Raw genomic sequence first — 72,089 nt, forward strand, 5'->3', positions numbered from 1 at the left:
GACCAGCTATAAATGATAAATCAATCAAAAAAATCAGTTTAAGTAAATTTTTATGTCCATTACAATGGAGAGAGCTGATAGTAACATCCAGGTACTTAGATACAAATTTGTATTAAGCAACATTTATAAATAAATTGTTATTTAATGCAGAAATAGTGTACATTGCAGTTGTTTTTTAGAATTCAGGCGATTTTATAAAAACAAAAAACCCTATATATATATATATATATATATATATATATATATATATATATATATATATATATATATATATATATATATACACACTCACCTAAAGGATTATTAGGAACACCTGTTCAATTTGTCATTAATGCAATTATCTAATCAACCAATCACATGGCAGTTACTTCAATGCATTTAGGGGTGTGGTCCTGGTCAAGACAATCTCCTGAACTCCAAACTGAATGTCAGAATGGGAAAGAAAGGTGATTTAAGCAATTTTGAGCGTGGCATGGTTGTTGGTGCCAGACAGGCCGGTCTGAGTATTTCACAATCTGCTCAGTTACTGGGATTCTCACGCACAACCATTACTAGGGTTTACAAAGAATGGTGTGAAAAGGGAAAAACATCCAGTATGCGGCAGTCCTGTGGGCGAAAATGCCTTGTTGATGCTAGAGGTCAGAGGAGAATGGGCCGACTGATTCAAGCTGATAGAAGAGCAACTTTGCCTGAAATAACCACTCGTTACAACCGAGGTATGCAGCAACGCATTTGTGAAGCCACAACACGCACAACCTTGAGGCGGATGGGCTACAACAGCAGAAGACCCCACCGGGTACCACTCATCTCCACTACAAATAGGAAAAAGAGGCTACAATTTGCAAGAGCTCACCAAAATTGGACAGTTGAAGACTGGAAAAATGTTGCCTGGTCTGATGAGTCCCGATTTCTGTTGAGACATTCAGATGGTAGAGTCAGAATTTGGCATAAACAGAATGAGAACATGGATCCGTCATGCCTTGTTACCACTGTGCAGGCTGGTGGTGGTGGTGTAATGGTGTGGGGGATGTTTTCTTGGCACACTTTAGGCCCCTTAGTGCCAATTGGGCATCGTTTAAATGCCACGGCCTACCTGAGAATTGTTTCTGACCATGTCCATCCCTTTATGGCCACCATGTACCCATCCTCTGATAGCTACTTCCAGCAGGATAATGCACCATGTCACAAAGCTCGAATCATTTCAAATTGGTTTCTTGAACATGAAAATGAGTTCACTGTACTAAAATGGCCCCCACAGTCACCAGATCTCAACCCAAGAGAGCATTTTGGGATGTGGTGGAACGGGAGCTTCGTGCCCTGGATGTGCATCCCACAAATCTCCATCAACTGCAAGATGCTATCCTGTCAATATGGGCCAACATTTCTAAAGAATGCTTTCAGCACCTTGTTGAATCAATGCCACGTAGAATTAAGGCAGTTCTGAAGGCAAAAGTGGGTCAAACACAGTATTAGTATGGTGTTCCTAATAATCTTTTAGGTGAGTGTATATATATATAGGCTATAATAGCTAGTAGCTATAAACTAATTGATTTTGAATTTCATTGTTTGAAGCTAAATGATAATTGTAACGTGTAAAACAGTATACAATCATTAAAGACCTCAAGATAAAGAAACCCTGCCTGATTTAATTAAAATTACATGACTGTGGTGACATTTTTGCAAAATGGCATTGCATGGTTCATTACACGTATTACAGAATTTCTGTGGTGAAATGTAAAATAAGTTCAATTAATATGTTTTGAATAAGTGAATGATCAGTACCAGTACCTCTCTACTCTAAACCTTAAAGCTAAACCTAACCGATAGTGTCATAAAAGCAAATGTGAGATGAACAACGCAATTGCTGAAGCAGACACATCATTTTTTGTGAGACATGCTGCTGTACAGGCAACAAAACACACTTACAGACTGTAGACAGCTCAAGACAAGGACTCGTTCTTGTGATCAAACATCTTACAAAAGCCCTTATAATAAGTCTACCTCCAACAGATTGATTCATTTATTGGAAATGGATTATTGGGTCACGCTTACTGCAGGGACAATCCCCTTGGGTTTCTATCCCTTGCTCGAGGGTATAATGGCTCTTGCATAGCCCTCTATGAGGTTCAAACCTGCAACCTTTCTGTTACCAGCTCTATCACTTCAACACACCACACACAACTTTGGCATGTTTCCAAATAGGCATATCAGGTCAAATGTCCATATATAAGCATTGCTGAGATACAGCATGCACTTCCCAAGATTTATTTAAAGATTTGGAAAAGGGGAAAACACATTTAACCATTGTGGCAGGGCGGAGGGTGGGGCCGGGTCGTGATCCTACACACCCGGTCCCGTATTAGGCTAATCAAGCCTTCGAGAGGGATAAAGGTCGACTACTTCCACAACGTTGCGGGTTCCCCCCACCAACAGCCATTTCCAGCAGGCGTCACAGAGCTGTTGCGCAAATGCGAACGGGCGGCCGTCCTTCCCGAAGCTTAACGAGCAGAATAGCTGTCGACTCTGCTCCGGGGTCCAACCGACCTGTTGCTGGATGTCTTTCATCAGATGGCTATAGTCCATGAGGCTGGCGGCGGGAAGTTGTTGTGCCGCCAGCTGTGCCTCCCCGGAAAGCAGGGGCAATAGGTGGGCCGCCCACTGATCGGGAGGCCACCTCCATACCTCCGCCGTTTTCTCGAACAGGTCGAGGAAGGCCTCTGGATCATCGCTTGGCCCCATTTTCGCGATGGCCAGCGGTGGGACGGGCTCCGAGGAGGACGCAGCACCAGCCCCCTCCCTGGCATTCAGGCTCCACAGCGCTTGCCGGTCCTCGGCTTGTGCCTGGAGCAAGGCTTGAAAGCGTTGTTCTTGCTTCCGGCGAACCTCCAAGAGGGCATGGTGTTGTGTCTGCTGGATGTTGGTGAGGGCGTTGATGACTTCGGCCAGCGGTGAAGGCTCCATTGCGGCGCTCTCCTCCAAACCCGGGTTCTTGGCACCACTCCTCTCTCTCACGCACGATCCTCTGCAGTCGACCTTTATCCCTCTCGAAGGCTTGATTAGCCTAATATGGGACCGGGTGTGTAGGATCACGACCCGGCCTCGCCCTCTGCCCTGCCACAACCCTATTTTTGTATAATATCTGCATCTCATTTAAATTTTTTCCATTTGAAGAACTAATAAAATGATAAGTGACATTTCACAGCCATGAACCATGATTTTCTACTTGCTTTTTGGTTGCTGGTGGTTTTAGGTGGAGGGGCATTCTCAGTCTAGAGAGTATTTGATTCGACAAAACTCTCTGTAGTACAAGTTGAGCCAATATTTTTGGTCCTATCAATATTCTCTCTGAAGAGAAACAACATGATCACACAGGAAGTTGGTGTGTACAGACCCCAGCAGGGAAAGGAAGGATGAACAAAAAAGGGCACTGATATTTTTTAAAGTAGAACTTCTATATCCCATTATTTCCTTCATCACAAATAATAGCCTATTCCAATGTTTCCCAAACTTTTTTCCACAAGTACCCCCACAGCACCATCACAGAGGCTGAAGTACTCCATCAAATAAAGCCAAATGAGCTGTGAAATGATCAATTAGAACAGACTAATGGTGTTAATCATCCAGGTCAGGGGATCTTTTAACTTACATTTGGGAAATATAAATTTTACAAATTTGTATTTTAGAATTAGTTTTGGTAGACAGTATATAAAACAATATAATAAAGGGCAAGTATTCAGAAATCTGGAGATTATGGAGAATCATAAGACTCCTCAGAGATCTGTAGGGAAGAGTAAACTCACTGTTTACTTTCAACTTATACAGTAGTCACCCAATGATATGTGAATGACTTGATCTGGATGCAGTCCATCATCTCATGTCAGTGCTAGTCTCAACTGCCCTCTAGACAGGAAAATGTAACACCAGGGCTGCTTGCTTAACCACTGACTATTAACAGCAATAGTTACCCAAGGACGAACAGTATCACACACTTCAGTTACTCAGTCCACTCCAAAGTCTGATAAAAGGTGAGGAATGGAAATGTGTGTAATTATTCCTTTCTTTAGTAAGTAACTTTTTTTGTTGTTCATTAACAAATGTAAACACTGGTGAAATATTACTGGTGAAACACTGATCCAGTGGCGGCTAGTGCTTTGCAAGTGTAGGGAAGCACACACTATTCTTTCATTAAAAGTCTGCAAAGTTGCTCCCAAAAGCTGCTTCACAAACTAATACTAAACCAGTGAAATTACTAAATCAAAATAATTGACCAAGCTCAGAACTGCTATTTTTTTATTTTTTTTTTTACAATAATAATTAAAAAAAATAATTAGGCAAAATATATGGTTATGAGAGCTAAAACAAATGTTTTAAGTCAGATTGGAAAGATTGTATAGGTGGCACAAAAATACATTTGAAAGCCCATTGCCCAATAAACAATCCAATGCAAATAGCACTAAATGAAGATCCCAATGAACATCAGTCTTCACTCCATTCAAATCCAATGGGACACCCCGCTAAAAAGTCCAGCATTGTTTGTCATCAGCTTATGTTGTGTTTTGAGTGCTGGTCCACCACAGCATGGACTGCTGGTGTGCAGAATTTTCATTTTCGGGTTGAACTATTTCTTTTATGACAGGTGATAATAAATTAAAGTTGAACTTTTCTGTCATTTTATGAAACGGGTGCCTTTTGCAGTTTAATAAGGCGTTTTTAAAAGTGAATTGTATACCTTTTTATCAGGTTCATAATGTGTATAAGTGTTAAAAAGTTGATTTATTCCATCACAAGCTAAATTAATACATTTAAAATAATAAAGCATTGAATAAACATATTCAATTAGAAATTTTTGTTTTTAGTTTCAGTTTTAGAAATCATTTTATTGTTTGTTGTATTTTCATATCAACATAAGACTATCACTGGCCTACAGTCCATTTTACAATTGAGTGTGTCAGTCTGTCCAATGTAGGCTTAAAAGATGTTCTCACAGATGATTTTTGTATTCTCTCTGAAATGTTTGTTAATTGTCTATGCAAGACACATGCAAGACAGACGTCTTTGGATGTTGTGTCATGTCTGACTGCAGTACTTCAAACTTGACATGATTGGAGTCTGAAGACAGGAAAATTCCTTATTAAAGAATGTATTTATGGGTGAGGGGGCATGATTTCTTAAAATGAATTAAAAAAAAATACTATATGTTGGGACATGATTACTGTTTGGCTTCAGAAAGGTTACAGGATCTACAGTTTCACAGTTTAATTACAAGCCTTGTGCTCAAATTCATGAAACTACAAGGTGCTTCATATATAAGAGAACTTAATGTTGATATGTTTACATAAAGAGATCATTTCTGAAAAAGAATAATGTAAATATAACTACTTTTTTCTGATTCATAGAATAGGTCTATACTATTAAAAAAATATGATGGTAACAGTGTTTATTAAACAAGTTAAAAAATCAGTGCATGTTCTGCAATAGATCAAATGGCAATGACTTGTTATATTTCCTAGGTAGCTAAATATAGGTCAGTCTTGCAGCATGTGAAAACAGTTTTGCTCTGTCTCTCTCTCTCTCTCTCTCTCTCTCTCTCTCACACACACACACACACACTGCTTAGCTACGCTGAGAACAGGTGACTGGATGACGTACGCTGGGTCCTTGTGGGGGTAGTTTCCATAGAAGAATACCTGATCACAGACACGTTTCCCTGGTGACGACGTGTGAACTGGGAAAAGCTTGGATTGACTCTTAAAGTGACACCTTACTCACTCAGTACACATTAAATATGTCACCGATTTGAAAAATAAACTGTTACATAGAGGATTGGATACATTTTTAGGATTTAATATTGTTGGCTTCTAACATTGAGATTAAGGTTCATGGTTACAACACATCAGGTTTACACAAGGGGGGCGGGTCACGATGGCATTTGGGGAGTGTTTAATCACTCACCCATCAGTAGCTCAATGCCTCGAGAGACCCGACTGTTACTAAATTTTGCAACTGTCTTGCCTCCCAAAGAGCAAACCTTGGTCTGTCTGCGCAAAGTACAGTGCAGTTTCTCTGGGTGTTAGCATGTAATTTGCTGAGTCAGTGGCCACATTCAGACCACCATTCTGTGTAACCTCGGCATAGATGTTTAAAGAGAGTCAACAACAGCAAAGATTTCAACGGCCAAAGAAAACACAGTCATGTTGGTTTATTCTTGCAAATGTTAAAGAGATACATTCAAATTCTGTCAACATTTACTAATCCTCGTATAATTATTATTTAGTTTCTTCTGTGAAACACAAAAGGCAATGTTAGGAAGAATGTTGGGCTGCTCATTTCCATGCAACAAAAGTGAATCGTGATTTATTTAGCCAAGCTTTAAAGAGGACAAGATCTTGGGGTCGGCTGTGGCTCAGGTGGTAGAGCGGGTCGGCCACTAATCGCAGGGTTGGCTCGATTCCTGGCCCACACAACTCCACATGCCGAGGTGTCCTTTGGCAAGACACTGAACCCCAAGTTGCTCCCAATGGCAGGCTAGCCCCTTGCATGTGTATGAATGTGTGTGTGAATGGGTAAATGAGTCAAAGTGTGAAGCGCTTAAAGGTTAAAAAGGTGTAAATACCGCCAAGGTTAAAAAGGTGCTATATAAGTGCAGACCATTTACCATCTCTTCCTCACACAGATAGCGTGAGACTTAGGAAGACTTTGGAATGTAGCGCTTTAATCGAATAGATTTCTTCTTTGGCGCTTTTTGTTGATGTTGTTGTTGTCATACTTGGAGCTTCATGGTATACATCAACCACTTTCCTTGAATTTCCTTTTAAAATCTACTTTTCTGTTGCCCTGAAGAAAGAAAACCATATTTGTTTGAAAAAGACATGAGGGTTAGTACTATCAATTAAGACATTTTAACATTTTGTTGAGATAGTTGTTCTTTGAATCAGAAATGAACTTATTTGTAGCCTTCTTGCAAGCATAAGTGAAATCTAAGGTCAAGGACATAAAGGACTGTTTTTAACCTGTGTCAAGCTTTCTGATCTAAGGCATGTCCTTTAAAATGTGTTTATAGGACCCATAATCTATTTTAGTAATCTTCATAAGGAAGATACTCTTGTTGACAATGTCATGAAAAATCAAATAAAGAATGGCGTGATTCTAACCCTTGGATTCAGTTCACTCTCAATTTAATTTTAGTGCTGTTGTAATACAATATCTAAATCACTATTTACAGGATTTTGGTGCTCTATACAGAAAATTATGGCAAAACATGACTCCATTTCTGTAAACCCCATTCAGGGATGGACTATTAACTGTGCCAGTGGGGCCAGTGCAACCAGTGCCCCGGGACCTCAGACCGTGTGGTGCCTTCCCACACTGCACTGAAAGCTGACCATTATGTCCAATGGGCCCCTTGAGGAATTCATGAGGGAGTCATGTGGTAATCTTCCTCACAGTTGCTATAAGGTGGTTCTCGCTTTCTGTTGGGGGCATGGTGAGTTGTAGCTTGAGCCTCCACACTCGCGAATCTAATGACACATATTGAAATGTATCAATCAAAATTGAAAAATTATTTTTATCTAAAATGTGTGTATACTACACATTTTTATGCTTATTTGAGTACTGCAACAATAGCATTCCAGATAGCAATATGGCATTGATACAATGTTGATTTTTCAGTTTGGTTGATGTATGTTAGATCAACATTGAAATTTCGATGGAAGCCAACAGCACACATGGGTGGTGACCGTGACATTGAACTAACATTGATTTGTAGTTGATCGCCACGAGATCATGAGTACTTCTCAATAATGCTTTTTCATAAGTGAGAAAACACAGCTGGATCATATACAGAAGTCTTGTTTGTTGAACCACCTGATGCACTCACATTAATTCTCTGGCACAATAGTTTCAAACAATAGTGTTAATCTACTTTATTAGTTTTCTGTCCCTTTGGTTTACTGGTTGTAAAATACTTTGGGATGTCAATGAATTCTGGATCATAGTGAATTATCCAATGGGGTGTCAGTCTTAACATCATGAGACATTCCATTTGTTTAACTTATTACATGACCAATGTCAATATACACCAGTTACTCCATACTCCAATTCATTATTGCAGACATTATAACAGATTGGTAGTATGGTTTATGGTGTTGATGCAACATTATTTTATCATTCACACACAAGACACCAATAATGCAGCACCCAAGCTAGAAACCAAAACTGGTGCCACTCACACTCACATTTAAAGGCTGTCATCTCATTTGTGACATTAGTTGCAGCTGTTGTTGGTGGGTGGGGCTTTTCAATTGATTGTCAACTAGATTTTCTATTTGGCTTGTTTTTTGGTCTTGGATTCTATTACTGACAGTTGTAAAATCCATTCTAAAAAGTTTGTAAATATTTGAAGAAACATTTCCACGTAAGCAACTAAAAATTGCATCTTGTTTTATCATGATTTATTGGGAATGTCTCAAACAACAAAAAGTTCAAACAACATTATGGCAGATCCCTTTAAGTACAGTGGTAATGCAAAATCTTTGCAAAATCATCAGAGACTAACTTCACTCAGAATTGACACTTGAGTGAGCGAGGATATTCCATTTGACAATTTCTTTAATTCTGCACTTGCATAGCAACTGTTGGAACTATTCTGTCTAACTCTCCTGCAATTTAAAGGGGACCTATTATGCAAAATTCACTTTTACATGGTGTTTGAACATAAATATGCTTGTACACAATCACCCTACAATGATAAAAATCCACCAGTCCTTTTTTTTAAATACCCATTAATTATAAGCACTGTCTCAGAACAAGCCGTTCGCAGATCCTGTACAAAGTGATGTCACTTTGTACAGGCCCTACCCAAGACTGTTGACGGACACTGCCACGGACACTGTTTGTGTATGTTGTTTCGTTATATATAGCGCAAAGTATTTGTATTTGTGCGTGTGTGTGTGTGTTGCTCATCCATCTTTGCAAAACTGCTGAAAAAACTCTACAACAAATAAATAAATTGATCAAATAACCATTCTGAAACTTCCTGGTTCATTCTCAAAGTTGTTACTTCTGACGGAGTCTCTCCCTCATCAGTGTCTGACTCTGGTTCAAACATATAGGGCTGAACACCACTATTTTCACTGCTTCATATTGCTTATGATGTGTAGTTATCCGAAGCAGCAATGTCAAAATTCCGCCCTATTCTGGATACAGGGCGGGGAGCCCCAGCTCATTTGCATTTAAAGACACACACACAAAAACAGCTTGTTTTTATTCCCACCCAAAAATGGGCATTTTCAACATGGTATATTGAATGATCTGTAGGGTATTTTGAGCTGAAACTTAACAGACACATTCTGGAGACACCAAAGTTTTAAATTGCATCTTGTGAAAAAGGGCATAATAGGTGCTCTTTAAGTCTCATCCAATATTTGCAGTGGGAGAAATCATTAACCTAGTTTCAATCCACTTTTCATGCTGTTTTGTTATTTACAAGTTAAAATCTATAAAAATAAAAAAAAAGTAATCTTCTGCTTGTTTCCAATAAAAAATAGTGTGCCTAAAAAAAATACTTTTTGCTTTATCGCAAAAGAAATCTGCCCTTAAGCCATTTCCATACAGAAATGTGTTTATCACTAATTGTGTAGTCTACCTTTCATGTCCCAGATATCCCTAATTTTTTTCCTCCAAACTTTTGGTATAATAGGGAGAATACTGAGAAAATGTATTGAAATTAGCCAGCTTACTGTAATTTTAATTTCACAAATACATGCAATCAGAAGATGGAATTGCAATTAAAAGGGAGCAGTTGTACTTCTGATCGGACTGTAATATTGGTCCTGATGTTGCATCTATCACAGGTTGCCACCGGTTACGACCCAAAAGCAAATCATCATGGCCCTGTTCAAGCTGGCAACCTGCACCAAGTAGTGGGGGAAACTTTCGGTCTTAGTATAAGGACCATCCATCGATGTGTATATGTGTGTGCACAGCTATTAAAGAAACATTGATGTGGTGTAATATCAGGGTTTATATATGATACATTCCTGATATTCAACAGGCTGTTTTGAAGAATCTAGATTATTCTTGTAAAATTTTTGTTAAATAACCTGACTTTTGCGGCACATGGACATCGGAGTAACCGGTGTTTGTGTTTACCATCGCCAGATACTGCTCAAATATTAGATTCATGCAACAACCAAGCTGCATGATGACCTGCAGGAGACGCTACGCGAACTCGGCTTGCTGCGGAGACCAGGCCTCCAGTCCTCTGCGTCGCCTGATGCCGGTGGCCAGGGGAGAGGATGTCGTAAATGGTGTGTGAGGAAGCGGAAGCGCGGCAAGAGGGCCGGGGTCCATGCTATTGCTTCCTGGACAATAAACTGGACTACATCCGACTCCAGCAGGCTACGCAACATGAGTTTAGAGACTGCTGCATCTTTTTTTTCACGGAGATGTGTCTCAGCGACAGAGTTCCGGACACCGCCTTTCAGCTAGACGGGCTGTCGTGCCGACAGAAATGCAGCTCTGTGCAGTAAGACTCGCGGTGGTGGCTTGTGTGTTTACATCAACACGAAATGGTGCAAGAACTCTATGCTTGTCTCTAGCTACTGCTCATCGCTGGTGGAGCTTGTGACTGTTAGATGCAGACCTTTTAATTTACCACGGGAATTCATCACTGTTATCATAACCGGAGTTTACATTCCCCCCCGCGCTAACGCTAAGGAAGCGCTCTGTGAACTGTATGGGGCTATGAGCGAACTGCAGAACGCTCACCCTGACAGACTGTTTATTGTCGCCGGAGATTTTAACCATGCGAATCTCAAGACAGTGCTTCCTAAATTCCATCAGTATGTGGACTTTGGAACAAGAGAGGCGAACGCGCTTGATCTTGTTTACACAAACATCCCAGGCGCGTACTGGGCGGAGCCCCGCCCCCACCTCGGCTACTCAGACCACATCTCTGTTATGCTAATTCCAGCATACAGACCGCTCATCAGACACACAATACCACTTCAGAAGCAGGTGAAAACCTGGCCAGCAGGAGCCATCTCTGCTCTTCAGGACTGTTTTGAGTGTACTGACTTGCAAATGTTCAGGGAGGCTGTAACATATGGCGACTCTACCAACTTGGAGGAATACACAGCATCAGTGACCAGCTGCATCAGCAAGTGCATTGATGATGTCACAATGTGGCAGGGCATCCAGGCCATCACAATCTACAGGACAACATCAGTTGCCTGTGACAAAGTCTCCCTTCCAGATGCGCTGAATGACTTCTACGCTCGGTGTAATGTGCAGAATGACGTGGAGAGGAAGTCCACCCCTCCTCCCAATGACCAGGTGCTCTGTCTTACCACGGCTGATGTGAGGAAAACTCTATGTAGAGTCAACCCACGGAAGGCTGCTGGACCAGACAACATTCCTGGCAGGGTGCTCAGAGGATGTGCAGACCAGCTGTCAGATTATTTTACCGACATCTTCATCATCTCCAACATGCTTCAAGGCCACCACCACCGTCCACATGCCAAAGAAGTCTTCAGTGTCCTGCCTCAACAAGTACCGTCCCGTTGCACTCACACCCATCATCATGAAGTGCTTCGAGAGGCTCGTCATGAGGCACATTAAGACCCAGCTGCCCCCCTCACTAGACCCACTGCAGTTTGCTTATCGTCCAAACCATTCAAACAGACGATGCCATCGCCACCACCCTGCATCTGGCCCTTACCCATCTAGATAAAAAGGACTCATGTTCAAATGCTGTTCATAGACTTCAGCTCAGCATTCAATTGATGTCACATGAGATCTGGAAAGGACCAACATGTGCCTCATATCTTTGCAGTTATATCAGGTATGGAATGGAATGAATCTGTTTCAATAATGGATTGTGGCAAATTGATTCAATGACATTGACATTGATTTTTGTTGGAATTTTAAAATTGTTTTAACATTAACTGAGGGTACAAAAGTGATCATCACCTTGTAACTTTAATTCAATGCCATTAACATTGATGCATCAACGTTTACTTAGCATTGTTTCAATGGTTGCTGCAATCTGGGTTAGCATCATGTTACTGCATCTATTGAATCAAAGACATTAAAGGATGAGATAGGTCACAAAAGTTGCCTTTCCATTATCGGGCCAAATGAGGGCTTGCTAGTATGTGCCAGGGTCAGTTGCGTTTCCACTGTCACTTCCTGGGATTCATTGTGCCTCCTCTGGGCTTCTTCTACACCAACACCTAATGGCCTTTTACCCTCTAGTTACCCTTGGGCCAAAGAAGGCCAACTGGGGATTGAGGCAGGTTCAATGTCAAAAGTGAAGGTTTGATGAGTCAGGTCAGAGGTTTTAACACTAAGATACAAATTACCCAATCTTTCATATCTAGCCACCAGCATACCTCAACAGATGAACGGTGAATAGGAAATCATCGGTACTGGTAAGGGCTCTTCTTAATATTTGGGGTGATGAAAATATGCAACATCAGTGACGTGGCACCAGGCCGGCATACTAAGAGTGAGTTTTAGGGCAACGTTTGAGGGCTATTGTCCCAAAGGTGGGAATGCAGATAGATTTTTTTTTGGGGGGGGGCTCTACAAACGTAGCAATAGGGGGCAGAGAGAGCTCTGCCCAAGGGAGATACTGGTCCGCCGACAGGGAGACCATACCAAGGAATATACGTCAGGGGTTACCAGAGTAATCAGAACCTGTGCAGCACCTATCCCAGTACAGGGCATATTAGACCTCATAGTGGGGCTGGCTGCGAACTCCACCGAGTTTGCAAACCATAGGGCTAGGGAGGAAGCACATCCGGGGTCCACGACTTCGTGAACTCGACTGGAGGTAAAAGCGCACGTTTTCACCTCAGTGGAGGGGGAAGGCGCTATATGCAAGCGATACACCCAGCCAGCTGTTCCGTATTACCGAACTCTACCTGTTCATACCTGAAAGAACACGGGATGAAACCGGCTCAACCCAGAGATTGAAAAATATCACGAAGGTGTATTGGGTGTTGCCCAGCCCGCTGCTCTGCAAATGTCTGCTAGAGAGTTGCCATTGGCCAGTGCCCACGAGGACACCACACTCCTTGTAGAGTGTGCTTGAACCCGCAAGGGGGCGGGCATGCCCTGGGTCTGGTAGGCCAATGCAATGGTGTCCACGAACAAGTGGGAAAGCCTCTGTTTGGAGACAGCGTTCCCTTTCCGCTGTCCACCAAAGCAGACAAAAAGCTGCTCAGAGTGTCTAAAGCTCTGCGTGCGATCCAAGTAGGTGTGCAAAGCATGCACTGGACAGAGCAATGACAGGGCTGGATCTGCCTCCTCCCGCTTGAAGGTTCTCCACCTGATCCCTGAAGGGGGTCGTGGGATCCTTGGGCACATAGCCCAGTCGTGGTCACAAGATGACGTGAGAATCTGCTAGACCGAACTCCAGGCAAGAGTTGCTGACAGAGAACGCTTGCAGGTTCCCCACCCTTTTGATGGAGGTGAGCTCAATCAGGAGGGCCGTCTTTAAGGAGAGGGCTTTCAGCTCGACTGACTCTAGCTGCTCAAATTGGGCTCTCCGAAGGCCCAAGAGGACCACGGAGAGATCCCATGAGGGCCAGAGGCATGGCCTGGGAGGATTCAGCCTCCGGGCGCCTCTGAGGAACCTGATGATCAGGACGTGTTTCCCAATGGACTTACCATCCACTGCATCATGGTGTGCGGCTATAGCGGCTACGTATACCTTCAAGATGGAGGGGGACAGCCGCCCCTCCAGCCTCTCCTGCAGGAAGGAAAACACTGACTGTGCACCTCTGGGGGTCTTTGGCTTGGGAAGAGCACCAATTTGCGAAAGAAAACGCCACTTCAGGGCATACAGCTGCCTGGTAGAGGCTTCAGTGATCATGTCTAAGACTGATGGTGGTAGGCCACTTAGATCTTCCATGTCCTGTCCAAGGGTCAGACATGGAGGTTCCAGAGGTCTGGGCACAGGCTCCAGATTGTGCCCCATCCCTGAGAAAGAAGGTCCTTCCTCAGATGAATCTGCCAAGGAGGTACTGCCGTGAGGAGCGTGAGGTCTGAGAACCAAGTCTGGGTGGGCCTGTAAGAGTGACTTGTTTCTCATCCTCCCTGACTTAGCACAGGGTCTGTGCAAGAAGGCTCACTGGGGGGAATGCGTATTTGTGCAGCCCTCGGGGCCAGCTGTGTGCCAGCGCATCTGTTACGAGGGGGGCTCCCATCGGGGATTACCAGAGCTGGACAACCTGGGGGTGGAGTCTCCACTCTCTGCTGAGCGTTGCCTACTGCGACAGTGCGTCTGTGACCTCAGCCACTGCTGACTCCAGAGGAGGAGATGGCGGGCAAGTTACGACGAGAACGTACTCCGCCTTGACGATTTATATATGCTACTGTTTCTGGAGTTGATGTGCCAACCCAGTCGCGGTCCTGACTAGGAACCAGCGGCTGTGTGCCTGTTGCACACGACACCCCAGGCCAGTTTGGAGGCCTACAATTTATTAAACCCTTGCTGTCAGATTGTATTGCTGTTCTGAAATATGTAATTTGATGTTAATCTTTACTAACAGTTTTTAAGCTTTCTGCCTTTCTCATTTAAAGAAGACAGGAGCTGTACTTGTATGACTAGGCATGAAGCTCCATAAAGAATAAGGCCACTGAGTGACCTGACGTTGCCTTTAAGAGAGACTTTGACTGAAATCACTAAGTTGAGTGTGCGCTTCAAATGATGTGCACTATTTGAATGATGCACAGAGTTGCTGCATATGTAGAGTGTTTTAAATCATTCACTTATGAGATTATTTTCATTAAGATGCTACCTCAGAAGGCAACTCCCAATGTATGTAATAGACATCAAGTCAGCTGGGATAGAGTCCATGTTGACAAGTGGTAAAAAAAAAATATAATGTCCAAACATCAGCTTTAAAACAGTATATTTGTGTAACTTTTCAGTGTGGTTCAGGGAGTGATTGGATGATGACAGGATCTGTATTGCTGCTGCTGATCTCAGTATATGCTGTGGCTAGAGGTATGCATGAAATTACATAAGCACGCAAAGTTTTGGCCGATTTCTACAGCAATTATGACAGTTCTCCATGCAAAATCACAGTGTTCTGATGGCCAAACCACCCTGCCATTAAAGGAATAGTTTACCCGAAAATTCTTTGGCCCATCTTCATGTCCCAACTACATATTATTTTTCCAGGAAAATATGAGCTGTTAGGCAGAATGACTGAGCTGCTCTTTTCCACACTAGGAATGTGGAGGGAGATTTATACTTCCAATCTCCAAAAAGGACAAGGTTTTTGAGTATTGACTTCTGGTATGGGGCTGACAGGAGTGGCAACAAATATTGTGCAAAACAATCATGTCTTTATCATATGATGGCGGAAGCCTATTTATGCTGAATTTGTAGACCTAGTTCAAATTACGAAAAACACCTTTTTGGTGCAGTAATCTGGATACTGGGAAAGTAACCCCAAGAGTGTGCTTTGCACATCAAGGGGTCCTTTTCGAAGTTAGTGGTTAAATGTCGGTGTTGGAAGTCATTTTCATTTAGGAATGCATGTTGTTCAATATGTATAAATATATGCTGATGATGTATAGTTATTCCTCACACACCCTGAATCCAGCCTTCCCAAAGTGATGTCTTCCCTCAAAGAATTCGGCCTATACTCGGTATACAAATTAAATGGACATAAAATACAAAACCTTTTAACTTTAGCCCAAGTGAGAAAATAGGCCATGAAAACACTTGTGTTTAAGACTGCCATGACCTATCGAACATTTATAAAAAATTATTTGAATCCAATCAATGATATACAGGGTTGGGAGGGTTACTTTTGAGATGTATTCCACTACAGATTACAGAATACATGCTGTAAAATTTCATTTGTAACGTATTTCATTAGATTATTCAAGGTCAGTAACGTATTCTAAATACTTTGGATTACTTCTTCAGCACTGGTAGATTTTTTCACTTGTTTTGACTATTAAAAAGTCAGTACAGTAAGACAACATACACATGTTAAAAATACATTCTCTGAAAAACCCAAATATCTTATGCAGTGTTGTTTCTAAAACCAGATCAATCAAACTGATCTTGTTTTAAGGATTTTTTTTAATATTTTTACAGGAAAACAATAAAAAAAATTATCAAAAATATGATTTTTGCCTAAAAAATATGATTTTTGCTTCTACTTCAAAAAATAAATTAATTATTTTCTTGATATAAAAATATGATCGTGTCTGGTAACATGTGCATGTAAAATGGCTAGAAATAGCATTTTAGCTTAGCGTAAAGCTAACAATTTACACAAGGTTTATTTCTATTTCTTCTGCTCCAAACTTACTTCAAACTTACTTCTCTGTCTGCTCGTATGAATGTAACACATCATGGATCGCATCATTTATAGGTATAAATGTTTTCCATCTGAAAGGACTAAACATTAATTTAAACAAATGACAATAAAATGCAAAGTAATCTCTTCATTAATCAAAGTACTTTTTGAATGTAACTGTATTCTAATTACCAATCATTTAAATTGTAACTGTAGTGGAATACAGTTACTTATATTTAGTATTTTAAATATGTAATCCCTTTACATGTTTTCTATTACTCCCCAACCCTGTAGATATGTATAGCCGAATAGAGATAATAAAGATGAACATCTCATCTTTTCCCAAGCTTTTCAGGTAAAAGTTTAAAAAAAAATCAGACTGATGAATGGAAAAGAATGTTTTCAGGATTCATTTGGAAAAGCAAATGACCAAAAGTTTATTTAACACTCAGCTCCCCGTGGATCAGGGTGGCAGAGGACTATAAAACAGCCCAATTAAGACACTGAATATACTGGTGTAATGACGAACATGATGCAAAATGGAAAGAGTTTAAACAAATGTATCTTGAGATACCTCTTCAGTTGACATTGGGAGATATTTTCTTCAGACCATCAGAGAAACTAAGTTGTTGGACAAAAACTTCCTGGAAATTTGGTTTAAAGAACGTGTATGCCCTTTAAATCAAAGACAAGGATGAATACTAAGATGGGTCAGCAATGACAATTTAAGATGGCACAGTTAGATGTGAGATTTAAACAATGGAGCACCAGGGGTTTAACATCTTACTGCGTAATCGCTACAGAAAAAGGACTGGGGATTTTTCAGAAACGTATAAATAGATACAACCTGGAGAAACAAGACTTTTTTTTCTATATTTACAGATGAGACATTATTTTGATAAGAATATAAGATATGAAGTAGATACTGAAACTACTGTGGTGCAGAAATTTCAGATGTATTTACAGGGTTCACTACAGATTACATAATACATGCTTTAAAATGAAATTCGTAACATATTCCATTAGATTACTCAATGTTGGTAATGTAATCTAAATACTTTGGGTTACTTCAGCAATGGCAAAGACATTTTTGGAGCATAAGAAGATATGAGTTATATTAAGTATGAACTTCAATGAATGTAACACATCATAATGCTTCTTGGATTGCATCATTTACAGTATATGGATAAATGTTTTCCAACTGAATAGCCTAAACATTAAATGAAACAAATGACAATAAAATGCGAAGTAATGTCTTCATTAAATCAAAATACTTTTTGAATGTAACTGTATTCTAATTACCAATTATTTAAATTGTAACTGTAGTGAATACAGTTACTTATATTTTGTATTTTAAATATGTAATCTTGTTACATGTATTCTGTTCCTTATCAAAAGCTACACTTTGATGCTACGCTGATTAGGAGTGAACAGCTGTGAATATGTGTGCAACACATCAATGAAATTGACTAGAATTTATAGCCTCTGCCGGTGACATTACCAGGATAATGCCACAGGTCTTTAGTCTTCAGACCATTCTGTGTATGTTGTGCTTCTCAACTCTGTCAAAACTTTCTACTTCTACTTTTCAACTTTCTACTTCCCTCTGTTAGGAGTTAGAATTTGTTAGGCAGTGCGCAGAAAACATTCCTCTTTCTGAAAATGAATGATAAGCAAAACAAGCGGTGTGTGTTCCCGTGTTTACACTCTATGACTGAAATGGTCACACACCAGTTTTGTGTGTTTGGGGGAAGAGCATGCTGCTTTTGCTTTGGGGCATGTGCGAGCATTGATATCTGTTTTCAGTCAAAGTGCTTCGCACACATCTCGCTTACTTCCGAGAGCTAGCGCCCACCCTTCCATCGTGGGGCTCTCGTATGGATCTGGCCGAGGAGCGAGAGACGGGCCCGTCCCTATCGCTCGCTCTCTCTCCCCAGATCCAGCTGGTCCTTCTTATGATCTTGAAGCGCGCTCCGGCGCCTCTTCGTTTCATGAGGGGGACGCTGAATCTCTTAGTCTGTGGACTATGGCTGCTTTGGTCAGCACAGAGAGACACTTATGGCTGAAACTTTTGGGCCTCTCGATGCCCTGGTTTCACCTTCTGGCTTGTTTGGTGACTCAATGAACACAGTCATCACCAGGTTCCAGGAGGCGAAGAGTCACGAGGAAGCATTCGGGCAATTCCTTCCTCGCCACACTCAGGGGGAGGGGTCGCCGTCACCCAGCCCCGCCTCGGTCCTTCTACAAAAAACAAAAACAGAGTGTGGCAAATCACTGTCACTACGAGACAGTCCCCAGTCTCGTAGAGACTGGGGACTGGCTTGTTGCCCTCAGGACCGCCTCAGAAATCCCTGATGGTTTTGCACCCAGCCTTGTGGGGGTAGCCCCCCTCGGAACGGGGCACGTGAAACATCCACCTGTACCTTCCCGAAACCTCTCCATTACCGCCGCCTCTGGTGTTTCGGGAGTTAGCGGTTTCCAGCAAAATGTTGAGTGTTCCGTTGCTTCCTGCCGTAGTCCAGGACACAGAACACTCGACATCCCCTCAACAGGAAGTGTCAAAACTGATACCCATCTCAGAGAACCTGGCAGCATGGTAGCTACTGCCGGGTGCCTAAGAACAATAGAAAAAGGCTACAGAATTAAATTTGTTCACTGTCCTCCGTGTTTCAAAGACATGGTTCCCACTACCGTGAAACCGGACCAAGCATGTCTACTGTGGAAAGAACTACAAAATCTCTTGGTCAAAGGGGCCATAGAACATGTTCTCCTTCCAGAGAGAGAGTCAGGTTACTACAGCAGATACTTCCTGGTTCAAAAGAAGGATGGGGGTTGCGTCTGATTTTAAACCTTAGAGGCTTGGATCGCTCAATCAAGGCATTCAAGTTCAAGATGCTAACCATCAAGACTTGTGTCTCAAATCCAACATCACGATTGGTTGGTCGGGATCGATCTCATGGACGCATACTTTCATATAGAAATTCTGCCACAACACAGGAAGTTCCTGAGGTTCGCTTTTGGGGGCGAAGCTTTCCAATATCGGATTCTTCCATTCGGCCTAGCCTTATCACCCCGTACATTCACAAAGTGTAAGGATACAGCACTTGCTTCTTTGCAACACCGAGGCATTCACATTCTGAATTATATAGATGACTGGCTGATACTAGCACAGTCACAAGAACTGGCTGATACTAGCACAGTCACAAGAACTGGCAATACAGCACAGGGATATCGTCTTAGCTCATTTTGTTTCTCTCATGTTTGTAATGCAGCATGCTGGTCCTCTCTGCACACATTCATAAGATTTTATTGTTTGGATGTTCATGCCACTCCGGGCTCTTACGTCCTTGAGTCAACATCACAAGCTCATGTCTGAGACCTCTCGCGCTCTTGTGAGCACAACTACATTACTGTAAGGGGTCCAGACATCCGCAGTGTGGCGGCGTGGGTATTCTCATTCCCAAAGCGTTAAATTAGCGCAGCATCAAAGTGTAGCTTTTGATAGGGAATGTCTCGGGTTACTTAACTCTAACCCCTGTTCCCTGAAAAAGCGAAACGAGATGCTGCGCTTCATTGCTGCACTGAGGATACCCCAGGACTGCTCTTCAGACAAAATACCTGACGATGCACCTGTAGCGCATCTATTTATAGCCCCTGGTACCGGCGCATCCTGATGATGTCACCGGCCGAGGCTATAAATTCTAGTCAATTTCATTGATGTGTTGCACACATATTCACAGCTGGTCACTCCTAAAGACGTTCCCAAAGAGCTAAATCAGCGCAGCATCTCGTTCCGCTTTTTCAGGGAACAGGGGTTACAGTTAAGTAACCAGAGACGTTACTCCCAAAACTGTGCATATAAAAGGAAGTCGAAAAGGGAACTAGTTTCACACATTTACTCCTGTTTAATGTCAACAAAGAACCACTCAACAATGTAAAACAAAAATGGGAAATGAAAGGAAATATAACTATATTAGGGAATGAAAGGCTGAATCGGTGTAAAACACACATTACTCCATCAAGTTAAAATTGTTGGAGGGAATTTGTGTGAAAGAACACAACCAGGTTCATTGTCACTCCCAAAATGAAAATACCTGCAAACAGGTACTCAACAAAAGGGAGAATTCTGGAAGAAGTGTGGAAAAGTTTTGTATTGTTTTGGAATTTTACATAGTTTACTCTTTCGGGCGAGACATAAATGTAAAACTTAATCCAATAATGGAATTAAACCTTGAATGCAGTTTTAAAAAAATATACGTTGGAATTTTCATGATGGATATCTTTTCAATTTCTTACTTTGATGGTTTAAGGAAGACCCTCCAACTAAATCTGACGGGTGAGAAATTGTAGATGGTATTTACGACATGGAAGCTCTAAGCTTTTTATATAGACCGTATGCGGATAATATTCCGACATATTGGGGAAAATGTTTATTAAGAGGGGAAAAGGCTAAATCAATTACTAAATTAATACAAAAGGGAGGAGGATGAAAACATATAATTTTGGAATTGACTAAATGTACATTTGCATTGAATGTGATACACCAGGCATCCTAAGTTATGGGTAGACCGTTAGATCTATCTATGTGGTTTGGAAAATGGTGGAATCTGGTCTCGGTAGGACCTGTGAGATAAAATGTCTGTATGAACTACTGTATGTGATGTGTAACACTGGAGTGTAGCCCTTAACACAAACTGGATGGGTGAATATAAAGACTGAACCCTAAAAAAACTCATGAATCATTGTAATTTACGACGTGTTATCTGTGGTGACCTTTTTGTTTCTTTTCAGTTGTTATTTTCTTTTCTTCTCTGTAAACTGTAAAAAAGTTTGAGGACAAGTTTACCCTTGCCTTTACGATCGCTTTGTCTTACAGCGAGTGTACTTGTGGATAACTCACATTTTGTATTTGAGGCATAATGTTAGTGAGTGCATCTGGATTTTATGGACTGACAAAAACAGCACACTCGCCAGACAGAAATACATTTTTCCTTTAATAAAAAACAACATCTTTTGAAAATAAATATGTTTAATAGTTTTACTAAAAACATAAAATGATGTTAATATTTAATATTTTACAGCACAAATAAATATATTAATGTGAAAATATACTGAAAATGTGGCTGTACATGGCAAACAAACATAAAATGTATTTCTGGCACCTTCACACAAAAGAGAATGTATTTTTCAATCATAAAACTTTTTTGTTTCGCCACCAAACTGATCACTGATACAAAACTGTTCAAACTAAAAAAGGCGCTTTCAGGAATGTCGAAGTGTCGTTTCTCTTTTCAGTTCTCTTTCTATAACAGCCATCTACCGTTTTTCAGAATGGCGACAATGTCGATAAGAAACAAAGCAAAACATTAACAATAACACTGCATATAAATAGATCATGAAATTAAATACACACAATACTGAAAATATTCTAGCATTATAAATTAGATGTAGTGTAACTACAAAAAGGGATATTAGATATGTAAATACAGATATTGTGTGGTAATGAACTGCTCCTAACGTGGTGTGCAATTTTCTCTTTGGAAAACGTTTTGAATCTTAAACAATTATTCGTTACTACTACGATGAGCTGAATGACATTTCTTGGCAAGTCAGAATCAAGTTCTAGCTTATGTCACATATTTCAAATTTCCCTACACTGTGCACCTACATTTAATATCCCTTTAGTATAATCACACCAAGTCCTATTGGATGTTAGTCAGTATAGGTGTCTTTTGACTAAGACTTCACCCTTGTAAGAGTGACATATCACAGAAATGGATAGTTCCGCATTCATATTCCGTGCCTGGACCCACAGTTCCAATCAGTCCGGATAAAAGAAGTCTTTATTATGCCACGTCCCCTCCTTTGCTTGACAGCCAATGACTGTTCATATAAAAGTGTGGAGGAGACTTGTTGTTTGAAGTCCTGGTCACTCGATCTGTGTCTTTAAATATAAATCCACAGCAGCCTGGTCCAGTGAAGAGTTACATCGAGCCCTGAGCTCACTGTCCAATCATAGTCACAGGTGAAGTGACACTGGAATTTATCCCGTTCACATGCGAGCAGCATATTCGTTTATTTGTATGTAGTGTTTCAGATGATAGCAGCATCACACATTGTCATTTAACATATATATGTATGTGTATATACAATATATATATATATATATATATATATATATATATATATATTAAATGACAATGTGTGATGCTGATATCATTATATATACAGCATATTATATATATATATATATATATATATATATATATTAATATCTTAAAATATACATTGGGATGATACCTCCTGCCCTTGTTTCAATCTTTGTCTTTCATTGGGGTAATGTTTTCAGTCCAGGGAATGCATCCTCAGTTTTTAAAAGTGCTGTGCTGTAGAAAAAAAAGTCCTTCATTCAGTGTTGTGCTCAGCGGCCCGCCAATCATCTTGGTTTTTCACATCTGAAAGAGAAAATTTGATTGGTTAAAGATCTATTTGACCTGCACAGCATTGTTTAGGAGATTGTCACAAGTTCACTTACTTCCACACAATCAGAGTGTAGCCTGATCACCCACTCAACTTCTCAATAGAGCAATCAATACATTTTCATAAAGGAATACTAGCATAGAGCACACTACTGCCTACTAAAAATAGTAAAGTTAGTAAAACGCTTTTGACATTTTATGCACATTTATGTACAGGAAATGAATTATAGGTATCTATAATGTCATTTTAACTTGTTAAAATACTGAATCTTGAGATCAGCGATGGAATTACTGAAACTAATAAAATTATAAATACTCATGTCAGCTGTGCATGTATTACTTGTAAAAAAAAAAATAATAATTTTACATCAATAATTACATTGTTACTTGCGAAAATGGGTATTCCCATGAGTTAAACTTTAATTCCCATAATTACTTAAACTAGTGCAAAACTAATAACTGATATAAATAAATGAGCATTTTCACAAATATTAACTCCATTACAGAGCGCATCTGGCATTTTTACTAGGGAAAATTAAATTAGAGACATCTATAATTCATATCCCGCACATGATTAAATGTCAAAAGGGTTTACAATAAATGGTTTAACATGTGTACTAACCTACCGCGAGAAGCCACAAACGACAGGAAATTTTGTCAATTGCCTGGTTTCTATTTCTGCAGAGTTGCACTGCATAGCCCCTTCCATTGTGACATTTTGGTGAAATAAATGTAGTTATTTAGCGCTTTTTACCTCAACCCCGCCACACTTTTGGATGGGGTCCAAATTTAGTTGGGGTGGAACAGTCACCAGATTACTGGTTGGCATTCAGAACTTAAACAGAGGCCACATAAGCTTAGAGTTGAACCATTAGTGAGACAGGTTGATGATTAAGACCATGAGAAGCAAACAGCATGGACACACTTATATTTAGTTTGTAATACTCGCTGTTTCAGCATGATTTTACACATGATGACAAAATCAGTATTACCTAAATAAGTTTGGTCCCATTAAGGACATAAAATGACATTAAATTACAAGTATTGAGAATAACTCTGCAATTTTTTATCATGTACTGGGTTAATCATTTCTATGCTCAATCAAAGTAATGACATCACAAAACAGAGCAATGCCCTTGGTGAATTCTGACATCAAGCAAAGATGTCAACATTGTATCACACAGCAATACGCAACAGACACAACACACATAATCACACCAAACATGAGCGCGCACACAGTCCTAATGTATGAGAGGAAATGCAACAAACTAGACAAGCGGGTGAGCAGTATGCATATTTTGGCAGGGAGAGAAAGCTTTAGATGGGATGAGGTCAAAGTGTGTTGCACTTTGTGACAGTTCATAAACAAACCTGCAAGTTCTTTCGTTTAACTCAAGTTGTCTGGACTTGCATTGCAATTGTGTGAATTTGCAGGAGCATTTACAGGTGAGGGGGTCCTGAACATACAAGCGCTTTCTTCTGTCTGAACAAGGCTCACAGTGGCTGCAAGAAAAGCAGAAGGGAGAGACACAGAGACATCTAAGCACTAGTGATTTGAGCAGAGAGCTGGAGACACACACACACATGCATCATCACACACAACCTTCACCAAGACAATCAGTCAGATCAAGATCGCTACATAAAAGCCAGGGAGAGATGCAGGAATGCAATCACTTGTCAGATTTAGGTTCTTTTTTATATTTGCTTAATTTTAAAGACAGGATAGCATTAGTGGCAGAAGTAAAGCAGACATTGTGTGTGATTGGACTGATATCTGTCATTAATCCATCCATCATTCAAGCAACATCCATACACCCTTCATTCATTCATGTAACATTCCTCCATCCATCCATCCATCCATCCAATCATCCATCCATTTATTCATGCAACATCCATTCACCAATCCATCCATCCATCCGTAAGTCTGACCATCCATTAATTCATCCACCCATCCACTGTACCTCATTCATTTATGCCACATTCATCCATCCATCCATTCTTCCATCATTAATTAATTCAACATCCATCAACCCACCCATCCACCAGTTTATCCATCAAACCATCCATACATTAATTTTTCCTAATTAAATGCATAATTAAATCCTGCAACATCTAGCCATCCATCATTCATTCATGCAACAATCATCCATCCTCCATACAACATACAGCCATCCATCCTTATTTCATGCAACATTCATCCATCCATCCATCATTAATCCCTGCAACATCCAGTTATCCATCATTCATTCATACGACAATCATCAATCCATGCAACATCCAGCCATCCATCCATCGGACAGTCCATCCGTCCATCCGTCTATTCAACAATTCACCCCCATCTGTCAATCTGTCCATCCACTCATCCATCTTTTTTTTTTTTGAGATTACAAAGAACAAACAAGCTGCCCTGAAATAAAACCAACAAGCAACTGCAAAATACAGCTTGAGTGCAGGTGAGCCGAGACACTGGCATTGCCTGTATCTCCATCTCTTGCTCTCTTTCTGCTTTTAACCATCCCCACTCTGGGTTTCCTTAAAAACAGGAAAACATTGCAATAAATGAAGTCGCAAAGACTCCACAAAGCCGAGAAAGATCAGTCAGCACTAGGGATGTCAAGTCGATACTAAAATATTAAAGGTATGATACCAGTCTTTCCATAGTTCATACGAAAGAGCACAGATGCTCAGTGAAAAGCCTTCATGCCTCGAAGTGATGTGACTCTAAGCACCTGAATGTTCAAATTCCTGTCTAGCGAGGTATAAGTAAACAAAGACACCAAACAAATCTGATACATGTCAAAATCTTGGATCTGTGCATAAGGACTTGCAGTGTAAACGCAGTCCTGCCGCAGTCTATTATCAATGAGCATGATTACATGGACACCAATGTGCTGATAACTACCAAAAATCAGCTTATTCAAAAAACATCAACATAAGAAACTAATGTTCACAAATAAATGGAATATAAAGCATAATTGGTGTAAGATTGTGCATGTAAACATGCTCAAATATTAATCAAACAACAATATTTACAAGAAAAAAAGACAACTACTCTCAACCTGCTCTAAATATATTTTTATTTATTTTTTATTACAGACGATTTACTTGAACAATTACGTAGAACCTCAAAAAGTATTTACTCTTTACTCTTTGTTTAATCTTTTGTTCTATTTTTTTGTTTGTTCTATTGCTTTAATTAGTTTCTTTGATCTCTATTTATAAACTTGACTGCTTACTTGAATGATTCAAAAAACTTCAAACACTGTCACTCTTTCATTTTGGTTGTTTAATCTACATCGTTAATCTTTGTTATTTGTATTTGTTCTATTGTTTGAAATTAGATTATTTGTTCTTTATTTCTTTAAAAACTTTAAATTTGTATGTGAAAAACAATAAAGGTGGTTTTAATAGCATATTAGTTTTGCTGTGATATCGACATTTTTACCAGCAATAAAAATTTCACTGGCATTAGTATCTACTTCTGACATTTTTGTATTGTGTCAACCCAAATTACCACCAATTAAAGCGAATCAATGGTCCGCTCTATTGTCGAAATAAGCAGCTGAAGGGATTGAGCGTGTGTGTGTGTGTGTGTGTGTGTGTGTGTTTGAGGAGAGGTAAGGCTTGAAGTACAAGTAGCTGAACTTGAGCTTGTGAATCAGATCCCTCATCCTGGAGTCGCTGGGTCCTCCCACCCCCCGGAGAGTGTTTGCCTACGTGCTAAGAGAGACGACACGCAGAGAGTCCGCGCTTAGCCCCATGACGAACAGATTTGATTTAGCTCTCTCAGCTATCCTGATTCAACTCTACATGTCCGCATTAACCTAGCGAGGCGCGGAATTGCACACAACCACCACTCATCCAATTAAAGGAATGTTCCCCGTTCTATACCAAGTTAAGCTCTATCGGCAGCATTACTTTTTTCAGTCAAAAGTCAAAATAAGTTTATATGGAAATCAACATTATCCCATAAGATCTTAATCTGAACATTTAGATCATAGAACATTCCTTTAAACTAAGTATGTTCCTTGACCTAAAGTTACCACATCAAATACTTGCACACAATAGCACTAAATGAGGTATGTGCCACTACTGACAGTGACCAACAATAACCCATGTCTACTATTTAAAACTTTTTGGTTAAAAACAAACAAATTGCTATTATAGATTGAGTACATAATCAATCAGTGTTCAGTAAGCCTATAAACATTATTTGTATTTTGAGTTGTCGGGTCGGATTTGGCACGAAATTGCTTGCTTATGTCTTCCCTCCTTGTGTCATTACGTCATGTTCGCACACAAAGGAAAGAAGTAATGGCTGTCTTGTCTTCCGGCTGAGGACGCTGTTCAGTTCTGTTCATTCAGTCACAATCACACAGTCCAGGAGAGCAGCACTGAAGTCTGGATGGATGTTTATTTGTTATCCGTTTGGCGAAATTGGTTACTTGTGATAATGCTTGGATACAGTATGTTGTCTGGCAGGGTTATTGAAGCTTATATTGCTTGTCATGCATTTATCAATCGAACATGACCTGTGTGTTTACAGATCGTGATGTACAGTAACTATGTTGTGCTGTGAAGTTACTGTGCATGTTCACTAAATGTACGACTTCTGAAACTGACTTCTTGTCATTGTTGTATTGCATATTTAAGCATATTATTTTCATGTTTAATAAAGTATATTTCATCCCCATCATTATTGAATCCTGAAAATGTTATTACAGTTTCACTTGCTTTATAAACTGAGGCTGTACCAGTGAGTTTTTCATTTTAGTCATAGTTTATCTATTGACAAATATCCTTTAAAAAAAGTCAAGATTTCGATATGTCATATTCATTCATTTTAGTTAGTTTTACTCTGAAAACAATTACATAATTTTAGTCAACGAAAATAATACATTTTACCTGATGATGTGCAAAAGGTATTCTCAAGAAGTTGCTTCTTCTGTTAATATCTTGCAGTATCATTTTTATCATCATATTTTCATCAGTAGTATGCTTTAATCAAATAATTGAATAACATTCATGATGCACCTTTTTCGTCTCGTCTTTGTTATCGTTGATAAATGTTTTCGTCTGTGATTTTATTGACTAGATTAATAATGTAAAAAGAATGAAGTCTTCCATTGAACTCATATCAGCCATATCACGAGTTTCACCTCTTAATTTGATAAATGTAGTACAATACAAACAATAATAGATAAAACACTTGAATAATCATTTCTAAATACTTTAGAAATCATTTCATTCCTCGGATCACACACAGGCAATAAGCTCAAATCATGAGATTCATCCGCCAGAAGAGCAGGGCTGAAACACAACAGGCGTAAAGTGTTCTTCTGCAAATGGCTTGGAATTTTACATTTCAACCACAGATGTCGCTGGAGAGCACAAAGTTTTAAAGCGCAGCTTTAAAAGGCTAAATCACATCCATCATCTTACAAAATGCAATAAAAAGCAGAGCCTCAACCCACAAAGAAAAACCAAAACAAATGCTATAAAAGACTCTTATCAGCAGGTCAGAGATCTATAGAGATCTATGTAGCAATCCAGTTCTTTTACACAAACACTATGGGCTGTAAAATCACAGAAAGACCTAAAGGAAACTGCAAACTGCTTGCTTTTTGTTTTTACCAAGGCAGATTATTTAACATTCATGCTTTTACTCAGAGCAACTTGGAGAAGCATGTCTATATTTTTCTTTGCAAGATTAAACGTTCTATAAACAAAAAGCATACAATTATGAATGGCTGACTTCTGCCCAAAGAAGTCTCTGAGTTTCATATCATGTCATGATTAAGTACAGTTTAACCAAGAATAAAAAATGGCTCTTCGTTTACTCACACTCATGCCATCCCAGATGTGTATGACTTACAGAACACAAAGATTTTTAGAACAATATCTCAGATCTGAAGGTCAATAGAAGGTCCAAGTGAATGGGTGCCAAATTTTTGAGCTCCAAAAAGCACATATAGCCATCATAAAAGTAATCCATATGACTGCAGTGGATTAAATAATGTCTTATATCTAGATGCCTCATTCGGATGGTTTGTATAAATCAACTGCAGTGTCATCTTGGAACGGTCAACAAAGAGAGCTGTTTAAATCAAGTGAATGGAGGATATCAAACCGAGCTCCTTGCTGCATAAAATGCTTTCATGTGGAAATCGCGGTCCTTAGACACAGCTGCTAATAAGGTATCTACGTAAGAATATCTATGCAGAGGAGGCTTACGCTCTTACATCACGCGAGAGGCAGTTTGATGTCCACCCTCATGAATGAGCTTACGAACATTTTGAGTAAAAAAAGTTTTAAATATTGATCTATTTCTTAAACCAAGCGTTTTTGCTTCAGAAGATATTTAATTAATCCACTGGAGTCTTATGGGTTACTTTTATGAAGGCTATATGTGCTTTTTGGATAGTCAAATATTTGGCACCCATTTGCTTGCTCTGGACCTACAGAGCTGAAATATTGTTCTAATAAATGTTGTTTGTGTTCTGCTGAAGAAAGACAGTCATACGCTCCTGGGATGTCATAAGTGTGAGAAAACAATGAGAGAATTTTCATTTTTGGGTGAACTATCCCTTTAATGTAAGTGCTTGTATACAGTGAGGAAAAAAAGTATTTGAACACCCTGCTATTTTGCAAGTTCTCCCACTTGGAAATCATGGAGGGGTCTGAAATTGTCATCGTAGGTGCATGTCCACTGTGAGAGACATAATCTAAAAAAAAAAATCCAGAAATCACAATGTATGATTTTTTAACTATTTATTTGTATGATACAGCTGCAAATAAGTATTTGAACACCTGTCTATCAGCTAGAATTCTGACCCTCAAAGACCTGTTAGTCTGCCTTTAAAATGTCCACCTCCACTCCATTTATTATCCTAAATTAGATGCACCTGTTTGAGGTCGTTAGCTGCATAAAGACACCTGTCCACCCCATACAATCAGTAAGAATCCAACTACTAACATGGCCAAGACCAAAGAGCTGTCCAAAGACACTAGAGACAAAATTGTACACCTCCACAAGGCTGGAAAGGGCTACAGGGAAATCGCCAAGCAGCTTGGTGAAAAAAGGTCCACTGTTGGAGCAATCATTAGAAAATGGAAGAAGCTAAACATGACTGTCAATCTCCCTCGGACTGGGGCTCCATGCAAGATCTCACCTCGTGGGGTCTCAATGATCCTAAGAAAGGTGAGAAATCAGCCCAGAACTACACGGGAGGAGCTGGTCAATGACCTGAAAAGAGCTGGGACCACCGTTTCCAAGGTTACTGTTGGTAATACACTAAGACGTCACGGTTTGAAATCATGCATGGCACGGAAGGTTCCCCTGCTTAAACCAGCACATGTCAAGGCCTGTCTTAAGTTTGCCAATGACCATTTGGATGATCCAGAGGAGTCATGGGAGAAAGTCATGTGGTCAGATGAGACCAAAATAGAACTTTTGGTCATAATTCCACTAACCGTATTTGGAGGAAGAAGAATGATGAGTACCATCCCAAGAACACCATCCCTACTGTGAAGCATGGTGGTGGTAGCATCATGCTTTGAGGGTGTTTTTCTGCACATGGGACAGGGCTGACTGCACTGTATTAAGGAGAGGATGACCGGGGCCATGTATTGCGAGATTTTGGGGAACAACCTCCTTCCCTCAGTTAGAGCATTGAAGATGGGTCGAGGCTGGGTCTTCCAACATGACAATGACCCGAAGCACACAGCCAGGATAACCAAGGAGTGGCTCTGTAAGAAGCATATCAAGGTTCTGGCGTGGCCTAGCCAGTCTCCAGACCTAAACCCAATAGAGAATCTTTGGAGGGAGCTCAAACTCCGTGTTTCTCAGCGACAGCCCAGAAACCTGACTGATCTAGAGAAGATCTGTGTGGAGGAGTGGGCCAAAATCCCTCCTGCAGTGTGTGCAAACCTGGTGAAAAACTACAGGAAACGTTTAATTGCAAACAAAGGCTACTGTACCAAATATTAACATTGATTTTCTCAGGTGTTCAAATACTTATTTGCAGCTGTATCATACAAATAAATAGTTAAAAAATCATACATTGTGATTTCTGGATTTTTTTTTTTAGATTATGTCTCTCACAGTGGACATGCACCTACGATGACAATTTCAGACCCCTCCATGATTTCTAAGTGGGAGAACTTGCAAAATAGCAGGGTGTTCAAATACTTATTTTCCTCACTGTAAATCTTAAGCTTCACATTTCTGCCTTAAAACCTTCCATAAATGTGCCTCACTGTAACCTTGATCTCTGCTTTATTAAAGAAAAGGAGGGATGAGTTAAAATAATTTTTTGTGCAGTCAACATTGTCACAAATGCTGTCGATTAAGCTTAACTTGATTTGAATATTCATTTAATTTCTTTAGTATGCCAGGACAAGTAGTCGTTCAAGCCCTCTAACATGGGCACCACAGCAATATGAGTTGAATAATGAATCGTTAGGCCATAGCTCTGATGTAGTATGTTCCTTATTCTCAAACTGACCTTACTTTCTCAATTTGATTGGTCAACCCAGACAAACGTTCTAGAAAGATACTGCACCTTCAACACCTCACACAGTGTCCAGTGGCTGCTTCTCATCGCCGGACAATCAACACACCATTGCTATTTAGACCATCTAGAACTGTCAACACTGTCAGCAAATGATTCTTTACAAAATCACTTAATTTCCCACAGTAAAATAGGGAAGAATTTACGTGTGATTGTTTTTTCTTTCAGAATTGTGGCCTACCAAACAACAAAATTGATTAAATATGGACCCTGTAAATCATCAAAAAGCTTTACAGAGGAAATAAAAAACTCATCTTACTTTTCTTTCTTTGCTTTGACTTCTTCCTTTGGCCTGGAAACAAAAAGATACAAAATTTTAATTTGCGATACTGTGTAATAATGTGCACTAACTGTTAAATACATGTGTATTACATAAATGTTATATACATAAGTTATACACTTGTATGTGCTATAGTTAATACAGAATGAACTAACAATGAACAATTACATTTTTCAAATTTCACATTAACAATATTTTTGGGCGAATAGTTTTAGTAGACAGACTTACCTGCATTCACACTTGGTGTGTTCTGTGAAACTCAGATGAAAATTGTGCTGTGATATACGTTGTTTGACTCGTAATACCTATAGAGAAAAACATAAGAAGCATGTTGTTTTTGAGTGTGTGTTATGTATTAATGTCTTATATAAGTGTATTGTACTGAAAAAACCTGGTCCTCATGATTTTCGAACCACAGTGTGAAATGTTCAAGTTAAGAGCACAGATACATTTTACCCAATTCTTATTCCTTGTTTCTCCCCACCCTATAATACACGGCAAGATGAGGCCTTAACTGTGGCCAAGAGCAACTTTAACCACATAAACGCGGCATAAACACAGAGTGTAGCGGTAAATAACATAGCTGACATAACGCCACCTCACTGTCCACATGCTGGGCAAGTATGAAGTCATAGACAGCAGGGTGAAGGATTGCACCTGCTGGATTGAACCAGTCTCACCCCCAATGTGATGTTGCGAGTCTCTGTTGGGACACACTCGAGCGCTTCGTCGTTGCAGCAGCCTGCACAGCGCATCAGAACCACACAGGATGGGATGTACGTGTGCTCAATCTCATCTGGATACTCTTGGATGATGTCTACCAGCACCTCCCGTGTCTTACACGCACTCTTTTTATACACATCCATGAAGAGAATCACTAGAGGAAGAGGATGCAAAGAAATAATTTTCAGTCACTGTCATACCATATGACAGAAAGAGTTAATATAATTGTGGCTTCAGAAGACTTGGAATATAGACTACAGACTACTTTTATAGGGCATTTAAAGTGGTATTGTTTTTATTTTTTGACAGCTGTGGTTATATGAACTGTCATTGTAGGAAAAAGAGCATTAAGAAGTTGCTGCTAAATGTATTCTTTTGTGTTCCACAGAACAAATAACAGCATACGGGTTAAAATGATGACAGGTAAAATCGTTTAAAGTGATTGTTCACCCAAAAATGTAAATCTCTCATTGTTTACTCAGCATCATGCCATCCAAGATGTGTATGACTTTCTTTCTTCTGCTGAACTAAAACAAAGATTTTTTTAGAAGAATACAGTACCTCAGCTCTGTAGGTCCTCTCAAAGTGGAGGTTGATGGTAAAAAAATTACTGAAATATTAATCTGTTTCTCACCCACACCTATCATATCACTTCTGAAGACATGGATTCAACCACTGGAGTTGTATGGATTACTTTTATGCTGGTTTTATCTGCTTTTTGGACCTTCAGATTTCTGGCCACTATTTACTTGCATTGTGATGACCTAGAGAGCTGATATATTCTTTTAAAAATCTTCATTTGTGATCAACTGAAGAAAGAAAGTCATCCATATAGATGACACGAGGATGAGTAAAAAATAAGAGAATTTTCTTTTTTGGGTGAACAATCCCTTTTATGTAGGGACACTAAAGCCAGTGTAACTAGTCAGACTACAACAGTTACACCAGCTTAGCAAATATACAATGCAACAGATCTGTGGCTCAACATCCCACAAAGGCCCGTCAACCCCACTTCACCCTAATCTGTGCACCTCCCAGGCTGGCTTCCCATCATTCTCTGTGACCCCAGTGCCTCACGACCTGCAGACTGCCAGGGAAAAGCTTGACCTCAGGCAATGTGGCACCAGGTTTCACTGCAGACACCTGACCTCCACAAGAAGGCCACCATGTGTGAGAGTTCCCTGCCACCCACGATTATGCCAGTGTCCAATCCATGCAAGAAACCAAACTCTGTATTTATACTGTTGACTAAACCAAAACTCAATGCCGCTGGTTGTATCCAACACAAGAGTTGCTACAATTTGGCAACTCTCTTTGTTGTCACTTCCATAACATTCCCATAACTTTTCCAGTTGTTCATGATGTAGATTGCCATCTAAATCACTCACAAAGAACAATTTCTACCTAATTACATTTTTGAGATCTGAGCATAACTACAAAAATATATATAACCTCTAGACATTTCTATAATTGTATTCATTTCCATGACTTTTCCAGTCATGGATATCCAGTTTTTAAAGCTCCCTGACATTTCCTGGTTTTCCATGACTGTGGAACACAACCCTGCAACACAAACTCACATGGCCATATATTACCCATGCGGTGCCCTATCATAACACTTCTTCATTTATGGCCATGACGTTTGTATCTCTTTATTTAGCAAGGTGCAACGTCACGTGTGGTCTGCTGGTTTGATTTAGTAGCTTTTAGCCAGTCGGCTCTGTGGTAGGCCCTACTGTATAATACAAATACAAACTGATTATTTCTAACAGTGATCCAACGTGCTGATTTGACACTTTTGCAGAATCTTTATAAATGGAGCTCTGAGTTGTGGAAGCTTGATTACGAATGGAAACAGATGAAGTAAAAATAACAACACATGTTCCCCCAGTAACGTAAATAGGGACTCTTAGCAAACAGCCTAACTCAACCAGGTCCACTGCTGTTAAATACTTGTGACCTTGAGGACAGATTGGGGAAAAAAACAGTCAGTGTCTTTGTTAATAAACACACATGATCATGGTCAGTGAGTCCACACGAGGTTGCTCGGGGGTAGAATAAATGGTTCACTTTGAAAGCCCTCAGAACAGCCTAATGAATGTAGGAAAAATACCCTCTGTCCTATTCTGGAGTGTCAAAACAAATATTAATGTAAGTTCAGCCCCAGTGTAATATTAAATTAAATTTAAATTTAAAGCTTTCTGCTGAAAAAAAAAATAAAAAAAATAATCTAATAATAAGTAGTTTAATCTTTGCCTTCAGAGTGAAGTTACATATACATCCTCCAGGTGGAGCTGCACTCCTAACCTCATTTCAAATACACTGCTGAGAGATTACATAGAATACATTACATCACGTCAACATTTATGAACATATTAAGCGACTTACCGTCATTTTTGCTCTTCCCCTCTTCTTTGGGTATGTGGGCAGTCTATGAGGACAGAGTATTGACATAAGTGACAGAAATATTTGGCATATTTGTATTTTTCATGTTGAGCTAGGCCTATCCTCAGTCTGAATTTAGAACATTTTAGAAAATGTTTAGCCTTTAAAAACGGACATTTGGAATGTTTTACAGGTCTTTGTAACAGTTCAGAATTGTTTAGAATGGTTTAAAATCTTAGTCTAAAAGATTGTTTTGTTTTTTAAGAATTCCATCTAAATCTTAGCAAGGGAAGCGGAAATGAAGTTCAGTTGTAATACAAAGAGCTTTAAGGAGCATTTTCCCCGCCTACAGATTAGTCTCGCTCGCGCAAGAGATCGTGTGATCGGTTGCTGGTTGGTCGCGTTACTGCAGGTGGTGGACTGGACTGGCGCAACAGCTCCCAGTGTTGCGTGAGAATGCAACGAATCACACAAGCAGCCCATCTGCATCATATCTACCCAGCAATTCCTCATATTCGGAACCCCAAACATTTGGACTGTGCAGACACATTGACAAACACAAAAGCGACCGTATTTTAGCGTGTTTCCCGACAACAAACCTACATGGTTCACCACATAATATTTCAAGTAAATGAACTAATAAGACTGGAAACAAAGATACGGAGGCCCTCATTATTTTTGACAAGAGAGACGTTACATCTGTGGAAGAGTCGTTTTTAAGTTTGAAGGAATCGAGATAAGAACCCTAATGCAGTAAGTCTGTTAGTTTCTGTGTTCGTAATTTGACAAATTCGTTCTGACTGATTAAAGAGGACCAGCTAACTCGTTTTACAGCCTTTTGTGACAAGTTACAGCTCGTAATATATTTGATAATGTCTCACATAACTACGTCGATTAGGAATATATGTGTTTTACTAATGAAAAACGTGACCTAGAGGTTCAATCCCGGTGTGCTTTGAGGACAGCAACGGGTCGGGTTATTGTAAATCACAGAATAGATGTAGGCGAATATGTTGGTAACTACATACATAAATGAGGTCGGCAAGATTGTGACGCATAGCCTATATAACATTTTAGTCGGATCACATTGAATTAAAACCCCTGCAACTCTAAAAAATCTGCGTGAAACTTTAACCCCCTGTTAACTAGCCGTGTAGCCTATATAGCTGGTGTAACGGCACAGATACACTAAATGCATTTCTCGTATTAGCATCTAACCTCCGTTTGATCGCTACAAGGACAATTTACTCATTAATGAAAACTGAGAATTTATAGAAGGATAAAGCCATTCAGAGCTCGTTTCAAACCCCACCCCCTAAAATGAAACAGAGCGCTTACCTGTACTACAGAAGACAGATGAAGGAGAGCTGCAAAAAATAACTGTACCGAATAAAAAACAAAGTTCATGATTGTACTTCCAGTGGTTTGTTGCAGTGAGTGTTACAGAACAGTCTGGTTTCTTTGTGCGCCCTCAAAACAATTGGAGAAGCGAAGCTGTTGAATATGAATTAACCTTGTGATATCGTGGGTCAAAGTAACAATTCCATTCTGCCCTTCAGTACCGAAGCACCTGCGTAAAATCCACTAAAATTGAGTTCTTGAACGTCCCCCTCTTCCCTCAAAAAAAAAAAAGAAAAAAAAGACAATAATATAAACGGTAATAATAATAATAATTATTATAATAAAATATAATGAATAATAAAGAAAACTGGGGGAAATCCACACAATATCTTGGTCCTCCGCGAATTTCGTTTTTAAAATCCACAATATAACGAAGAGCCCACGTTTAATAAAGCAAAATCCATAAAGTCAAAACCAACAAAAAAGTTTCGTAGACGTCCAATCGCAACCTCCACTTTGTACGGCTTTTATATGATTATCATCAAGAGCAAAGCAGAACATGCGCCGGTATAAAGAGATCCAGTGGCAATCCTTGGTTTACCGGTAGCAGAACTTGTCTTCTTTCCCTCGTCTTATTCCCGTTATTGTTTGGGCTTCTGTTGTGAATGTTATAGCGCGGAATAGAGAGGTCTTGTCACTTTGCGCTCGCTCTATCTTTCAGCGCTGGAGATCTTGAGAGAATCGGCAAACGGGTTGCGAGTGCACTGATTGGTCAGAAAGTGTCTACGTAAGAACCAACCACATTGCTCAAACTGTGAGGATTGGCCCTTTGTATGAAGGTGGAAGATTATAATATTATAGCATTAGAGGATGTAAATGTGCAAAAGATTTATTTGCATTAAATCTTTTGACAGAGAATCTCGTTTTATTTTATGATACATTTTAGGTTTTGTTTTGTACATGTACGAAAGATCAACTTTGTCATTATAGAAATTCATCTTAATCCATTTTCTCCTTAGTTTCTCATACAGAAATCCGATATATGGCTATATGTGAAAAGAAATATAACCATATTAAAATCCCACTAGTATTTGGGGAAAATACTATTTTTGTAGCATCTTGAAATGCAGTATGTGTTCCACATATGTACAAGCATGTGATTTTTATATCAGTGAAAAGTGTATATGAACATATATTTAAATAGCCTGTGTTTTACATATATTCCATATTTAAGATTTATGTATGGGGCATGGTCTTCCTACATACGGTAAATTTTCACCAAGCGTATCAAGTGTTTAGATATATACTTTAGGCAATATGGACAATAATGATCATGTGTTGCTTTTTCAACTTAAATTATTTTCGAACTGAGGGTCTAAAAGTCCTGAATGTGGCCTGTAAGCCCGTTAGCAAAAAAAAAAAAAAAACTGTATTTTTCAATTAATGTATTTCAACATATTTTGATACATTTATTTATGTGATATTTTACTATTAAGGTAGTAACGTTGATAATTATTGTATTCATTTTATTAATGAGAGTTATTCTGAAGTGTAATTAGCTTATTATTAATTATTAATGGAGGCTTGGGTAGCTCAGCCAGTATTGACACTGACTACCACCCCTGGAGTCACGAGTTCGAATCCAGGGTGTGCTGAGTGACTCCAGCCAGGTCTCCTAAGCAACCAAATTAGCCCGGTTGCTAGGGAGGGTAGAGTCACATGCGGTAACCTCCTCATAGTCAAGAGTCGTGGTTCTCGCTCTCAATGGGGCGTGTGGTAATGTGTGCATGAGCCTCCACATGCTGTGAGTCTCCACGGTGTCATGCATAATGAACCAACTGAGGCAATTGAGACTTGTCCTCCACCACCTGGATTGAGGTGAGCAACGGCGCCACTACGAGGAATTGGGCATTACAATTTGAGAGAAAAGGGGATTAAAAAAAAGAGGGGAAAAAAGCAAATTAATATCTTCATGCAGCCGAGAGAAACGTATAAACAAATCTGAAACGCATCTGATTTCAATAAAATAAAATGATCCACACTGTAATACAATGACTTCAGATCGATCACATTCTTTCACTAATAAAGGCCTGACACATCGCAACAAATACAGTTTAACAGAAAGCTGGTGTCTCAATATACTTTTAAACCTCTTTTTCATTAGACACTTTTTAATTAAAAACAGCGCTCCTGAACAAGACGCTGAATAAACAAAAACATAGGGAAACAAAGTCTTTTGTCTAGCGCACGTTTACATAGAAAAACAAATGGATGGTTGCAAAAGCGTTCGGTGTGAACAGCCCCTTTCAGTTGGTCTTTGGCCGTTGTGTTTTGCTCTCTTATAAGTGTTTCTCAGATTAAGCAATGAGTTGTTTAAATGCTTTGTCAGGAAAGATGCTCAACTTGGAAATGTGCGTCTCGATATTCTCACGTTTGGCAGTCTGTTGTGTTCCATCTGTTTGAACAGCCCCTGGCCTGAGCTCATAGTCTGAGCCGCTTCACCACCGAGTTCAGCCAAATACCACTGCTATCTGTGAATATTGCTACTCTACATACAACTGTTCTGAATAAAAAACAATGTGGTATCTCGCTGTGATTATGAAGCTTGAGTCTGCAGTAGTAGGAATCAGTGCAAGTGGAACACTATGTGAACTGTCTATTGAAGTGTTTCCCCCCTCCTTTTACTTTTAACTTAACATTTGAGAATATGGAACAACTAAAACTTTTATTTATTTATTTTATGCACATTAGTTGAAAATGAAATGCTCTTTTTTAACAGCCAGGACAGAAATGTTCTATGCAATAATATAATGGTGCTGTACTGTTTATGTATTTATTACACCCTCTTGTGGACAAAGGAAACAACATCAATTTAAAAATCGATTTAAAAAAAGTTTTGAAACACTTACTCATTCTTTATTACAATTTTTTTCTTACATTTTAGAATAATAGTAAAGTCATCTAAATTATGGAATAACATAAATGGAACAATGGGAATTATGTTCATATCAAAACTCTGTTATATTTCAGCATCTTCAATGTGTACTCTAGACATTTTCTCAAGCAACTTCTTGAGGGATCACCCTGGGATGCTTTTTAAACAGTATTGAAGGAGTTCTCATCTATGTCGAGCACTTATTGGCTGCTTTTCTTTATTATTTGTTCCAAGTCATCAATTTCAAAAACTTTTTTTTATTAAATTTTAGCTTTATAATGAAATAAATTAATATGGTGGCACAATTATATTTTTGTCTACAAAACTAATTTCAAACATTTAAGCATACGCCTTCAGATCAAAAGATTTTTAAGGTCATGAGAAACATTTCAGTCAACTTAGTTAGTGATAAAATCCACTATCGGTGGACCAATGATATACAGTATGTGTGTATGTATATATATATATATATACAAAGTGGATTTGTTATGAGTCTGGATGGGGGATCCCTGGGTCTGTAAATCTTTGAAATGCCTGAATTATGCTCAAATTAACATATTTGTTGCTTTTCAAGTGTTCAGATAGATTGTTATCACTGTGACAATATGTTCCTCCTCAGCCAACCACAGCAGGAGAAGAGGTGTTGGCAGGAGTCAAGTTTTCCTACAATATTCTATATATTTCAATAAATATATATTTCTAAATGTGGTACATTATTGATATAGAAGGTAATAATGCTAGAATGTCAATTAATTAAATTAATGAAACATTCTAAAGTATATCTAGCTTTTTTTAAATAATTTGTATATACTTTAATCTATTTAAAATTATTCATATTTCAATAAATGTATTTCCACATGCTTTAAAACCTTTATTTATGTGATTCTTTAATAATATAGAAGGTAACAGTGTTTGTATTGTTTTAATTTTTATAAATGAAACTTATTCTGAAGAGTAATTATCATATATAGTATTATATACTGTATATACACACTTACTGAGCACTTTATTAAGAACATCTGTACATCTACTTATTCATGAAATTATCTAATCATCCAATCGTGTGGCAGCAGTGCAGTGCATAAAATCATGCATATATGGATCAGGAGCTTCAGTTAATGTTCACATCAACTATCAGAATGGGGAAAAATGTGATCTCAGTGATTTGGACTGTGGCATGATTGTTGGTGCCAGATGGGCTGGTTTGAGTATTTCTGTAACTGCTGATCTCCTGGGATTTTCACACACAACAGTCTCTAGAATTTACTGCGAATGGTGCCAAAAACAAAAAACATTCAGTGAAGGGCAGTTCTGCGTTCAAGCATAACTACCTCAAAAAATATACAGACGTCTAATATTACAAGATTACAGAATTTGAATGAAGGCTATTTAATGTTTGATATGATGATAAAGTGTACAAACAATGTTTTCCATTTTCACAAATGTCACTCATATCTTCAGTGGTCACAGATATCTATCCTTGGCAGTCCTATCCTATTTTGAAGCCCACAGAAAAAATCCATCACTGGGTACACTGGGTGAATGAATGAATATTTGAGCTGATGTTTATTCCCTCAGGGAGAGTAGGAAGTAGTAGGGGGTATACGGTCCCACGTTCCCATGAGTACAAGCTGCTGAGAAAATTCAGTCAGATGGTATGTAAAGACTGAAGGATGGCGCCCCAGTAGAAGACAGGAGATTTAGAGGTAGCTTCATTTCCCTTTAAAATCAGCATGACCTCCTTCCCTCCCATCATGATTTTATTTATTTATTTATTTTATCGTGGTGGGGACTTTCCTTTGACTATTATTTTTATACTGAGCTAATGATACTTTCTATCCCCTAAATATAACCCTCACATAAACCTTTGCATTTTGAGATTTCATTAAGACATTATTTAGTATGTTTATTAAACCGTTTTCCCGTTTTGCTCCCCTAAATCAGATGATTTTAGGTTGAACTATCCTTGTAGGCAAAACCTGAACCACACACACACACACACACAGACACACTCAATAACCATTGAGACACACAAGTTACTCATTCCCCATTTACCCTGACACAGAGATGGGTCATGGCCTTCTCTCCCACGGCGATCCAAGTCAGGCACTTTACTCTGTTACTATGGTTGCCGACTACTTAAAAACTCTCATTCTCTACTTTACCCACTCTCCTGCATTACTTGGTCCTCAAGTGATGCTGCTTCCCATCACTGAACCATGCAAGTTATGCACTCTCTTGCTCTCGCTGGAGGGGGGCATATCAACTGGACATTTAAAGAGTAACCCAGTAGAAACTATTATGACATAACCATGTTTAAACAAAATTCTGAATGATACCAGGTGTCTGTGAGATCTTTTTTTTTATTTTTGAACTCTCAAGTTAGTCTCAATCTAAATTAATCTAAAGTTAGTTAGTGTTCAGAAAAATTGCCCAGCAGGACAGTTCCTTACCCTTTATTACGTTCTACCCATAGAGGGCGCATCAAAATGTCGGTTGGTTGTATAATATTTGTTGTAATATGTACTCCCAAATTATTTTATTTTACTTTGAATTGATGTGGACATTTATTCATTATTTATTTTTCATCAGTTAAGCACTGATTTGGGGTTTTGTTACAGACAATTTTAAAGGTGCATTTTACTTGTCTAAAATATGCAGTAAGAGAAAAACAAAATCTTTGCAAAATATATTTCATATACAGTATGTTCCGTGGCCTTCTGTGTCTTACCATAACATCAATGTAATCCATGCCCTTATAATTCAGCCAATCACATGTTCGAGGGTAACATTCTTACTGTGTGTCACATTACCCACCATATAACACAAAAATATATATTGGTTAAGATTTGATGTGGGCTCTATTCCAAAACACAGCCAGCTGCCTTGCTGTATATTGCCTATATAGGCAGCTGTCTTTTAAGGTAGCATGCTAAGTGAAATGTTACTTAATAAGTGACTGATTTGGAAGGCACTACATTGGCAGCAATTTAAGTAGCACACAGCAAGCGGGAGGCTTGACTGGGTCACTCAAGGACATTAATCTTTCTGTCCTTAAAGCACTGGATGGTTACGTTGGTGGTGTGCTTTTGGACATTTTCAAACCACAATTGCTGGATCAAACTTTTGATTTTGGTACCATATTTACCAACGTCTACACAAGCAGCCATTAAGATTTAATTTAATATAAGTATATGTGTTTATAAGTGCTTATAATATTGATGTTGCATACACGCAATGACCAGTCTTTGCCATAAAGTCCTTCAGGTCCTATAAAGTTTAAAGCAGTCTCAGTGAGTGAGTGTTTCATTTTAAAATGACTTTCAGACTCGTTTGTGGTCATTTCGATCAGTTTTTTTTAAAAAGAACTGGCTTTCGTTTGCAAATTCTCATGCTTCTTGTTTTGTGTAACCATCAATTGCCTATTTTTTCAGCTGTCTTGGTTCTGAGAGTATTTTTCCAACAGGATTTAATAAAGTAGGCAACTTCATAAAATACTTTTAAGCCATGAACCAAACAAACCAGCTCTGAGATGAATCACAACAGTACAAACCTTTAAGCAAAAAAAAGTATTTGAAAATCGCTGCAGAGATCTTTTGGTGCGCTTTGTTTGCAGATATTCTCTGATTGGGGGATCTATCTATTCAGGATCATGGGTAGTGTAGTTCTTCACCAGATATTCTGCATTTAAGCATGATTTAAAAAAAAGAGACGCATACCATCCATTAACAACCTTGGAGCTCAGGTCTGTCTTTAAAGGTTTATAAAGTATATAAATTATTTCACCTATGGAGAAATACATGAGATTTGTACTTCCACTTCTGATTTGAAAATTATAATATTTAAATTGATTCTATTAGTTCTGGAAATGAACATCAATCATTCTGTTCTGATTTTACATCTTTGATTTTTAATGGGAATGACAACAAGGCTGTGAGGGATAGACTTACCATCTCTTCAATGGCACGCATGGTATAATGCTGTAAAAAGCTCCTAGATCCCATCTGATTTTCCACAATTCATGTTTTCTGGAGCTTTTTGTCAACTGAATGTTTTGTCTGCAGAACGATCAAAAACACTTTAAACTGCAGTACAGCCATTGAAGAGACTGTACCCTTATCCCTCACAGCCTTGTTGTCATTCCCGTCAAAAAAATTGTGAATAAGGTATATTGCCAACCCCAACAGAATCCCTAGAATGAACAGAAAATGAATTCCATTCTTCAGGACCTATCTGCTCTTATTTGGAGTGCACTCTCAGAACAGATTCAAATTCTGCCTCCTAGTTTTGAATTCCCTCTTGCATAAAATGGCATTTGTTCTGGTCTTTGTCTTAGACTTTAGAGGTAGGGTGATGGCCTGTATCTATGTCATGGACATACTGTCCAAGGTCTTGAACTGAAGGTTTATACTTTAGTCTCCTGTTCTATTTCAGTGGTGATCTTTGCATCAAGAGCCTCTCCCCATCCAAGGTCTGTCCCCTAGGTTTATCTGTTACCTTGTCCAATAGTCTAAGTCTGACAGTATTATGTCTCTGTAAAGGGTCTGATAGATTCTGACACAGTGTGGAGGACATGCTTAATAATAACCTGAATAATAATTCACACCAGGAGTATCTGCAGTCACACAACTGCACAGCTGCACACTGAATAAAAAGCAAAGCTGTAAAGACTGATACTTCAATTTAGGGCAGATATCAACAGAGGATTACAGTATCTTACACAACTAATCCTGTTAGTTTGGGATACGTTCATTTCACACACCTACTCTGCTGTGTCCTGTCACTAGATCCTAGCAGACTCACTTGTTTTAACTATATAAGGTTGGGAATTTAGAACTGGTTCTTATTTGGATGCTTTCCATTAGAAAAAAAATACTGGAACCAATTGATTTTTAAGATGTTTGGTGCCATTAATATCACACTAAAATATTATGACAACAGTATTCTGACAATTGTATTACAGCACAATACAACCCAAAGCAAAACAATTTGAGTGAAAAGATGAATTGAAAAATGTACATGAATTGTAGTATGCATTACTGTGTGGTAATGTATGTCCAACTTTTGCTTTGATGACAACATGCACTCAACGTGGCATGAACTTGACAAGTTTGTCCAAAGCCATGACAAATCCATGTAATCCAGCCCGATTTAAGAATGTTCCAAAAATCATCTTGTATTTCGAAGGAAGTAAGGAAATCTGTCCATTTGTACAAAGGAATTAACTTGGTCAATGTCACTAATAAATAAGGCAGAATATTAAGCATTTCTTATTCATCTTGTGTCACTTTCTTCAACATAGTGTCATGACAGCTTGTGATGATTCATACCTATTATTTCCTATTAAAATCATGGTTAAATTTAGGTTTTGGTAAGGGCTTAGATTGTAGGTTTTGGTTAGGCGTTAAACTTGAGAAATATCATGAGAACACTCATTCTAAACCCTGATGTTTCTTTTTCTTCCATGTTACCCAGCAGTGCTTTCCTATTAAAGTAATGGTTTGGTGGGGTTGGAAGGGGTTGCATTTTATGGGATTTTGAGCCCCACGGTCTAAATTTTTTGCATCAAAAGTACTAAAATATTTTTTGTTTGACTATTTTCTCCCCAATTTGGAATGCCCAATTCCCAATGCACTCTAAGTCCTCGTGGTGGCGTAGTGACTCAATCCGGGTGGTGAATCTCAGTAGCCGGGTGGTGAATCTCAGTAGCCTCCACATCTGAAACAGTCAATCTCCGCATCTTATCACGTGGCTTGTTGAGCATGTTACCATGGAGGCTTCACGCTTTTCTCCGAGGCATCCACGCACAACTCACCACATGCCCCACCGAGAGCGAGAATCACATTAGACTGACCACAAGGATTTTACCCCATGTGACTCTAACCTCCTTAGCAACTGGGCCAATCTGGTTGCTTAATAGACCTGGCTGGAGTCACTTAACACACCTGGATTCGAACTCACGACTCCAGGGGCGGTAGTCAGAGTCTTTACTCACTGAGCTGCCCAAGCCCCACTAAAATAACTCTTAAGGAAACAGAATCATCATGCAGAATCAGAATCATAACCAAAAGCATTAAATTCCTTATGAATCTAATCTCTACTACTGACCCACCCACACAAACGCTGCTCCTTAATCCTAAAAGGCAGTTGGAGTTCTGTAAGATGTCTCACATGCTTTCTGTGAAAACATTTAGTCTGGGCCCCATGTCAAAGGGAGTCACAACGATAACATGAGCTGCTGCAGCTCAATACAGAGCTTGTAAATACATTGTATAATAATCGAGAAAGTTACAAAGAAAGTGTCGCTGAGACATTTAAGAGTAAAAGAAAGAGATGAGGGCATCCTCTACATGGCCAAATGTATGTGGAGGCACTACACCTATTAATAACAGGTGTAAAAAATCAAGCATACAGCCATAATAAGTCAAAAGTTTTAGTAGACTGGGGCCCTTTTCTGCACAAAGTCAATATACAGTAGAAAAGGTTTACTGAGCCTGTAGTGAAAGAACTTGACTGACCTAAGATGAATTGAAACAGCGACCAAAGGCCAGATCCCATCACACAACATTGATGTCTGACCTCACTGATGAATGCTATTGTGTCTGAATGGAAGCAATTCTCCACAGACATGTTCCAGCATCTACGAAAAGCCTTTCCACAAGTGTGGAAGCTGTTAAACCAGAAAAAGGGAGGTGCAACTCCCTATTAATGCCCATGGCTTCGAAATGAAATGTTGAACAAGAACATCTGGGTGGTGTTTGGGTGTCGAAATACTTTTGGTCAAATAGTGTAGATTGGGGAAGTTCCTTCAGTGGTGAAATGACGTGAGCAGGGAGACTACTCGGACCAATATGACATTCGTTGGCTTGGGACTTAATTGAAGAACAACATGAAGGTTAATTTGTAGCGTAAAAGCCTCCCTAGCTTTTGCTGATGTCAGGAACATGTTAACGTATGGCAGAGAAACTTAATGAGCCTTGTCAGCATTTGCACCCACACTAAATACACACGGTCATGTTTGTGTATACTGTTGAGTTATAGCTGCTGGTTAAATACACAAATGTCCTGATAAGTTGACACTTTAAGTGATGACCAGCATTGTATACAAGAGCAAGGCCACATAATTGCCAGAGTGGTACTGGTCCACCCAATTAAAACTCCAGAATATACTAATGGTTTGGAAACAGTATTCTGTCGAACACAAAATAATCATAGTTTTGTCACTCTTTGAGTGAATATTTCTGTTTGGAGGACTTGGGATGATTGGAATTAATATGAATGTAGAGATATTTAGATAATTTGCCGTAAGCCCTGTCCTACGGTTCAGAGCTCAGATACTTGCTGGAAACGTCAGATCCTGCCGGAAGGCTAAGACTGCAAGGGAGAGGAGCTTAAGGCACTTGTCCACTGCACGTTACGGTGCAACTCGCCTGAACTCTACTCGCTTTACTTTTCTGAGCTTGCGTTTCCACTGCAATTTAGTGTCCTTCAACGTGGGTGGGATTATAGGATGATCGTCTTAGCTGCGCCGCCTCTACTGCCGTGACATCATCTTAAACACAACTCAAACTGACCAAAACAATAACACAACCGCTAACTGTTAGCTACAAGCTGCATAAAGCAGTTGTTGCATGGTGATTTTACACAAGTGTAACAGTTAAATTGGCCTGGTTGTTTTAGAAGCAAGTTTCCAGTAGCTGGTCAACAAAATAAAGGGAAGCTTTCAAGCTGAGTATAGAGTTAACGTAACAAAATGTGCCATCCTCCATCGTGTCCAGGCCACTCTCCTACCCCATTGCTCGCCAGTTTAGATCCATTTGGTCGAACCACTTCCACCTTTCCTTGATGGTTCTGTAGTCACTATTAAGTTTTTTTTTTACTTTTCCCTACACTGTTGGTAGGTCTGGTGGTAGCCGTGTGCGGCTAAAAGCTGAGACACTTCCTGAGAGACTTTATAGTTTCACTCATCGCTAACAAGTGGACCGTCTGCACCTCATTTATTGACCACTACATAGCCATTTCTTTTTTCACAATTCGAAAGTTCTGTGATCAAATGATACTGTTATCGCGAGTTGTACCATGCAGTGGAAAAGCCCCATTATTCCTACGTTGGGACGGGACCTAAACTGGTGGTGATGGATGGTGAAAACAACAAGGCATAATATAATGAGCGATGAAGGCTGTTAATGAACTGTTTGATATTTTAATTGGATTCACATGGATTTTTGTTAGCGAACGTGGGCACTCTCGGTTTTCTTATCATGGGTTCCAATGTTCAGTTACAGACTCGAGAACTGTCGTGTTCCCTGAACTCATTTGGTTGGTTACCGATTGCTAGAGAATTTTATTTTTGGATAAAACCTGAGCTTTCACTTAATATTTTAGATCGAAATCAGTTTTATGATTAGGGTTTCTAGTCCGGTTGTTGAGTGGACAGTTCGGTTTCGAGTGGATGTTTTCAGGTCCATTGCATATACTGCCTGTCAGAATTAGCTTTCACTTGCTGTTTTGCAAAGATGGAAATCTGGCAACAGTTTATGGCTGGTATAGTCTACTTTTTAAAGCCACCTGTCATTGTGAATGCATGAATAGCATTGGTTGTCAGGAAAATCACAGAGCCAGCACAATCTAGGCATACTCTTCACTTCATTTCAAACTGGAAATCAAATGTTATTTACACATATCTATGCTTTTGGACTCCTTTCATAGTTGTATATATTTTAACACTGTTTTCAAAGAACAAGAGGGGATACTTTACCTTGGTGGTGATGTTATATATGAGCAGACGCTATAGTTGAAGTTCTTCAAAAACATAATGAGGGACATATGCAGTTTTGATGGACACTTTCAAGCCCAATGAAGATACTCTACTTGTTAAAGAGAGAGCCTGATTAGATATCTTTACAACAACAGGAAGAGATAATTTGGCACATTCCAGACAGCGACGATATCCATTATTAATGTGATGAACTACACCTGCGGTTACTCTGAAAGGACACCTGTGTGAACTTGAGGGGAACTGACTTCATACATTTACATTTACATTTACGCATTTGGCAGATGCTTTTATCCAAAGTGACTTACAGTGCACTTATTACAGGGACAATCCCCCCGCAGCAACCTGGAGTTAAGTGCCTTACTCAATGACACAATGGTGGTGGCTGTGGGGATCGAACCAGCGACATTCTGATTACCAGTTATGTGTTTTAGCCCACTACGCCACCACCACTCCATTAAACAAAAATCACTGCGACTCTAGTTGGTTAAAAGATATTACAGAAATGGTTCAGAAAAGATAAGTTAGTTCTTAGAAAAGCCCTAGCATCATGTGTTTGCAGAGACCACTTGACATTTTGCTTCTAATGCAATGAAAGACATGCATTTTCAGTGTTTCTAAATGTCCAAACATTTTGGCCACTGTATACAGTATAATCATACAGCTCCCAAACTTTAGTTTTGGACTCTATTAAAAGTGTTGAATTTAACAAGGCTTAGTTTTTCTGCAGTTCACAATGTGCCCTCTAAGATTTTAAACTAACACCAATTTATATGTATACAAACATTGTGTCTGTATATACTGTATAGTACAGATATAAACATACCAAATCTAATGAAGACACCTAACAGCTGTGCCATTATTAATATGTGTTTTACTTATTAGTGTTATATTCACATATCACATGTTCCCTGCTGTACATTTCTACAATTTAGTATTTTAATGGCCAAAATAACAGCTTAATTGAGAGCAAATGTTGACTCTTCATTTGGGCTTAAACTTTAACAGTTATTGCAGCTCTAAGATAAATAAGCAAGATTGTCAATGCAATATTTGCCAGTAAATAAGGGCTTGAATTTCAGACTGTACCTCAAATAATGTGTTTGGAGGTTGACAGCCTCTAGTCCACATTGAAAAGTGCAGTTTGAATAATCTACCTAACAACTTCTTTGGTGTTCCACAGAAAAAAGAAACTTAGTTTTGGAAAGACATGAAGGTGAGTAAATGATGAAATAATTTTCATTTTTGGAGGAACTATCCCTTTAATAAGTGCAGATTTGATTAAGCTCAGGAAGATGTTACACTGTGTGGAGTGACTTAAGATGATATCAAACATATGGCTCAGAATCCACAAGAATTTGTTTCATAAAAATTAAAAGGTCCTGTTATTTGTATTAATCAAAGCAGGGGTGTCGGACCGCAGATAATGATGGACCTGAGTAACAGGGGCCCTCACTGGAGGAGGGGCCCACAGAAAGGTATCATTGATATTCCATTATATTATCATTTGTTATATATATGTATATATACAGTAGTTACATGCTATTGATTGGAGACCGGTAAAAATGGGGAGTTCCCCTATAATCTGCCTCGTCTCCTCCCATGTTAGTGACCCACACCCCCCCTCAACAATAGTGGAAATGGTCTGGTCCATTAGCCAGCGCATGGTCCAAATTGAGTACACATCATGATGTATAATTGCTCTGTTAATGTATCTACAGGACTGAATCCAGAAACGGACATTCAAAAGAAAAAGGAGCAGAGAAAGAATGGGAGGTATCAGACAATTTATGAGTTTTTTAAAGAAGAAAAGTGAGCCATACCCGGTAAACATAGCTATATAAGTGAATATTTGTTTGATATCCATGTAAACATGGCCTTCCTGATTTTGCCAAGTGGTTGTTTTCCTGAGACCAACATTTTGAATGATGTCCCATTTTGAATAACTGCCTCTGCCAATGTTTGCGATGTCATCACCCAGAACCCTGCTCCTTCTGCCGATTCCTGAAAAAAAAAAACGGCTCTGCAAAAACGTGCATCTAAACGTGGTTCAAAATTAACACACTGCACTCGACAAATGTGAGATTAAAAAATGCTTTTGTTGAGAAAATAAAACTGAAATATTCCCCAGGTGGTAGGTAACATTATTAGCAACTGCAGCATTACATGATCTTCATTAAACAGTGAACAACAGTCAGATGCTTGTTGAATAAAGTGACGTGCACAATTCAAATCAAACTGTCAACATCTGCTGCTACTCATGCATCTACGGTCTAAATATATTTTACTTCAGTGCAAAATTTACCATCAGATGCGTGTCTATGCCTGTCACCAGTTTGTGGTTTGTCCCTCTTCAGACCACTGTCTGTAGGTACTCACCACTGCTGACCGGGGGCACCCCACAAGACTTGCAGTTTCAGAGATGCTCTGATACACTTCAGTTTATTATTAATCCCACCTTTCCAACTTAGCTGGTTATGATTTAAATTGAACAGTTCAACAAGCTTCTTTGCTAACGTAGAAGCTTGTAGAGTGTCAAAATCAATAAAAATGAAGCAGAGCTCTAGTTTTAGGAGGCTCTAAATGTTGAAGTAGAAGATTCAAAAGCAAAAGTGTGGCAACCTAAACCCCCATCCCTGCTCTATTGGCAAACTGAAGTGGGTCTAACCCACTACCAATGGATCAAATGTTCTCAAAGGTTTTCATCATAGAGAGGTGAGGGCTACTGGTCTCAAATAACTGAACACTCTGGGATTTAAAAATGTTGCCACTGGGACTGGTTTCCACATTTTTGGTAGTTTTCATCTGAAGTGACATGTTAACATTTTTTGAGAAATTGTTACTTAATTGGAGACTACATGTCTTCATCACTTTACCACTAATATTATTCGGTCCAGGGCTTGCCACCTTGCCACCATACCTGCATTGATATTAAAAACAATGCTGCTTCGTGAGACATCATACAAATCCTTAATATCTTACTGGCCATAACAGTTTGGCCATCAAAGTCGCTCTGGTCTATACTCCAGCCCATTTCTCCTGCTTTTAACATGTTGACTACGACAACTAATTGTTCATTTACCATCTAATCTACCCAGACCTTGACATGTGGCCTTGTTAGGAGATGATCAACGTTAATCGCTTCACCTGTGAGTGGTCATAATGTTTAGACTCATCTGTGTATATGTATTTTTCCTTTATTAAATGGTGATAAAAAAAAACGTGCACGAACTTCCTTTGATTCTCAATGTATTAAATGTCTTAAAATGTCTTGGCAGACAATAATTCACCATACAAAAGACATTGTGGTTGACACAAACTTTGCTCAGCCGTGTTTCATCCTGTGTTTAAAGTAGTCTGCATTTCCTTTTACTACCCTATTCATGGTTTTGTTGGATGAGGGCATGTAACACAACCTATCCATGTTGACATCTGTCTAATTTGGATAGCTTCTACCAAGTAACAGATTTTATGCCAAAATATTGTAAAATATTGATTGGACACATGATTTTTGAAGTCAACAAAATAAGATAAGAATTTTCTCCTTGATTACTTAAGTTGATCAGCCTACATATTTGGCTGTCCTTTAACCTTATGTGGTTAGTTACATTCTATCAGACCAGACCTGTGAGTTAAGAATCACTAATGCGAGTTATATCAGATAAGAGTGCAAAATAAATGGCACTCAAAACTGCAGTCAGTAGTTTATTTCCTTAAGAGTGCCATTGTATGGCAGTTCCCAGGGTGAAAGTCTCTGGAGCTTTAGAGACGTCACAATCAAAACAAACACACACATGCACCAACCTATGCTGAGTCAAGCTTATACCCTTTTCCCTGTATAATTTCATTTCAGCAACTTTTCCCCTGACTCTAACCGGTCATCACAGGTCATTTAACCGGTCATATTTGCCTATTCAGTTTAAATTAACACAGTCACTGCTATAATTTTTGCACAGTGTGTTTTGAATGCTGGTCACCAGTATGAGATGCTGACTTTCAGTAGTTTAAGCATAGGCATAATTTATGAGTGGGACAGGTAGACATGTCGCTACCACTTTTTGCCTTTGCCAATTTTGCCCCCACCAGAAAACATCTTTCATCTGTTTCTTTCATTTTTTGAGCAGAAGTTTCAATTGGTTCTTTGTGTTATAAGTGGTGATCCAGTGCTGGAGTTTGTTATTTTTAATGTTATAATGAGTGCTCGTTGCGGCTGTTATCAGTGGTGATGAGTGACTGTGGGCGGAGATTTTTTTTCCCTTGTGCATTTAGGCGAATGCTATACTTGCTCTGCAGCTGGTGCTTCATTCCAGTTAAATCACAAAGCAAATTGCAAACATATGTGTCTCTGCTCATGATATACATCTACTGACGTACACATGCAATCTTTGTTCATTAAAATAAAAATGTATATTGGGGCAGATTAGAATACGCAACTCCTTTTACTACAGTCGAAAACTTTACAATGAAACTGATCATTTTGTCAGCATTGTACTTATGCATGTATTATCCATTTACAGTACTAACAATATCCTAGTACTGACAGTGTAAATGCAGGGACTAAAAACTAAATGTTTTTAATTTTGTTAATTTTTTGTTAATTTAAAAAGTTCTGCAGACTCCTTTCCAAATGGTCATTGGTTAGAACAAAATAAACGTGCTTTTTAAAATGTCAGTACTCTGAGCTAAGGGGTGGGTGAAATACCAATTGCAGCGTTGACAGACCTCACAAGAGAAGCATGCTATCTGGTCTGGAAAAACAAGCTAAAAAAAGCCAATTGCCTCAAAAAAAAAAAAAAAAACTATTTGCGATTTATCAGAATAGAAATCATAACAAGCATACAGTTAATTAACAATTAAGTACAATTTTAATTTTAATTAAATAAAGATCTGCTTCTGAGTCAAAACCCAGCAGCATTAAATCGGTATTAATACATCATATTTAACAATAATTCAATGAAGACTTGGAAAAACTGAAAAAAGTACTTTTTACATCTAATAATGTATACTTATATTTGAATTAGCCGTGCATGTATATGTAGTAATTATACATATTTGTTAAAAGGTCGGTCATGAACTCCCTTTTGTTTATCCCATCACCTTCCCATTATGTTTGGACTATTAGACTAAACATTATGTACCTTTGCACCCATTATGCACCTTTTGGTCACACTCATCTGTTCCCCATCTTTGTTAGGTGTTCCATGTTCCCCGTCTGTCACTCACTTCGACGTTGTGTCAAGTGAAGACGCACTAGGGGACTTTCTTCAGTTACCTCTGAACTTGAGAAAAGCCCAACGAGAATTTGGCAGACAGAATTTGCATGTCCCTCCCCTGGACATACGGGTATAAAGGGAGGGAATCATGCCTCTTTTAATTCAGATTTCTTCTTTGGAGCCGAGCGGTTGTGCAGTCAGCGAGCTGATATCACTTACTGTTCCACTCACCTCTGCAGAGCATATGCTGTTGGAACTACGGCACATATCAGCGGCTTTCTCCTTCTCTGCATGGCAGTGCAGCTTTGCCCCTGAGCGCTTAGAAAGCGCTGCTAAAAGAGAATATTGATAAAAGAGTTTATTTTCTCTGAAATAGCAATACACAGCTGGCGTTGAACGTCCTTTTCAGGACGTGTCTTTATAAAGATGCCCTTCCACCCCTGTGTAGCTCCTGGAGAGGCACAGACACTGCCTCGTGTGTCAGGTCTGCGATCACACTGAGGTGGCGTTTGTAGATGGTTAATTTCCCACTATGAGAACCTAACCATGCCAACGTTGCATCTTTCATTCTTAAAGAGGAACGTCACTCCAGCCACCCCCCGCGTCGCTCCTTCTTCCGATTTGGGGATGGCAGCAGGCTCGGTTTCGCCGGGTAGATCCCCACGAACCACCCGCCCCCCGGCACGCTCGTCCGAGTTTGAGGTGAGAGCGGCTCGCCTAATGCCCAGTCTTTTTATCCCCCCGAGCTGGACGATTAGTTCCCCGCTGCATCGGAGAGCGTTCCGTGTCTGACGCGGAAGACTCGACTGGACTGCTGCCTTCGGGTCGGCACGCCCAGTCTGAGGCTGACGCCCAGATGGCTGACATGCTTGCCCGGGCCGCCGTCAGCGTGGGGTTGGACTGGAACCCTCCGTCCTCCCCACAGCCTTCATGGCTAGACGATTGGTTCCTCGGGTACTGGCGCCGTTAACAGCCATTGGAACGTCATCTATGGCTGAACCTGGTCGAGATGTGGGAGACACTTGCACCCATGCTCATTTGCGCTGGCACAAAAATTGCACTCTCACGAAAACTGGAAAAGACGTTGCGCTCGGTTGTAGCGCGCAGTGCTGCGCTTTGCACACTCACGAAAATAGAGCCAAAAAATTACATTGACCTTTTAAAAAGGAATTGCCGGAATCACAATTGGGTCTATGTAGTTTAATAATTTAATATTCTACTATTATAAATATTATAATTTTGACATTGACCTTTAAAACTGTATCGCCTGAATCGTGAGGGTGTTTTCAGTACTGTAAACTTAGTTAGATATGCAGTTACCTCTCCCACAAACCGAAACAACCCAATACACCAGAGATAAAGGTTTTGACAACACTGCACTTCCTGACTACATGCAAAAGAAAACTGTGCAGTATATTATTGTCTGTCTTCGTTGTCAAATAGTGTTTCCTGTAAGGTGCTTTTGAAACCAGAATCTTGAAACTGCATTGCTAATATCATCGCTGAATAGCGGATCCAGAGGGAACTTGATGTGGGAATGTCTGTAAGCGAGAAATGCAGCGAAAGATTGGTAAGGTTGAATGGGAGAGGGTAAATTGAAAATGTAAATCGAATGCCCCTTTTTTAAATTGATCTATTTGGCTTCGTTTAATGAAGAGTCTGATTGTTTCGTTACCTATAATTTGCAGGTCTGAGATGGTGGGATGGATTTTGGTATCGAATTGAGTGTTGACGGTGATTTCTGAGCAGTGCAGAAAAAAGCTAGAATAAACATAGCGTCAAGCATGTGGGCTGTGTTTAATGAATGGTAACCAAGGCCGAGTGTTGTTAGGCGTTTTGTTAATATGTCGATGGTTAGAGGCATTCTGGTGTCTGGGCGTGCAGGTTGGGATTTTTAATTACTTTAATGAGCCGAGAAATTTGGGGGTTATTGATTGCTGGGTCTAACTTGCTGAATACTAATTTGTGGAAGAAATGTATGCTGCTCAGATAGCCTTTGATGGTACCTAGTTGAATGCCTTTGAAATGATTTAGGAATGAAAATAAAAGATTAAATAGATAGTAAGGAAACATTTTGGAACTGCAGCATATAGGTTTGGTGAAATTGTTTGAAGCATTTCCAGGCTTCGTGAGACTGCTCGAATTATGGAGCCAAGTGATGCAGTGAGAAGTTGTTTAAGGGGATGATTTATAGGAATCTCAGCTTCGAACAGGGAGATACCGGGATCAGAGTCGAGTCTGCCTCTTTAGCTAATGCTCTGAATTTCTTAAAGAAAAAGCGGTAACTGATCCTGGTATGTGTCTAGCAGAGATTATGAATTGGTTACAGGCTGAAATCCAAATTAGACATCTTAGAAACGGCATGATTTCGGCGGCACAAGAACGACAATTGTTGATGCAATGAACTATAACCCTGATTATGACAGTGGACTGTGATGCTTTTTGAAATCCATTTGTTTCCCCACAGAAAGGCTGCGACCACAATAGGGTATAATTAGCTTTCTGGACTGTACAGAGGTGGGCAGCGGGAGGGTGAAGAGGAAATCATCTAGGAGGTGAATTAAGTGGGGAACGGAGTAGTTATTTGACAAGATCTAGCAGATAACTTCGGACAGTAAGTCAAAAATATTGGGGCTTCTTTTATATCCAAATGTGAGGCGGATGGAAAAATAATAATTCTCTTGCCAACGAACGCCGAAAAGATGCCAGAAATCAGGATGGATGGGCATTATTTTAAACACTGAAGTGATGTCGACTTTATCTAGCCAGGCTCCTTTTCCGACATTTTTTATTATTGGGATGGCTTTGTTGATGCTTTGGTTGTTGAGAGAGATTTCTTCAAGAGGAATTAAGCTGTTAATGCTTAATGGGGCCGAAAGATCAATGCTTTTTTTTGCCTGAAAATTTTCAAGTCATTACCCCTATAGGGCTGATGCATATGGTTTTGAAAGGGGGGGCTTCATACGTGCTTATCATAAACCTTGATTTTAGCTCTTTATGGATTTGTTATTTACAAATTAATGCAAATAAAGCTATTGGAGGGCAAGCTTTATAGCCTGATAGGAGATATTTTTTTAAGATTTTTATTTTTGAAAGGTTTCGATACAGGGTAGATAGGGTGGTTATACGTGACGCAGCAATGGGAAAAGACATTCAGGAAACAACAGCGTTGCCTAGAAGTTGTTGCAAACTTTTCTGCCAGTTGAAACTCTTACTACACTTCCTCTGAAATCATGTTGAGTCCAGATGCACTCTAAACTGTCCAAACAGCTTCAGGTGATGTAGACCATAAAGTATGAGGGAATTATAATGCAAAAATGCTAAATAAGTAAATACAGCAGCACTCTCATTGTGGAGCTGCAGCTGCCACTTAAAAGGAAACACCCCAGTGTTACATCTTCAATGCAGTTATATTTAATGTGTTATAACTTGATTAAAGTTCAAATAATACGGAAGCAAATCATGTAAATAACTACTAACTCCGAAACTGGCATTTCTCTGTGCGGTCAGCACCTCTACTATGAGTTGTGCGAAGTGTCCCAATCTAAGGGGGAGAGACTGAAACTGCACCCAGCTGATGTACACCGTCACGGGGATGCTCATCCCTCGAGCACGCATGCTTAATGCAGCTAGATTATAACGTGATGGCTCATGACTTAATGAATCATAATATATGCCACTGTGCATATATTATCGTGAAGAAAATTGGCAATATAATAATAATAAGAGAGAGTTTTTTTGTGAGTTAAAGATGGATTGAAGTGAACAGAAAGGTGAGAGAGGATAGTCTTTGACCCATTATACACTGCAACTAAATACGTTTTTGATTTGTTGGCTTGGATTGTTTTCAGTGAATTCCTTTACTGAATTCAACTTTATAAAAAGTATTTTTTCCCCTTTATTTCAGTGAATGTCAATTAGAGGTATTTTTAAAAGATGATTTTGTAATCTTTATTGTTAGTAAGCACATTTAATACAACCTTTTATGTCTGGGCACAAGCTGGATAATCGGTTAAAAGCTAATGGTTAATTGTTGCAATAATCGCAGAATAGTCAAATAATAATTTGATTAATCGATTATCAAAACATTGGACAGCAATTCCTAGGAAACATCCTGTCGCCTTTGAAGGAATGCAATGTAAAGGTTGCACAAAGTAACATTTATCTTTAACAATGCTATCAAAGTGAATATCAGGCACAACAATGATCACATGACTGTGTCATCATTTTCAGATATCTCAGTTTTCCCTTTGCACACTACAATGCAAAGACAAGCGTTTTCAAATGTATCCACTTGCGATTGTTCTGATGTTTGAGTGTGTGTATATATTTGTGCTGCGTGTTGGCAGGTGCTTGCACAATATGTTTAATGTATGCTTTGCGAGCCCTCATTGATGTTATATAGATATTGAATGAATGTTGTAGTGTACTGGTCTTTTCAGTAGTGTATACTTCAACCAATCAATGGTGTGAGACTACATTTAGGTGGTCTCGTCTACTGCTTTGTTCCTAGTCAACGTGCAGGCACCATACCAGTGTACCTTTAGAAATCTCTCTGACCAACACACTCAACCCAAACGGAAATCTCTTAATCTCAGTTACACTGTGTCTCTGGTCACTTACCTTGATTTTAAAACACCCATTATATCTTTAACTGTAACCATAGTCCAAGATCTTGAGGATCTTAAGATTGCTTGTCAATCACCCTTGAGTCTGACATACCTAGTCCACAGATGACAAAGCCATCTATTCATCTCTTGAGGATTGGCAGTGCTGGTCACACAGTCAAGCACCGCCACAAAATCATAATGCAACAACCAAACAAAACCTGCTGACAGAGTGAAAACATTCCTGCCTCTCTGAACCAGAAGAGTATCGACTTGAAAGGAAGGTTAATGTTTGCATGCCACAATTAGCATGATGACATCCTCTAGGACAACACAGGTGGGACAACAAAGCCACGAAATGTAGCATTGTCCCATCCATTTAGAGTAGATTATACAAACAAGAATGGTCGTCACTTGTCACCTGGATTATCTGTTTTCTTTGAGAGAGATAAACCGAGATTATCTTGAAAAAATATGCATATTTGTTGCTTATTGTGTGATTGTTTGCTGATCACTTCTCATGTTGCATTCAACTTAACAGCAGGAAGAGGCATGTTAGGATAGGATTTAGGGAATAAGGGAAAATAAAATGAGAAAAGTAAGGGCTCTTTCCAACCACTCCATCAGACTCTTGTCATGTTTCACATGCCTTCATTAGAGACTCTAGTTTCCTCTACATTTTTTAAACTAGCCAACCATATCTGCATATCCTCATTTTTTGTATCTCCACCTCTTGTTCTGCTAAGAAAGTCTACATGAATTGATTGACTTTCAAAAGGCTCCAGAAGTCATTATGTAATTTATGTCAGTTGAATCAGCAGAAGAGGTTGCTGAAATATGTGATTGAAGCACTGTTACCGTAATTTTATTACAGAGCTTTCCAGCTTGTATCAGCCAGACTCTGGTCGGCCATATGCCTGATGCAGTTTAAAAAAGAATTGCTATGTTTTTTTCTTAGTCCTTGTTTAATTGACTAACCCCATCAGACCTTAGACTTTTACAAGAGCGATGGGATTTCCTAATAACCTGTTACATTAGCCAAAAGTCCTTAACAAACGTCTTAAATTCTTTGGTGTACCACAGAAAAGAGTAAGTCATATGGGTTTGGAACATGATAGAATGAAAAAACAAATTGGTGAAGTATTCCTAAAAGGAGACAATTTACTTGATCTAACTTTTTAAATGATTTCCATTGGTGTAATCAAATGTCATTATTTCGATTTAGTCATATTACTTTAATAAAGCCAGGCAATTTCAGTGGCTCTGTTTTCGTGCGGTGCAACGCACAACAACCGTGCGCAACATCTTATCTAATTTTCGCATTCGTGCTCGTGCAAAGTGCAAGTGGACGTGGGTGGGAGTGTTTGTGCTATCTGTGGGTGTATTGTATGTTAATGATGTGGTGCAAAGTGCAATTTGTTAATTTTCTGAGAAAAATAAATATAATTTTGTGTAAAAAAGTCTTAACTCTTGGCAGTCAGACCAAATGATGGGTCAAGAATGAGATGTTATAGTGTTATAGTATACTACACATTTTAGCAAATGTAGTAGGTCATCCAGGATATGAATGCATATACAAAACAATTTTGCATACTGTTCACTGTATAAATGCAGTATATACTGCATAAATACTATAGTGTATGGTAGTATGCTATTCCAAACATTTATTGTTGCATACTGTTTGATTCTTTAAAAAACATTTAAGCTGTAGTATATTGTATACTACACCTACGTACATTATGCAGTAAGACATTTGCTAGTTCTCCTTTGTGAACTTAATAATTTATCATTTATTATTTGTCGCAAAATAATAAATGTGCTTATGACTGAAATGCCAGCCATTCCCACCTGCAATCTTCCACAGATTCATCTTTTGTTTAGCCCTTATCGACAGACAAGCCAAGATAGCATCAACAAACAAACAGCAGGAGAAAGAGCAGCTCCCTGATTGTTTAGCGCACTGTGACATGCTTCATTGCTCCATCTCTGCCTTTAATGACCTTTGACCTCTCTCATCCCATTTCATCCCATCTGCTGCCTGTCACCGCCATCCTACTGCTCATCCTTTTAAAGAGAGGGATTGAAGGTAAAAGGTACTACAAGAAATGGACACATTCTCGATTTCAGGTTAATAGACTTCTTGCGTCACATGGTCAGACTTTGATAAATGGCATAAAGTCTGGCCCTCACTGCAATTTATTTTGGCCAAGAACCGTCTCATAGACAAGAAAGCACATCTCATACATTTTTCTCGGTGTTCTAGCGCCCACCTACATTTCAGGTACTGATTACAAATAACATTCCAAAAAATGCAATCAGTAACATAATCTCATAGATTACATTTTTGGGTAGTTTAAGCAAATTACTTTTGGATTACTTTCAACCTAATTCTATTTCATTTTGTCACATGCATTGAGTAGGATAATCATTTTAACATACAAGTACAAAGAGGAAGAAAATATATTCCATTCTTTATTACTAACAAAAAACAGCCTCACAAAAAGAGCTCATAATAACATTTTACAAGTGCATTAAAATTACATGAATGAAATAAACATTAATTCTACAGTAATGACAGTGCATAACCAAAGTTTATAATTCAAAACACTGGGACATAAAGTTCAAAACAAGTGTATAAAACAATAGCAGCATTACGAACATTAATGACCATAAAATCAACATAAAACGATCATAAAATGAACGAAAATGAATGACCATAAAATCAACAGCAACGATGTTGCTTAGGTCAAAGCTTTCATCTAAACCCAATGAAACACAAGGTACAATTGTGTCATCTTTTATGTCAAGTTTCATGCAGTGGACTCCACTGCATCAGCAATAGCAGAGCGATGGGCTTTTATCCATATTGCTGCCCGTTTTGCAGTCAAACTATTGTGTACCCTTCGGGCAGGACTCTTAGAGATGGCACCCGTCACTCTGACTAGCTGTAACATCTGAGCGGCCTCTGGTCCACCAGAGGGAGCCCTCACCTTAATACAGAACTCTGTCACTTCCTGTTTCCTGCCACATCAGTTCCTGCCATGACATTTTTTGTCTTGTAAATAAGCCATGCAAACTCACTTCACATTTGAAGTATTGCCAGTTTACCTGCTTTCCCAAGCATTTACCTGTTGTTATCTCGTTCAGCTTCTTGTTATGATCTTTTGTCTATTCATTGGATTTACGTTCTTGGATTACCCCTTCTGTATTGTTTGCCTTATTGGATTGATTACCTGTTGCCAACCTCTGTCTGTATTACCTACTACATTTGTTATTGCTGATTTGGATGTGTTCATTAACTCTTCCGCAAAATGGATTCTAACCGAATCTCCGGTCTGAGTTTGTAACAGAATACTTTGCCAGGTCTGAATCCAGCGGAAGTATCACAGATTCAAGCAGCTTTCAACTACCAGAGTGAAGTGCTACATGGATTCCAAACTCAACTCACCAGTCTACGTGTCGCTAACAAACATCTGACCCATTACATACAATCCCTTCCACCAACTAGAAAGGAATCGGTAAGATTTGCACCAAGATTTTGGTTATTAAGATCCTCCCCTAAGAACCAGCTCATCCTAGGGCACCCATGGTAAGCAGTAGATAACCCCAATATCTCTTGGGCACAAGGTGAGCTCATAAAATGGACGAATTATTGTCAGCAAAACTGTTTCCAGTCTGAAATCACTATGCCATGTATTTCTACCAGCATAGAAATCCCTGATGTTCATAGTGTATGTAGATTTATATTTCTGAGGTATTTAATGAAGACAAAGCGGCTCAACTGCCAGCTCATCATCCCTGGGGACTGCACCATTTAACTCCTGCCTAATATAGCTCCTCCTAGAAGTAAGGTATACCCACTGTCACTTCCAGAAACTCAGGCTATGGAAAGTTCTGTTGAAAAGGCACTAACTTCAGGCTTCATACGCCCTTCCATATCCCCTGCCGCTGCAGGATTCTTCTTTGTGGAGAAGGATGGTGGCCTCAGACCTTGCACTGATTACCGTGGCCTCAACTCAGTGACTGTCAAATATAGATATCCTCTTCTATTAGTTCCTTCAGCCCTAGAAGAACTACGTGAGGCTCGATTTTTCATCCGAATCAGGGAAGGAGATGAATGGAAGACGGCCTTTCTCACCACAATAGGGCACTATTATTTAATGCCCTATGTCCTTGCCAACTCACCAGCAGTATTCCAGTCTTTCATCAATGAGATTTTCTGTGATCTCTTAAACCAGTGTGTCATCGCTTACATTGGCAATATCCTAATATATTCGCAAACCAAGGAACTGAACATTCAACAGGTTAAGACTGTACTAACTCACCTACAGAAGAACTAACTTTATGTGAAAGCTGAGAAATGTGACTTTCACACCACCAGTACTACTTCCTAGGATATATTATCAGTCACCAGGAGTAGAGATGGATATGTCTAAGATCAAAGCAGTAACAGAATGATCAAGTCCAACAACGATCAAAGAACTACAAAGATTCCTAGGCTTCGCAAACTTCTACAGCCGGTTTATCAGAAACTACAGCATCATCGCAGCTCCATTAACTTCTCTCCTGAAAGTTAAACCCAAGAAGTTGCAATGGAATAACTCAACACAAGTAGCCTTTGAAAAACTCAAGACCACGTTCACCACAGCACCTATTCTCAAACATTCAGACCCTAATTTACCATTCATCATAGAGGTCTATGCTTCCGACTGTGGAATAGGAGCTGTACTCTCACAAAGGCACGGCACACCAAGCAGAATGTATCCTTGTGCGTTCTTTTCTAGGAAACAGACCAGTGCAGAACGGAACTATGATGTGGGCAACAAGGAGCTTCTGTCCATCAAAGCTGCATTAGATTAGTGGTGACACTGGCTAGAGGGGGTGGTCCACCCATTTCAGATAATCACAGACCACAATAATCTAGAATACATTAAGAGTGCTAAACATCTGAATCCTAGATCCGCCACAATACGCCACCATCTGGTGGGACATTATGGAAGAAATCCAACGGGAGCAACAAACAGACCCCATCCCTACAGCCTGCCCTCCTACCAAACAATACAAACCACAAACTTTCAGACAACGCATCACCCAGTGGATCCATACGTCTCTCAGCACTGGACACCCAGGTATCCAATGAACCATAAGGTTGGTACGTAACTCATTCTGGTGGCCAAGTTTAATTCAAGATGTCACTAACATTTTCAAGTCTTGTTCCATCTGTGCACAATCAAAGACTCCTAGGGAACTCCCCCCTGGGCTACTTGAACCACTCCCCATTCCACAAAGACCCTGGTCTCATCTCTCCATGGATTTCATCACCGATCTCCCTAGCTCCAAACGGTTACACCACTATTCTGGTTATTATTGACAGATTCTCTAAATCCTGTTGTCTGATTCCCCTTAAAGGTCTCCCTACAGCCATGGAAACTGCTAAGTCCTTGTTTCACCACGTATTCAGGATCTATGGTCTACCAGAGGACATTGTGTTGGACCGGGGCCCCCAATTCACGTCACGTTTATGACAAGCTTTCTGCAAACAACTAGACATTAACGTCAGTCTCAACTCTGTCTACCACCCACAAGCCAACGGACAGGTGGAGAGACTGAATCAGGAGATTGGTTGCTTTCTCCGATCTTACTGCAGCCGTGAATAGGAAAAATGGAGTGACTTTCTCCCATGGGCCGAATATGCTCAATTCACTCACCCATTCCTCCACAGGGCTCACCCCATTCCAATGTGTTCCTGGCTACCAACCACCCATGTTCCCTTGGTCAGGTGAACCTTTGATGGTGCCAGCTGTGGACGATTGGGTCAGGAGAAGTGAGAGGGTGTGGGACAGTGCTCATGTCAGGCTTCAACATCCAGGCTCAACGTATTCAGGTCAAACTTAGGAGGTGTACCCACCCCAACTACCAGCCAGACCAGAGAGTCTGGCTATCTTCCTGAGGCTACCCTGCAGGAAGCTTAGCCCCAGGTATGTAGGTCCATTTTGCATCCTGAGACAAATAAATCCTGTGACCTATAGACTAGAGCTTCCTGTTAACTACCACATCTCTCCTTCATTTCATGTATCGTTGTTAAAACCTGTCCATCCTGCATCTGGCCCCCGGAACTCCGGAAATGGAACCTCCACCACCTTTGGAGATTGATGGAGCTCCAGCATACCTGGTCAGACAGTTCTGTAACATCTGAGCGGTCTCCCTTTCCACCAGAGGGAGCCCTCACCTGAATACTGAACTCTGTCACTTCTTGTTTCCTGCCACATCACTTCCTGCCATGTCAATTCCTGTTTGTCTTGTGTGTGTGTATATAAGCCATGCACACTCACTTCACAAAAGTATTGCCAGTTTACCTGCCTTACCAAGCGTTTAGCTGTTGTTATCTCGTTCTGCTTGTTATGATCTTTTGCCTGTTCATTGGATTTAAGTTCTTGGATTACCCCTTCTGTATTTTTTGCCTTATTGGATTGATTGCCTTTTGCCAACCTCTGCCTGTATTACCTACTATGTTTGTGATTGCTGATTTGGATGTGTTCATTAAACTCTTCTGCAAAATGGATTCTAACCCAACCTCCGGTCTGAGTTTGTTACACTAGCTTTCCTGTTGTCTGTATTTCTTGCGACAGTCTCAATCTCAATTCATGTGCATACTCCCTGTTTAGAAGAAAAGTCAGCCTACAGCGATGGAAGAGCATTGAGATATTATCTAGCAGGGTGAAAGAAAGAAAGATCGATAAAATGGAATGGATATGAAACCCTGATCTATTATAAATGATAGAGATAAGTGATGTGAACAGATGATTTGTCAATGTCAAAAATCATTGGCACAAGTAATAAACACTGATAGTTCAGCATTACACACCAGATATGTAAAACAATAGGATATATTACATATTATCTCCATAACAGCTCCATGTGAGGCATTACTGTATGTCATGGTACAACAATACAACTTTAAGGAATTGCCATAGCTCTTTATGCTAATTCCTTTATGTACGTGTGTAAATTTGATGTCTTAAGTAATAAATTACATAATGCGATTTAGCTACTTTTATCAACATTTCAGTGAGCCTTTGGTGACTTCCCATGAGGTATAGTTCAAATAGTCCAAAATGTAACTCCTTTTTAACTATAAATCTTGACATCTACAATCAATCATGATTTCAAGCTTGATTACAATTCTTAGCACTCTGCACAAATCGTCAATCGCTAGGAACTGTAATCAAGCTTGAAATCATGATCGTGCCTAGAGATTGTGCCTTCAGAAGACATGAATTAAACTAATTGAGTTGTAAGGATTACCTTTATACTATTTCTCTATTAAAGTGTCTTTGTTTGTGTTCCACAAAAGAAAGAAGTCATGCTGGTTTGAGAAGGTATAAGGGTGAGTAAAAGCTAGGAGAATTATAATTTTGGGCTAAACTATTCAAATTTTATCCACTAGTCTTTCCCAGACCAAAAACTCCAAGCACTTTAGATCTATTGTAGCATACAGTATAATATTGGAAGATTGGCGAGGCTATGACGGAATCCTCTTAACTAAGGTCAGAAGATTATGACAGTTTGGTGTTCATATGTAAGAAAATAATCATATTTAGCAGTTAGACACTAGTCTAACTGAATTTATGGTTAAATGTACAAAATAGTACAAATAAGGAACAAGTAGGTGTGTTGAAACTTTTGACTTGTAGTGTACATCATATCTTGGATGGGTAGCTCATGGGGGGCCTGGGTAGCTCAGCGAGAATTGACACTGACTACCACACCTGGAGTCACGAATTCGAATCCAGGGAGTGCTGAGTGACTCCTGTCAGGCTTCCTAAGCAACCAATTGGCCCGGTTGCTAGGGTGGGTAGTGTCACATGGGGTTACTTCCTTGTGGTCGCTATACTGTGGTTCTCGCTCTCGGTGGGGCACATGGTGAGTTGGGGGTGGATGCCACGGAGAATAGCGTGAAGCCTCCACACAAGCTTGGTCTTCATGGTGATAAGATTGACTGTCTCAGACGTGGAGGCAACTGAGATCTGTCCTCTGCCACGCGGATTGAGGCGAGTCACTATGCCAACACAAGGAGAGCATTAGGAATTGAGCATTCCAAATTGGGGAGAAAAAAAACCATGCAGTGTCTCTCTGAGCCAGTATATGATTGTTAAACAATGTCAGAACTTTTTTCCTGGCACCAGATCAGCCTCTCACTCTAATATTCTTCAGAAATGTATTCAATTTCAGCTCATATTGCAATCAACACAAAAAACCCCTCCAGCACAGACAGTTTTCCTTCTTATAAATTTATGTGGTAAATGTCTTCCTTCTTCCTTCTAAGCAAGCAGGATCAATTATATATTTACTGTATTGACGGTGATGCATGACCGCTACACTTCCTCTTAAATATTACATCAGATATATGTACTTGTGTATGCTTGCATTATATGCTTAGAAATATTCTGTCTGCCCATTAAGGTGATGCAGTACTTCCAGAATACACATTTCACATAAAATTACAAATAACAAAAGATATGACTAAAAATGTAGTCAGTAATATAATCTCTTGGATTACATTTTAAAGCAACATTGTTTTTAGACTATTTTTGGATTACTTCTTACGTAATTCTTCTTTATTTGATGTGCATTTGTGTGGGATAAACTGGTACCATTTTGACACAATGTTGCTTAAATGCATTAAAGCAAACTTAAAACCTTCGGGCAATGAAGGTAACGGCGCCGTCTCTCGGGCAAGCGATGTCCACCTTAATGGTCTAGGAGCACCACCTGTGGCTCAGCCTGGTCGAGATGAGAGAGGCCGACAAGGCACGGCTCCTTGATGCCCCCATTTCCCAGGTTGGCTTCTTCGGTGAAACCATCGAGGATTTTGCCCGGCAGTTCTCGGCAGTGAAGCAGCAGACGGAGGCTATCCAACACATCCTGCCCCGGCATGGCTCAAGATCCACAACAGCCCGCACCCGTGGCTCCGTCCCGCCGTCAGGAAGCAGATGTCACCCGTAACACGGCCAGCCACCAAAAACCCGAGGAACGCTTCAAAGCGCCCCTGAGAAGGGCAACCCAGGGACGAGGATACCTGCTGTTCAGAGCTGGTGAACAGACTGCTCCAATGACCAGTTATGGGGCCTTTCAGATGCCACAGAAATGTAAATGTTTTCTTTTCTACATGTATTCTACACAAATAATATTTTATAAATATGTGTAACCCAACTACTTAAAAGTAAACAACTTAATTGAAAATCAGTGACTGCTCTAATTACAAGAATTTAAAATGTAATGTGTTTGTGACAGGGCGAGCAGTCACCGCCGGTTGAATTAGCAATCATATTAATCTCTTACATATTCCCCTCTGCTTACCTGCTGGAGCCGTGGCGGCACATGCACCATTTAACGCTCTTGGACTCAGACATGCTACATCTAACACATCATTTACATTCCCCGACAGTAATTACACCCCTACTGAATAAACACACACAGACACAGGTTTTTGTTTAAGTTATATGTCTTTATTCCACTTATTTTTGTGTTCTTGTGTATCGGAATACCCATTGCGGTGAGGGTGAGTCTGTCTTCCGAGTTCGTGGCTGCGTCTGCCATATGGCGTGTGCGCTAGACAGGCTGGCGTTATGATTCAAGACCCGTGGTGTGCTGGTGCAGTGCAACCGGAAGTCAGAGGATCCGTTTTCGGATACCGTTTTCTTACAACGATGTTATTTTGCATATTAATGTATAGCATTATATGTATTATATTGATATGTATATTTATTAACAATATGGTATGTAATATGTGTTGTTTATAGTATTAAGTATATATGGTGATGCAAATCTAGGAACTTACCGGTGCATATGATGTTGTCCGAGGTGGGCGGGGCCTCCTGTATTTAAGGAGCCCGCCATTCATGGAGAAAGGTGTCTCTGTTTCAAACCTTGATGTGAAAGGAACAAAGACTCATGCAAATTCAAAATAGAAGTTTAGTGAAGAGTAATATGAAAAATGAAGTTTGGGTGCTCAAGCCTAGTCTCCCTATAAACACGGCCTAAGAAGTAGAGTTTTCTGGCAAGCTTTATCACTATCAACACAAAATGTATGCAAAAAGTCAAAATTCTGAATTAGAAAACATGACCTCGTTATTATGACCAATACCAGTTAGCTTTTGCATGCTTTTTTTTCTAATTAATTCATTTATAAAACATATACATGACCCCATGTGAAGTTCACTTGTTGCTACCAAATTTTTCAGTACCCTGACATCGACCCCATTCTGCCAAGCTACTGACAAGTGCCATCTCCCATCAGACATTTTTGGATCAGTTTAAGTGTGTTTACATTCTCCTGTGCTGGGACTGGTAATGTGTTGTTTCAGCAGTGTTGTCTGTGTGTGTATGAAGCACATATTCATTCAAAAGTTATGTTTGTCAGAGCTGTAGCACAGAAGGTAGAGCACTTGCTTTTGATAAGGATTAAGAGCTCTTGATTTAAATCCAGCCTGGACTTTACTGTCCGTCTCTACTATCCTGTGAAATAAAATGCTAAAAAGCCCCCAAAAATGCATCTGTTAAAAAAGGAAAGCTTTGGGATTTGAGAACATTCTTTGCCCTTTTCACCACATGCACATTTTCACACAACAGTCAACAAATAAATGGGTCATAAGACAGGGAAACATCCCCACCATGCTCTTTGTATCTCTTTACAAGAATAACACGAACATTAAGTAAACTTCCCAGATATGGCTGCCTGTTGTTTGTTTTTAACTTACATTCCCATAAGGGTTTGTCACTACAGCTAATAAACACAAGTGACCAATAAATTTGTTTGTAAATAATACAAATAATAATAAAAGGCCTAATAATATCAAAATAATATTATGATTTAACTGGCAAAAATATTTCTTCCCCTTATGCCTTTGTGATTTACTGTGTCTGTGTGTCTGGACTGAAGGAAAAGAGATATTTACTGAAATATTTCAGATGTACAATGTAATCAAACAACTATTTGTGATCTTTCACCATACATTTCCATTGCACGCACGATCACTTATATATTGTGCATTTTGAAAGTGAATGCAACTTTAGAAAGATCACGTTGGGTGACATGGAAATGTTTTTGGTTGACTGACCGCTTATGACTGAGAGGTCCTGAAGACACAGCAGAGCTCCTTCACAAGCCCTCTTGGAATTCAATGCAGGAATTGATTGTAATGCACTCTTTGTGTTTTTTAAAGAACCACAATAGCAGCTCCAAAATTAGATTTCTTTCAAAGTAAGAGAGCTCTGGAGACACATTTCCCCTTTCATTTTCAAGTCTGAGCTCTGGGAAAGAGAATAACGTGTCTCTGAAATAAGAAATTGTCTCTAAGTGGTGGTTTGTTAAACAATGCCTCTGACACAGCTTCATTTGAGCTCATAGAAGCAAATCCTCAAACAATCTGGGACAAACATCCATCATGTTACTCAGGCAGAAAAAAAACATTTTTATAATTACCATATGTTATATAACGATCTGAAACTTCACTAAAACAAAAAAACTCAGGCCATGTTGATTATGGACCAACAAATCTATACATTTTGTTACATTTGTGTTTAAAAGAATGGTATCATTTACTGCTATCATACAAATACAGTGGCCTACTGTATACCATGAACCCAGTTTAGGTGGCTAGCCAGGTAAGTTTCAGTTTAGTTTGCCTCAACCCAGGGTTTTTGGTACCATGAAGGTGGGTCAGCTTTTACCTGTGTTTATCGCCATTGTAACTTATGCCCCATGGCTAACCTGCTCCTTAGCAGGTTTTGTTCTGGGTAACAGATCGCTAACAGATTCTGAACCAATCAGCTTTGAGTAAAGTGACATCTCTGATGCAATGAAGCCTCTCTTAATCAAGAAAATGGACTTGAAACAAAGTCCTTTCAAGTACGTTGTGTGAGATATCGGCTGTTGAACATTACATAGAATGAGACGTTTTTGTTTGCCGGTGTGTCTTCATGTGAGGTTCAATGTGTCGCTGCCGTTGATGCCCTGATGTGAATCATGAAAGCGGCTTCTAGAGTTCTGTAAGAAGGATGAGTGTTGAAGAGATTTAATGCCCACTGCTATGAATATGCAACCTATGGGGAAATTAGTTCTTTCAATTAGTCAAACTCCCAGTTAGACTTTAGAAAACATTTAATGTTACTTGAATCAGGGGCGGAGCCATGAGTTTTTCAAAAGGGTGGCCAGGCAGGGGCAAGAGATCAGTCTGTGGTGGCACAGAAATGTCCAGGCAACATTTTTATATCGTTGGACTGTTGGGGTTGGGAGGTGGGGCTTGGGGGGGCATGGATACAATGACACCCGGGACGGAGAGGTTTGGCGACCTTGGATATCATTTCACTTCTAAATAATACCAAAAAATGACAAATAAAACAACTAAAACAGCAATTGCGAGTGGGGTGACCAATGGGGTGGCCAAGCTTCAGTCTATGGTGGCCAGGGGTGGCCGTGGCCACCATAGACTGAAGCTTGGCCACCATTTGCATTTAGCATAGTGCTAAATGTAACATAGTGCATTTAGTGCAAATGTTAATAAAGCATTATATTGTAACATTTTGTTTTGTTTAATTTCCTAAAATGGAAATAAATGCATTTTGACAGGAAAATAAATATAAATAGTGTCAAATTTCAGCACTTTCAAAATCTGCGATTTGCACATGAAGAGATAGTTTCGATTTGTAAGGAATTGTGCTAAAAAATCACCCAGAACTCCTTAACATCCACTAGCTATCCAATAGTGAATACCCCAAACACCTCAGTAACGGCAAAGCAACATGCGAAAAACCATTTAGAACACATTATAAACCATACAACAACATGCTAACTGGCCAGTCCCCCAGTCTGACCAGCTGACAAGTGCCCAAAACCCCTTTAAAACCAGACCAGCCAAACCACCTTGACAAGGCTGAAAAGCCAGCTAACCACATAAGGTTGGTTAAAGCTTGTACCCGACATTATTAAAACTTAAAGCTATTAAAGCTATTCTCAGCACTTCGAAAAATGGTGCAAAAAGCAAATCTACTGATAAAATTCTGATAAAAGTCATCTGTGAAACTATCAGTGCAGAAAAACATGTTTACTCTGGCAAGCTGGGTCTTATATAAGAACCGCTAAGTGAAGTGCACTCCACTCTGTTGTGCAAGCACTCCCTAAAGAATATCACTCCTCTTGAAGTAATTAGGAGGTCCACATTATCCAGGCCCCCTCTGAGACCTGCTGGATGACCAGCAGCAACCCTCCCCCAGCCGGCTGACCTCTCCTAGGTTTGATCCTCCCTGGCCCAGAGCGCACAGACCACCATGGAGGCCAGCGCATTACTGCAGTTCTGCAGCGATGTTTAAAGGTATGGTAGAGTGAGCACAGATTGAGTGCGGACGGAGATGTGGCAAACACGTAAACACCATACATCACAATTAGCATCTGCTCCAACAACACCCTTATTCTGTGTTACACACAGACTCGCAAACACAAAACAGTTGTATATTGCACTTTTGACTGCTTGAAATCTTGAAAAATGTAATTTATTTAAACTGTTTCATGTCTATTAAAACATTAATCACATGTCCTGAAATAAAAATATGATCACAGCCTTGATCAAACTTCAAATGGTAGAATGTGTGATGCTTTAAATTCTTGAGATTGTGTGTGATGGTAACAAAGTGTGATGGTGATGACATTTTTCAGTTATTAAAGAAAAAAAAAGGATAAACCTTGGACTTGCTAACATACAAATTTATTTAACAATCAAACTTTGTCAAACTTTAAATTTGTAAATGTATAGAATAAAAAGAAATGGATTATTTTTCATTCAAATTCTCTCATTTTTTCTCAACTGGTTTGGTTATGCCACCTAATAAAACTACTCTCTGATCATTAATATTAATGCTACCAGGTCTGACCAATACAAATTAAAGATTAGAGTCTCTAGTTTCATCCGATATGCCATTTTTTAAATTTTAGAGATTTATCACAAAACAGCAAGCTATTAAACACAATGAACACTTTATGACCACAGTACATGGACTGGATGCTCAGCTTCAGTTAAATATCCTATATTTACTGTGAATTATCACATTGAGAATCAATGGGTTTATCCAAAACTGAAAAATGTTGCTTTCAGAAGCTTTATATGGAGTTAGGGTGAAAATAAGATGCATTTCAAACTATTCTGAGACCAATGCAGACAGACAGCAGGAGGTTAAGTCATTCAACTAAATAGAAAGCAAGGGAGCATCCTATAGCTCTCTATGCAGCTAAGTGCACTCAACCCAAACTTATTTAAAGTTCAGTTTCAGGCTGCAGGTGATGTGTGGATCACTCAACATGTTTGGCAGACATGGGGCACTGGTAAACAGTACATAAATTCAGAATTTATAACAAATAATTTTATTTTAACATGGTTGACAGTGATTGGATGAT

At 39.4% G+C, this 72,089-nt stretch overlaps 1 protein-coding gene across 2 annotated transcripts; it reads right to left on the reverse strand.

The window, feature by feature from the left end:
* Positions 1 to 21,322: 21,322 nt before the first annotated feature.
* LOC127655555 (vascular endothelial growth factor A-A-like) lies at positions 21,323 to 36,812 on the reverse strand. 2 transcript variants are annotated; one of them, XM_052143447.1, is made up of 7 exons: positions 36,107 to 36,812; positions 34,772 to 34,814; positions 32,341 to 32,537; positions 31,889 to 31,965; positions 31,640 to 31,672; positions 24,179 to 24,310; positions 21,323 to 22,783 (listed from the first exon to the last, which is right to left on the reverse strand). In XM_052143447.1, the coding sequence occupies exons 1-7, from the start codon at positions 36,173 to 36,175 to the stop codon at positions 22,765 to 22,767; spliced, it is 570 nt and encodes a 189-aa protein (XP_051999407.1). In that variant the 5' UTR covers positions 36,176 to 36,812; the 3' UTR covers positions 21,323 to 22,764. The 2 variants fall into 2 exon arrangements, with proteins under 2 accessions (XP_051999407.1, XP_051999408.1); XM_052143448.1 differs by lacking the exon at positions 24,179 to 24,310.
* Between the last annotated feature and the right edge of the window lie 35,277 nt (positions 36,813 to 72,089).

Source organism: Xyrauchen texanus, chromosome 15 (assembly GCF_025860055.1).
Source record: "Xyrauchen texanus isolate HMW12.3.18 chromosome 15, RBS_HiC_50CHRs, whole genome shotgun sequence".
In the NCBI taxonomy this organism is placed as follows: Eukaryota; Metazoa; Chordata; class Actinopteri; order Cypriniformes; family Catostomidae; genus Xyrauchen; species Xyrauchen texanus.

Excerpts from the sequence above, each read along its gene's own strand:
- LOC127655555 (XM_052143447.1), bottom strand. The coding sequence starts at position 36,175 with ATGAACTTTGTTTTTTATTCGGTACAGTTATTTTTTGCAGCTCTCCTT. Across the intron at positions 34,815-36,106 it reads ATCTGTCTTCTGTAGTACAG|ACTGCCCACATACCCAAAGA; the intron begins GTAAGCGCTCTG and ends CTGTCCTCATAG. Across the intron at positions 31,673-31,888 it reads CACACCAAGTGTGAATGCAG|GCCAAAGGAAGAAGTCAAAG; the intron begins GTAAGTCTGTCT and ends TTTTGTTTCCAG.